The following is a 72,089-nucleotide window of genomic DNA, read 5'->3' as shown; positions in this document are numbered from 1 at the left end:
AACTGAGGTGAGGTGCTTGGCTGTCATCTCTCTTCGCGTCAAAAAGTTCGACATGTTCTTAAGAAAAAATTATAATAAATTAAGAGTCTGCTGGGCTGAGTAACCGGGGTAGGGTGCTTGGCTGTCATCTCTCTTCGCGTCAAAAGGTTCAGTATATTCCTAAAGCATAAAAAATATAAATAATAAATAAATCAAAATCAAAATAAATAAAAAAGAAAAAAAAGAGAAAAAAATATAATTTGGGGACTAAAGGAGGAAACAAATAGGGTGTCTTAGTAGGTTTGGTACTTTACCTAATTTTCATTAAAAAATCCAAGTCGATTCTAATTTTTGTATGTATTAATTGGAAAACCTTTTCTGTTTTACTTAAAGCAAGCTTAGGGCTCTCTTTATTTTTCATATGCATTTTTGACTGATTTTTATAAAACTTCGGAGTGGTATTTCTTTTATGGCAGAATCTAACTTTCACAGTAGATAGGAACCGTACTTGAGGGCAAGCATGGACTAAATAGGGGGAATTTGATAGCACTCTAGAATAACATATTTTTATGTATTAATTATGTATTTATTCTGAGTATGATCGTGCTAATTTGAGCTATTTATGATCTTTTATCTCATAGGGACTAAATTTTAGGCAAAAGCAAAATTAAGGGCCAAAAGTGTGAATTTAGAGATAAAATGGGCCAATGTGCAACACAAGGAAAAGTTGGTGCCAAAAGTGCAAGCATGGAGGACACAAGGGTTGAAATGCAAAAAGAAGAGATTTTATTCTATTAGACTCTATTTTAATTATATTAGGATAATTAATATTAAGATAATTATTAAGGATTATTTAATTTTAGGATTTTTATCCTTATTTATCTTCAATTAAATGTATTTATCTTTTGGGAGTTTAAGTAGGATTAGACTATCTCCCCTAGCACTATAAATAGGGGGTGAAGTGACTCAAAAGGATCAATCTTTTTCTGTAAACACTCTCTCCCTAAAAGTTTAGGCTTTTGTTCTTCACATATTTCCTTTCAATAAAATCTCCATTTTTATTTTATTTATTTTCTTTTCCACCACAACCATGAGCCATTAAACCCATCTAGCCGAAGGTTGTCGATATTCCCCAAAAAGGGTTCTTGAGACTTAGAGTCCATACTTAGCCTCCTCGCCAAGTATTCATCATTTCTCCGCACTACGGAGCTGACGCTTCCGTCCATGTCCCTTAAGAAGTAAGTTTTTCAACGTATGCAAAGGCGGCCGCTTTGTATGTTTTGGGAAGGTTGCACAGTCGATTCGTTAGCTTACTGCGTTAGAGGTTGGCGAGGCCAAGAGACAAAATGGCGTGGGATTCACCATTCAGAAGCGTTGATCTAGCATAAGACAAACCCACAGAAGCAATTATTGGCTAGAGTCAGGTTCCACTAAATCGTAAGTCTAAATCCTTGGAGCTGGTGGTCGTAGGCGTCCTCTTCCACTATAATTGGCTTATTCAGTTTGGGAAAGATTATCTAAAAGCCGAGGATTGAACCCAAGGCGGAACGATACAATTGGAGGCTAGAACCCCCCATAAGAATTTCCTTTCTCTCAACTCTATTTTTAATTTCTCAAATTTTCGATTCAATATTCTTAATTTTATTTTTATTTTATTTTTCGTTTCCAGATCCAAACCTTTAATTCTATTTTTTTATTTTATTTTTTTCCAGGAACGCAGGTTTTCTTGGGCAAGATTCTGCCTGAGATTTCACGGAACAAGATATTGTACAAGTCCAGTCCCTGAGGATTTGACCCTACTTCCCTTTTACTATTCTTTTTCATTAGGGATAGGATATTTTTGGTGCTTTCAACGACCACATCAATATCATTAAAATTTTACCAACTCACCCATTCAAATTCATCTTCCTCTTTTTCATCATCATCTTTTCTCTTATAATTTTCCTGAAAGTTCTTCCCAAAACCAAACAAAAACACCATCACCTAAAATCGTTAAAGAATTGAAAATTTTCTAATAAATATTCCTGCTAAATCAAAACTAAATGAAAAAAAATTGAAGCATCTCTTTTTTTTTCCATCCTTAAGACCCTAAATGGCTGGAAGAAATGTCATGAAGAATGCAAAAATTGATTCTAGGCTACATCCTTTTTTTTCCAAGCCAATAGAAATATATAAAGAAAAAACCCAAAACAGGTTACAAAATGAAAATACTAGACATAAAGTATCCCACACCAACACGGAGATTCAAAACAGAATCTTCGCCTAAAACAAATTGGTGGATAGCAAAATAATATCAAACACCACAATACTCCTTACACAAATGAAAAACAAAAAACACACCATTGCAATACAAAGAACACCCCACAACAATGAACTTGCAAGCTAAAAGAATGAAACTGTTGGAACATTTTCAAATATTTATAGTATTACAATAACTATAAATGAATGAGTGTAATTAATCAAAAGATTATATTATTTGATTTTTTGAAAAAAAATTATAACTATTGAAATAATATTATCCGAATAGTTATAATATTAAATGAATAATTATGTGTTTATTTTAAAGACATTATTATTCAGAAAGACACCTATTGATGAAAGATGTCTCTATAAAGAGATATGAAAATTCCTACAAATAGGAATAGGATTTCATTTGGAAAACACACCAAAAAATTCAAACATTCTTTCTTTCCTTCCCTTATTTTCTAATATTATTAGATTATTCTATAAAGTATTACTACAGAAATTCTTTGTAGAAATTGAGTTTTTGTTATACATTACTCAGTGCGTATTGGACTATGCTCATCAGTGCAAAACGCAAATAGTCATTGGCTTCATTGTATCCTCGAGGTTAATTTGCTTGGAACTCATTTGCACACTGAAGATAGGTGGGGGCGAATATAACCTTAAAGATAGTGGCTTGATAGCCTTGTCCTATTTCTTCTTTTCCTTTTCGAGTTTCGTTCGTGTGTTCGAGATTTTCCTCACTGAAGATTTGTACTAATAGAAACATGATACTAAAATATGGCTAGTTTCTAAGGAAATTAAATCTGTGAGGAATTGACTAGAAAAAGAAAAGTTGGGAGCTATAAGAGATGGTGTAGATACTTAATTTTGGCTAATAACATTTTATTTCTTCCTTGAAATAAAAAATTTATATTTTAGGAAATTGTGCTACCAAATGTATCTCTTTTGGAGCAACAACTCTTGTTAGAACAGTTGTTGTTCAAAACAACTATTGTTCGAGAATAACTACGCCCAGAATAACTATCTTCAGAACAAGGCTTTAGTTAGAACAACAGTTCTCTAGTGTAGTTATTTGAGAATCACTCCTATTGACATCAACTAAAGTTTAGAATTATTCTTGTTTAAAACAATGGCATTTCAGGAATAGCTATGTTTAGAACAACCATTGTTTAGAACAACTTGTATTTAGAACAATTGTGTTTTTCCAAAAAAAGAATCATTATTAAGATCAAGCTTTACCAAGGAAAGCATCACCACAAAACAATATTATTCAGAACAACCTTTACATTGAGAACAACTCACATTTGGAACAAGTCAAAATAATCATTAGTCAAGAACAACTCTCATCCAAAAACAACTATCATCTTGCGTTTCAAGAGATATTTTGTGAAAGATATATCACGTGGTTTCCTAATAGGTGAAAGGACTCTGAAAATATTTTCCTGTAATGCTGAGTGGGTTTCCCTCCTTTCAAAAACATAGTAAATTCTTCTTCACTATTCACCATCACAAAAAAAAAACTTTCATTACCCCTTATTAATCATTAATGAAATTGTAACTAAAAATTAATTACATTATTCATATTAATTACCAACTTTGGAAGTCATATTCTTGAAACACTATAAATAAGAATCTTTTACAATAGGTGAAATTACTTTTGGCACTTTTGACACTTCTGTCATTTTTAGCATTTCGAACTCTCAAAGGATTCTCTCTGAAATCCTCCCAAGCTCTTTCTTTGTTAAGCATGATCGTCAGCCACATTTCCCTTTCTCCATCTTATTGACCATCACCTGTCACTATGCTCAATGTTACCAAATTTGCTCCAACCTTCCTCTCTGCCTTCTACCAGTACATTTTGTTCACTTGTTTGCAACGCTTCCTCTCTTCATTTGGGTGTTCCAAAAACACTCTATTTGGGTGTTCCTTATTTTTAAGGGAAAACACTAAGGCAAGCTATTCTGAAAACGCTCTAGTTTGGTGTTCTCACTTTTTTTTGGGGAAATGTTATGGTAAGTTCTTCCAGAAACACTATATCTAGTTATTCTGGAAACACTTTACTTAGTTGTTCCCATTTTCTTTTAGTGAAGCACTACCAACTATTATTCTCAAATTTTTTAGGAAAAGTAAGACATGCTCTTCCAAACTACTATAACTTGCTCTTCCTAAATTATTTGGAACACATCTTGCATGCTATTCCTTTATATATATATATGTATATATCTTGTTATTTTAATTTTTGTTAGAAGTTCGAGCATGCTATTCTCATTTTTTTTACAGAGAAAGTGTTGTCACGTTTTGCCGCAATACATTAGCTTTTATGAATGAATTTTTTTCTCTTCTCTCATCAAACAAAAATTTATGCAAAGGGTAACAAAGTGAGAAAGATAATATTTTTCTTTTTCTAGATAGCACTAGTTTTTTTAACAAATACATAATTGTTTTATTTATTTACTTTTTCTATATTCAAGAAGTTCTCATGCAGGGGGGAAATTTAGATATTCAATTTTGCCTACTAATATTTTACCTCTTCTTAGAAATAAAGAATATTATACTTCAAGAAATTGTGCTACCAAGCGTATCTCTTCCGGAGCAACTACTCTTGTTAGAATAGTTGTTGTTCAAAACAATTGTTGTTTAAGAATAATTATGTCTAAAATAGCTATGTTCGAAATAGGACTTTAGTTGTGGTGCCCTAAACCTAACCGGGACGATCCAACCCAGATTTCGAACATCACATTAGCCACCAAAATGGCTCTCCATTAAAACCATCATAAAGCACACCAACCACCAAACACACCTCACACAATTATTCATGGAATATTTCATAACCTAAAGTCATGCTTCTGTTGAGCTACGCTAATAATCAAGTCATCAGCATAATTCGTAAATTGAATTTTTAACAAGAAAATATTCTAAAAGCTTCAATTAAACATTCATGCAGGTGATAGGATATTTAAAATGTTATATTTGAAAGGATTTTAAAAACTGTTTTATTTAAAAACAAATGATTAAATCTAAATCATAATGTAGTAAAATGTTGGAAAACACCATCTCATAAGGTTGAAAATAGTATAGTAGAGTAATATGTATAAATCTTGTTTAGGAAGATTTATTAAAACATCATGCATCTCTTCATAAAATCATCATCATTTAATTAGTTCACAAGTCACCTACTATTTACGTAATTTATCCAATTTTATATTTCATGTATACTAAACTCATGATTAATTTCCAAATCACACATGAAACATGCAAGACTTACCTTAATAACCAACGACTTTTCAACCTACACTTACAAGTTAGTCGAACAATTACTCATAACATTCATCAAGCATTCATAATCTACCATCCAATCATATATCTTGAACAATAATAAAAGCTCCAAATCAAACCAATTAAAGAGTTCACAATGTCCAATTACAAACCATTAACAGTTCAAAGTCTAAAACCCTCTAGATTAGTCTCACATTGCCTTCCTTATTGAGTTAGAAACACATCAAACATACTCTAGGTAATTTGTCTTGCTTTGGATCACTTGGTAGCTCACTTCTCCTCCTCATTTCAGCTATATCCTTGCATTGTTAAACATAAAAGAGTGTGAGCTTTTTCAAGCACAGTGAGTGCCCAAAGATTGCCACAAGTAGTCACAATATCCAATGTTAAAAGAAAGCATACTATCACAATTAATCATGGTAAGAAATCTAGCATAATTCATAGCATTCACATTGATATGTTGGCACAACATGATCATGAAACATATATACAAAATATATTACATCGGATAACTGAATTTCCAAATACGATCAATATAATGTGTAGGATAAAACTATCACCCACCAAACACAACCAATCATAGCCTCCAAACACAACCAATTTGCCCTCCAAACACAACTAAGTATACCCTCCAAGCACAACCAAATATACTCTCCAACACAACCAAATATACCCTCCAAACACATCCACTTAAACATATATGCTTACTATTTTGTACACACTTTCACATGTCACACAACTCATATTCATATCACGTATTCTCGTTTCATATCATGCACTTACAAGTGCTCACATTATGCTCAAATAGCCACAACATATAGATCTCAAATAGTGTACATAAAATCAACAAGACTCATATCATATTCAGTCATAAACACATAACATTTTCATTGTCATCTCAATATACATCACATAACATACCACATTTAAGCATCATTTGCAAATCATCATTAGTTTAGGTAGAAACACTTACTCTTGGAACTTAGTATAGGTGATTAGGCTACCTAAACTCCCCTTTAACACTTTGATTTGTGCATAATTGTAGCACACCAAACCACTCACCTTGCAACCTTGACTTTTATAGCAAAAGCTCAAATAAGCCTTTGTTTACCTTTGTCCTTGCTTCTAGAACCTCCTAATGAGTTTAGCACTTTGCATTCACATTAATTACATTACAAACACATTATAAACAACCTCAAAAATAAATAATATAAAAAATTCAGATCACAACTCATCTATCATACTTATCGAAAACTAACTAGTTTTGCCGAAAATGCGATTTCACCACTCAAATCTAGTTTCTAAACCTTAATTTTGATTCCAAAAATCCTAAATATCATCAAATTACATATTTAAATCATCAATTTTACCCAATTACACCGATCTTTTTTTTTTCGGAAACATCAAGCTTATGTGATCTTTAAAAAATGAGAAAACATTCAATTTGCTTAAATTCATTAAGGATTTGTTAAAGTTAAAATGCATTTTAATTAGATAAAAATGAGTTAGAAATCACTTTAAAACCATATCTTAACCAAGAAATATGAGACCCACCATTTTCAAGCCAAAAATCAACTTAAAATCAAGTGATATATTAAAATCTTGATTAAATTATTTAAATCTCGATTTGGAATAACAGATCACTTAGTTTAATCATAAAAAGTTAGAATCTCACCTCATTTTTGAAAAATCGATGAGCTATGAAGCTAATTCGAGCTAAAACGTGTGAAAATCTCTTAAGGATTTTAATTAGCTAATTCGAGCTAATCATAAGAGATTTTGTGTTTGGAGAGCTTGAAAATCAAAAAGGATAAACTCAGTTAGGGAGAAAAGCTTTGATTTGGTGTTTGACAAATTTTTGAAGAAGACGAAGAATAGGAGGGAAGAAGAAAACATGGGTGTTGTTAAATAGGCAACCCATTTTAAAAAATTCGGTCATTGCCCATTTAACCACCTCCAGTTTCTTCACTTTTTCAAATAGGTCCTTGTTTTTCAATTAAAATCAATTTCAAAATTATTTTCAAATCAAACATTGTTTTTAAAATCTATTTTAACAAAATTAATTCTCGAACACTCAATTTTAATTTCTTAACCTAAAATTATTAATTCTATTTATTTTAATATTTTATTTAATTAATTTCTAATTATTTTAATTATCTAACCCAATTCTGGTTTCTGATTCACTAACCCCCGATTTACTATCCCAATTTTTGAGATGTGATATTAGTTAAAGCAACTATTATCTAGTGTAATTGTTATTTGAGAGCAACTCCTATGATAATATCTAAAGTTTGGAACAACTCTTGTTTAGAATAATGGAGTTTCAAGGATAGCTATGTTTGAAGCAACCATTGTTTGGAAGAACTTGTATTTAGAACAATTGTGTTTTTTTTTTCCGAAAGAGCCATTATTTAGAACAAGCTTTAACAAGGAAAGCGTCACCAAGAACAACTCTTACTCGGAACAACTTCTACATTGAGAACAACTCATGTTTGGAACAAGTCAAAATAATCATTATTCAAGAACAATCATCATATTGCTTTTCAAGAGATGTTCAGCAATAGATGTTTCACATGGTACTGCTTCTCCAAAGTAGAAAATGTGGAAATAACCTTGAAATATGGTAGGATTCTTGGGTTATCTTCACTTTTGGGATGTTTTAGAGAGATTGGTTTCGTGGATCAGATATGTAAGCAATAAAGATTTCTCCTCTTAACATTTTCTTGTAACACTGAGTGATTTTTCCTCCTTTTAAAAACATAGCGAATTTTTCTTCACTATTCAACATCACCAACAATACCTTTCACTGCCCCCTTCTTTGTAACGGAAAATTAATTACCTTATTCACGTTAATTACCAGCTCTGTAACTCTTATTCTTGAAACACTATAAATAGGAGTCTTTCGCAACAGGAGAAAGAACTTTTGACATTTTCAATATTTTGAACTCTCAAAGGATTCTCTCTAAAATTCTCTCCAATTACTTCTTTGTTAAGCCTGATCGTCAGTCATATTTTTCTTTCTCCACATTACCCACCACCACTTGTTGCTGCACTCAGTGTTACCAAATTTGCTTCCTCTCTGTCTTTTTCCAGTACATTTTATTCACTTGTTTGCAACACTTCCTCTATTTATCCAAAAAACTGTCTACAAATGGAAAAGAGCAAACAGACATGTTTCATTTTTTTTTTTTAATTTAGCTTTGATGAAGTAGGAATATTTAGTAACTTCTTTTCTTTTCTTTTTTTTTCATTTAGCTTTGATTTATTAGGAATATTTAGTAATTTCTCTTCTTCTTCTTCTTCTTCTTCTTTTTCATTTTTTAAAGATTTTAGACTATAGTGTTTTAGTTTGGTTTCAAAAACTTGGAAAATGTTGCAGGAAAATTATAAGAAAAAGAAGAGGGAAGGTGAATTGGAATGATGAGTTGGGAAAAAAAGTAATGATATGTAAAAATAATCCATATGGTATCATATTATTAGATGGGATATATTACATTTAAATTACCTTGAATTGAACAACCAAACAGTTCACCATTACTTTTTAAACAACCAACCATGAATATTAAATTTGTGGTAATAGTTTGTGATTTTAAAGAGAATATATTATTTCATCAATTAAATTTTAATTGCTAATACAAATTTTTCATCATACCAGTAATTTAGTGCAATAATAAACTATTCCACATAAAATATATATTTAAGCAAAAACAGTAAATGGGTTTTTATTAAATATTAAATATTAACTCTTTTATTAAGAAAATTTTCAAAACTATTGGGGCACTTTAAAATTTATGGCAACGGAACCTTTGATGTTCCGCACTGTTAATTAACAGTATCCAGGCCCGTTCCTAATATTTTTGGGTCTTAGGCAAAATAATAAAATGGAGTTTTAGGTTTCTTAAAAGTTGGAGAAATTCTTTTTAGGTATTTTAAAAGTTAGTAAATAAATTTTTGGGCCCTTAAAAGCTAAAAATAAAAATAAAAATTTGAGACCTTAAAAGTTGGTAAATTTTTTTTACCTTTACAAGTTAAAAAAAAAAATCTTTTTTGAGCCCCTTAAAAACTGGAAAAACAATATTTTGGACCCCTTTCAACCATAGGCCTTGGGCGGCCGCACTTCCAAATGAGTCCCAGGGCCGAGCCTGAACTTATCTAATAATTAAAACGACTTAATGACAAATTTGACCACTAACGTTTATATGTTTTGTCAAAATGATCCTATTAGTATTTTTTTGAACCTTTTTTGACCATCAACCTTTGTTTTTTTTTCTCAAATTGCTTTTTCTAACATATTTGATGAAAGTACCGTTAAAAATTAATGAGGATGATGTGTAATATTTTAATGAGATGTAATTTATTACTTAGGTAACCCAATAAGATAATTACATGTGAAAATAATAAAATAAATAAATCATACATGAAATTAAAAAATAACTCTTAATTTAAAGGAAATAAACGTAATTATCTAAAAAGTTTCAAAATGAATGCATATGTTTGTTTCTTGAGAGGTTCAAAAGATAATTAATAAATCAAACCAAAAATACTGAATGTATGCATTCATATTGAAACTTTTTTAGATAATTATGTTTATTTTCTTTAAATTAAGATTTATTTTTTAACTTCATAAATTAGTTATTTATTTTATTATTTTCCACATGTAATTATTTTATTGGGTTATCTAAGTAATAAATTACATCTCATTAAAATGTTTCACATATGAAATTTCATATCATCCCGTTAACGGCCCAAAAGGGGTTAATTACATGAGTTTCAAACTCTAATTTGGATTAAATTAATAATAAGTTTTATATTTTCTCCAACCTTCAGAAAAATAAAGCATAGGCATTTCGGGGCTGTCGTCCGTTAGATTTTTTTGAAAGGTAACTCTCTTGGTTTCATATCATATAGAAATTTATATAGAATCCTTGAAAAAGACTTCTTCCTCATAAAAAAGACTTACTATCTTTGGGATCTGATGCTACACTGCTGTTCAATAACTTGGGGGATCGGCCCTATTACATAAGTCGATTCCTAATTTTTCTCTCATATCATGACATAAAAAAGCAGTTCTTATTTATTGTATCGGCTCAAAACCTCACTAATTGATCTTTATGGCACTTCCTCTATCGATTAGATCTTTATCCATAGAATAAAGTATCTAGGCATATATATTTCTTCATATTTCGACTTCTATGAAGTTTCTTTTTTTGTTACAGCTGATAAAAATCATTTTTTGGACGATGCAGTATGTAGAAAGCCTATTTTTTCTAGTATTTTATTTACTAGCGTGTTTATTTACTAGCGTATTTGCTCTTTCTTTCCTTTTTTTATTTCTATAGTGGAGATAGTCGCATGTAATGACAGATCACAACCATATTATTAAAAGCTTGTGGTAAGAACGGGTTTCGTTCTAGTGCTTGAAAATAATATTCTAAAGCTTTTGTATGCTCTCCATTACTTGTGTGGATAAGGCCTATGTTATATAGTATATAACTTCGATCATAGGAATCAATTTCTAGTCGCATAGCTTCATAATAATTCTGTAAGGCCTCCACATAATTTCCTTCAGATTGAGCCGACTGGTCGTCATTCGATTCAAATAATTCTCTGTTCCAAAATAGTACATGAGATTTTCACCTCATACGGCTCCTCCTTTATGTGCATAATGAGAATAATCCATGGAATTAGAAAAAAAGGTCGAAATATTGTCATTATGAATTGAGCGGGGCTAATGTTTTTACAAGAAATCTCTAGCCAACCCTCTTGCAAAAGATCTTTTCTTATCATCAAGTGTGTTCGTACTAGATAAAAAAGTAAACTCCAACAATTTCTTTTTTCTCAACGCTCCTTAATTTCCAAGAATTAGTTACTTCAACAATCTTCGATGGTTATATGGGTATCCAAAGTACGAACAAGATGGATGTTTGTTGTCCCAACCATTTCTCTTAGTTCCGATCCCAATAAAGAAAGGGAATCATTAATAACAAAGTTTTCGTGTTGTTGATTCCCAGGCGTTGTGCTTCTTCCTCTATGCGACCTATTGGTACTAGTGTAGTAGGGTTGACCCACAATACAGGCCCATAGGTGTAACCTTTCGCTCAATACTCGAATAAACAATTGAAGCATCTCAGGTTGCATTAATTGGGGATACACGATAGAAGGAATTACTTTATTTATAAACTTCACCTTCAACAAGTGTAGATTTCTTTTTTGTTTTCAATAGCCTTTTTTCTATTCTTAAAAATGTGTCTTTTTCCTAAGACTGAGAGTGGTAAAGTAAATAATAAATAAAGTAAAATATATATATAATAATCAAATCGCACTGTCTCTGTAATAAGTAAATGCCTATTTTTCTCCTGAAGTTGTTGAAATTATTCGTAACAAGATATTGGCTACAATTGAAAAGGTCTTATCAATAAAATTTTCATTTATCTACGATCTAGGCGTAGGTAGTAATCCATTCTATAACTCTTTTCATTACCTCTCGTGAGAAAATAAAATGATCTCACAAACAAAGGAAGTGTACAGTATGAAATAACATAAAAGTAGACCCATTCCATGTTTTTTAATTCTTCGAGCCTGGAGGCTAAAGAAAAAGTGATAAAAAAAGTGATGAAAAGTTTTCTATTTTTATAGCAAGTTTCCTAGTTAGAATTGATATTGTTTGTAACTATCAAACAATCTAATATGAATAACTCGCTATTCGCAAAATTATCGGCCATAATAATTATGTAGGAGAGATGGCGAGTGGTTCAAGCGTAGCATTGGGCTGCTATGTGGACTCTTGTTTACCAAGGGTTCAAATCCTCTCTTTCCGCACCTTCACCTAATTAGCGATGTAACTTACTACAATGTATCAAATCAAATAAGAACATATACTAAAGAATTAGACCCTTCTTTAGTATAGATTCTCTATTCCCAATTCCTTTTAATATGGAATATGTAAAAGCAATTTCAAAAAAGGAACAAAGGTTGATGGCCAAAAAGGCTAAAAAATACAATTAGGGTAATTTTGACAAAACATGTAAACATTAGTGGCAAAATTTATCATTAAGCCTAATTAAAATATATAAAATTTCATTACAATAAATTAATCTAAGAAAAATTACCCACTCTATTATCAATATATATGTTATAAAATATTACTCACATATTTAAATTTAATTCTATTTAAATTAATTACATATTATGCCCTATTATTTTTAATTCAACTTAAATTATTTATTTTAATATAAAATAATAATATAAAACTTTGTTATTTAAACGAAATAACTAAATTAAATTTGAACTCAACCCGTGCATCGCATAGGAATGCACACTAGCATATATTTAATATAAAGTAAGGAATATAAGAATATGAAAAGTTTTAGGTTAGTTATTTCACTTTCAAAATATTTCTTTTTTATATTTAAGGTGGGTTCCATTTTTAGAAGAGTAACCCCAATTATGGGTTTTTTTTGGTATTCAACAATGAATTTTTAAATTCATCATCTAATTAATCGAGATTTTTTCTTCATTTTCGTTAATTTCATTAACGGGAGGATGACGTGGTGTTAAAAAATTAGTATAATATCAAATTGAGCTTCTAACTTTTAGGCATTATATCAATTTAGTAATAAATTTTAAAAATTAACCGTCAAAATTTACAAATGATCTCAATTTGATCCTAATTCTAAAAAATCAAAAAAATAACAATATATAAATATTTTCATAAGATATAATAATTTTAAATTTTATATTAATATTTATATTAATGTTAAATAAAAATAATTATATTAATATTTAATAAATAAATAAAAACCCTACTCCTCCCCCATGTTAGTGGGGACACGTATTCTAGGATCCCAATGTTGGAAATATACTACTGCAAACAAAACTATTAGCACTGACAGAAAACGAAGCAAAATGCAAATTAAAAAAGCAATTACTATGCCGTGGAAGAACCACTGCCTTAGAAGCGATTTCGTCCTAATTGGTGTAATCGGAAATGGACGTCGCCTCCCAAGGTTAACACAGTACTTCCAAATTCGTACGCTCGAATGAGGAAGATGAAACTCAAAAGGATTGCTCTTCTCGTAAAAGTAGGGAAATAAACTAGAAGAAAATCGGGTAAACCACACTTGGTTCAATTTTCAGGAAATATTGGAGGTGTCACAGACGGTCCCGATTAAAACTCAATCTCCCAGAAAGAATATCGCACTAATGTAGTTTAGTAAAACACCAGAATTTTTAGAGAGCAAGAACGTGAGAAAAAAGAGAGGACTAAGTTTTCTTGTTTTTCTGTGTTGTGAAAAATGATTAGAATAGTCTGCTATTTATATTGTTTTTAGAAGAAACAAAAAGGTAAAATAGCAGTATTAGTTTTCAAAAATAATAGAGAATTTTCCTTAATAGAAAATATTCTACAACAAAAAATATTTTAAAAAGATATCCCTAATTTTGCATTATCAACATCGAGTCCCATCCCTTGCTCAAGAGATCCCTAAACATAACATCTTGTAGAAATGCGTTCCCACTTTTTCTAAACTATTTTAACATAAATTTATGGCTATTAAGTCTTGGACCAAACAAATAACAATTAAGAATTTTTGGATATTAATTTCTTTAATCGGAAGGAGAGAGAAATAAGACTAAAGAGAGTAAGAGTGAGCATTCAATCTAATCGAGTGAAAAAATTTTGAGTTAATCGAGTTCACGAGTCCTTTTTTATCAACCTAACTCAATTTGAATTTTTTTCAACTCGAGTCAAATTGAGTGAAATTATTCGAGTTAAATTAAAAAAGTTAAGCATATCAAATGAAAAAATTGTTACAGTATAACTAATTCCATGTTATTGCACATAATAAAATACTTGAGTACGATAAATTTGAATAATTAATTAGGTCCCAAAATTATTATTTTAGAAAAAAATTAAAATTTGAACTTTTTTTTATTTTTACACTTTGAAATTTTAGAATTTTTAAAAATATAAATTTTAAAATTTTATAAATATTTTGAATTTTACAATTTAGTATTTTGAAATTTACTTTAAACTTTTTTGGTAATTTTGTTGAGAGAGATACCAATTTGCTTATTTTTAAGTTAACAATGACCAAAAAGGTATTTGCACCAATCTATTATTCAAATTTTTTATTTATTCGAGTTATTCGAATTGTGAAATTCAACTCGATTTGAATTCGAAACGATATACAAGCGGAAGGATTTATAGACTCTTTAAAAGAAAAGGTTTTTACAAAAGAGAAAAGAAAAGAAAACAAAGTTATAAACTATAAACTTTCGATGCTATACAAATGAATTCTCCTCTCTATTTATAGAGGGACTCAAAAAATCCTAAACAATTGTATTTTGAATCCCGAACAGTGTTTCTGATAAGGATTCAGCTTCAAATGGATGTGGTTGTTTCCACGTCTCATTTGTCTTGTTGCTTCTTTAATTGCATGGTCATGGTTGTTTCCACGTTACATGCTTGAGTTAATGGCCGCTTCCATCACTGCTTGTGTCATGGTTGCTTCCATCACTACTTGCGTCATCATTGTTTTGATGATAGCTTCCACGTTGCAAGACTTTTTTGTCTGCATCTGGATTTATTCTTTTGTCTCATCATGGATTTGATGATGACTTCCACGTTGCAAGACTTTTTGTCTGCATCTGGATTTGGGCTTGTCACATCATGGATTTGATGATGACTTCTACTTTGCCAATCTTTGTTGTTGGTATGTGGATTTCTTTCTTTTCATGTTGCCATCTTTTTTGACTTCAACCTTCTTGCATATTAATTAGATTCATTTCTTCTATTTCATATAGATTTAATGAATCTAGTGAAATTCCTGGTGAGTTCCAAGCTTTCCACGTACTTCTGATTTGTTCCAGAAGATGAGATGGATAATCTTCAATTTCTGTATCAGCTATCTTTTTTAATAGCCTTAAATATTATTCATCTCTATTTTCTTGGATATCTCCAGTATAATATGCCAATATTCTTCTTCCATCGGTCCATAATTGATAAATTTCTTGTTGAAGAAGATCTTGGGCTGTTCCTACAATATCAATCCCTACTTGGGTTTGATAATAATTTGGATCATTATAACACCTATCAATGTTTTTTGCCAAGTGTCCTTTGACCTCTTTTACAGCGGATAATCGGGGACTTCCAATCTCCTTTGAATAACCCATATCTGATATGGCTGATAAAATTTTTTTTTCAGCAATACCGATAAAGCTCCTTATTTCAATATGAAAATAATAGAAAAAGTCATCATTGTTTATGATGCTTTGTAATTTGGATTTTACCATTGCTGAAAAATCTTTTAAAAGATGAAAGGAAAAGTTTTGTACTACTATTTCTTTTACAAAACCCCATTCAATACTAGTTATATCAAGCGGTTCGTGATTCAATATATATTTTATAGTTGGAAAACTTTCACCTATAAAATTTGTAGAAACATAAGATTGTAGAAAATATTCAGAAAAGATTTTTGGAATTGAGTCTGCTGATTACAGATAATTCCATTTATTTTGTTGAATATTTCTACCGTAAAATCTATTTAGATTTGTTATATAAACAAATTTTAAATACCTTATTCATAATAGACTTATTTTTTCCTTTATGAATAAAATATTGGAAAATATCAAGAAGATTGTTTATCTCCTTAATATCCATGAATTCCATTTGAATTCATCCCATTCTCTGTATAAAACAGATTTTAGTAATAAATCTTCAGCTTCATTTCTTTAGTTGTTTTTTCAACTAAAAATAATGAGAACTGTGTAAGAGCTCTTCTGAAATTGGGTCTTTGATTTGAAATGTGGGTTTTCCATATCTCGTTTATAAAACTATAAAACTCTGGTGGTATACCAGGATTATAAAAATATTTTATTTTTGAAAGATCTTTTGTTTCTTGAATTTGTTGTTGTTTCAACAAATTTTCTGCTCCCATGATAATTTCAACATAACTGGTTTGTGATGCCAAATTTTGATCTTGGGACCATTGTGATTAACTCACCTTTTTTAGGGTCAATGAAGAAATACTTCCAACTGGTTGGTTTACCATTGGATTTTTTAAAACATTTGTTCCAATTGGTTGGTTTACCATTGGATAAGACACATAATATCCCTGGTTAGGATAAAATGGTATTTGAGCAGGTACAAATCCTTTTTTGGAGTTCGATTCTGCTTTCCCTTTGTTGGATTTTTTGTGAACGGTAATCCATTCACCAACTATTTCTTGTAGATGTTTTTTACCTATATCCATAGAACCTGATAAGATAATCAACGATTATTAGTAATAAATTACAAATATTTACTTATTAATAATTTATTCTTTGTAAAGTTTTTGTTACACTCAATATTATTATCTTTTATAAGTGATATTTCTCTGAAATTGTTTTCTATAGATAACCTTATAAAATTTTTATCAATAGTAAAAGGTAAATATTGACATAAAATTATTTCCTAATAATATATCTCCTGCATTTTAGGAAAACATAAAATCTTAGGAATTACAAATCTAACATTGTTTATGTAGATTGGTATATTTTTAGCGTTATAATTAATTATGGTTTTATTACCATCTATACCAATTATTTTTATAGGTTTTCTCATTAATTCCCATTTTCTCAGAAATATATTTCTTACGCAACTCTTGATTGTAGCTCCAGTATCTACCAAAGCATTTAGAGAATATTTTTATATTTTCTAAACTCAAATGTAATTTCATTATTTATTCCAACATTCAATTTTTATTCATTGTCGAAGTTTGAATTTCTTCCATTCTAGTGTTTCTAGAATTATTACTAGGTTTAGTAGGGAAAATAGGAATATGAACTGTTTTAATTCCTATTGGTGTCTTGTTTGTACTAATATTATCTTCTTCTTCTTGGGTTGAGAACTAGAGGTAAGATTAATTTTTCATTTGTATTTGTTATACAATTATTTTTGAAATATAGTCTATTACACGAAGACTTATATTCTATAGTACTTCTTGGTTTAGTAGTACTATCTTTACTAATTTTTCTATCATCCATCTTTTGGAATTGATAGATCCCTTAAATTTAATAATTTCAGCTGTATTTCAGTAGTAAACATGTTTGGTTCAAAGAGTTCAATAAATTTTTTATTAATCTCTTTTATTTCTACCTCTGTCGTATTTGTATACTCATTAATAGAAGTCCAACTGATTGCTAGATCTTCTGCTAAATCATTTATTTCAAATTATTTTGTCTGAACTCTAAGGCATAGACACTCTTCTATCAGAGGGTCTGTGATGGAAATAAAGTAATTCCATGTTTGCAAATAATGGTTGTAAATCGGGTTGAGTGCGATATACAAGCGAAAGGATTTATAGACTCTTTAAAAGAAAAGGTTTTTACAAAAGAGAAAAGAAAAGAAAACTAAGTTATAAACTATAAACTCTCGATCCCTATACAAGAGACTTAAAAATTCTATACAATTGTATTTTGGATCTCGAACAATGTTTCTGATAAGGATTCGGCTTCAAATGGATGTGGCTGCTTCCACGTCTCATTTGTCTTGTTGCTTCTTTAATTGCGTGGTCATGGTTGTTTCCACGTTGCATGCTTGAATTAATGTCCGCTTCCATCACTGCTTGTGTCATGGTTGCTTCCATCACTGCTTGCATCATCATTGTTTTGATGATAGTTTTCACGTTGCAAGACTTTTTGTCTGCATCTTGATTTCTTCTTTTGTCTCATCATGGATTTGATGATGACTTCTAGGTTGCCAATCTTTGTTGTTGGTATGTGGATTTTCTTTCAGGTTGCCATCTTTTTTGACTTCAACCTTCTTGATTCATCTCTTTTAAAAGTGATGAATTGTAGAAATGTATTGATGACAAGTCTCCCATGTCTGTTTGATTTGTTCCAGAATATCATATGGGAAATCTTCAATTTCCATGTCGGCTATCTTTTTTAGTAGTCGAATGGATTCTTCATTGTTTTCTTCAATAATATGAGAATGATAAGCCATTATCCTTCTTTCAGTTCTGAGTTGATAATCTCTTTCTTGGAGAAGATATTTGGCTTTGGCTATTAAATCAATCCCAACTTGGGTTTGATAATAGCTTAAATCATTCTGACACCTGTCAATTGTTGTTGCCAAGTGTTCTCTATCTTCATTAAGAACAGATAATCGGGGGCTTCCGAGCATCTTATGAATGACCCAAATTTGATATGGCTGATAAAATTTTTCTTTTCTAGCAATACCAATAAAACTACTAATTTGAATATAAAAATAGTAGAAAAAGTCATCATTTCTTATGATGGTTTGTAATAAGGATTTTACTACTGCTGGAAAAACTTTTAAAAGATGAAAGGAAAAGTTTTGTACTACTATTTCTTTTACAAAACCCCATTCAATACTGGTTATATCGAACGGTTCGTGATCCAATCTATATTTCTTTATATTATGGTAATGGTAATGATAATATATTAGTGTTATCGAGGAAGAAGATGACTCGTCGGAGGAATCAACTTCATCATATATGTCTAAAAATATAAAAATCATAAAAAAACAGAAAAAATATGAAAACAACAAAAATATGATTTCCGGTCTTATAACAACCTTATAGAGCGTTGGAAAGAAAAATTTATAAATACTACTAATAAATTAGAAAAGTAGAATATTTAAAGTTAATAAAAGAAATTTTGAACAACATAAAGATCTATTTGTTTTGTTTAATTATCATTATATGTTAAATTATGATACTTCAAATAGTAGTGGTTCTAATTCTGAAAATACAGAAAACTTAGAAGCTACTAGTTATAAATCTGATGAAGAAAAAATTTCAACAGATCAGGATATAAAAGTTACTAGTAATCAATCTGATGAAGAAAAAACTTCAACAAATCAGGATGAAGACATAAAAGTCACTAGTCATAATTCTGATGAAGAAAACACTTCATCTGAAGATGAAAATATAGATATTCCAGATCCTATGGATACTGAACCAACAAATCCTTATGGAAAAAAGAAAATAGAATCTGATATTCAAACAAATAAACTGAACCAATAGATACTTATGGAAAAAAGAAAATAGAATCGGATATTACCATAATATATCGACACTCTTCTATTTTATTTGTTTGAATTTCTGATTCTATTTTCCCATTGATCCATTCATCCTTCTCAATTTGATATTTCATTAGTTTTTTTGCTTTTAATTGAAAAGGTCAATAAAAGGATGATCTTTTCCAAAATGAAAAGAATATAATATAAATATAAAATAAATAAAAGAGGGTGCCCGTCAATCATTGTTTACTAGCCAGTGGGGGGAAGAAAAACATGCATCATTTGTGCTACGGAGAGGCTTCCGGATTTCCAAAATATTTAATGTATTTTTTAAATAAAATTAAGAATGAACGTTGGATCGAATCGGAGTTAATTGAGTTGGCGGATCCTATTTTATCTTTCTAACTCGATTTGATTTTTTTCGAATCGAGTCGAGTGAAATAAAATTCGAGTCGAGTTAAATCGAGTGAAATTGTTCGAACTAAATTAAAAAATTAAACATGTCAAATTAAAATATTGTTACAATATAACTAATTCAATATTAGAACACATAAATTTAAAACCATATATATTTGGAAACATTTTAAAGTAAAATAAAAAAAATACTTTAGTATGATAAACTTGAATAATTAATTAACTTATTTAAGTCTCATAATTATTATTCTAGAAATTTTAAATTTTTAAAAAAGTTTAGAATTTTTAAAATATTATATTTTAAAAATATATATAAATTTAGGAATTTTATAAATATTTTGAATTTTATTTTTTATATATTTTTTGTTGAGAGAGACTAATTTGCTCATTTTAAACTTGACGGGGACCAAAAGAATATTTACATTAATTTGTTATTCAAATTATTTGAGTTATTAAAATTGTAAAATTCAACTCGATTTGAATTGAAACTTCAATTACTTATTCAAGTTGAATAATTGAATAACCTAATTCGATTAACTTGAAATTTAAATTTTTTCAATTTTTTGAATCGAAACTAGTTTTACTCACCCTATACACAATTTACTATATTGATTTCATAGATAATATTAATTTAAAACTGAGAAATAAATTAAAGGAAAAATTGTTAGTGCAAGAAATTGTTGCACCATTAATTCATTGCTGGCAAGAACATAGTTCGAATAAAATAGCTATTTTGTAAGAATGAAATAGAGTTTTAATGATATTGCATTATCCGATTGAGTAGAATAATTTATAAATTAAGACATAAAATCAAAAAAGCAATTTTATCTTTTGCCTAAAAATTAATATTCTATTATTTCATATTAAATAAAGTTTTTAAACTAATTTGTATTCATTAATAAAATAAAAATTATTATGGTAAACTATTTATTAAAAATTCAATATAATTTGTAATAATATTTAATTAAAAAAAAGGTAAGTTATTGATTTAGTCACTTTAAAATTAGGTCGTTCATACTTGTCACTATAAATTTTTTTTGTTAATTTAGTCATTGTCATTAAAGAAATCGTTAAAACTAATCACTTAACCGTTAAATCCATTTTTTTAAAAAAATTAAAAAAATTTTTTCTTTTATTTTTCTATCTCCTCCCCTTTTCTTCATCCTCCCCCTTCTAACCTAAAAACCCAAACCACTGCCTCTCTTAAAAGATGTTGTTACTTTTGTTGAACTGCCATCGCTGAGCTCAAAAGTAGAAAGACATCTCAAAATCAAACCATATTGATGGCAGGATTAAGAGATCGAAGCACAAAAATTCTAAATATTTGAGAGTGACCTCACAATTTTTTAGGGGTCTTTTGAGAAATCTAATCCTATAGATTTGAAGAGGATTGGTGGTTTTAGATCAATATACTAACGCTGAAGAAGATATCAAATGATCACATCGGCAACGGTGAGAAGTGATAAGCGTGTGTAAGGAGAATAAAGTAAAAGTAAAATAGGGATAAAGAAGAAGCATTCCTCAACATCATTCATTGATGGGACAACACTTACTGGCGGTGGTTCGACGGAGGAAACGACGACCTCTTTAAAAATTGTGATAGCTATTAAAAAATATGAAATGGTTGAGATGTGTTTGAGGAAGTGCCTATTTCTTTCACCATTGCAACAAAAAACAACTTTTCATATTTAAAAAATTGGTAACTTATTGAATCATATCATTTTTGAACAGCTATTCAACAATGTTACCAAATAGTCTCAGAATCAATCTTGTCATATTTTAAAAATTCGATGAACCAAATAACTAATTTATGTAGCACGGTGAAGTGCTGGGTATTACTTTCAACCAAAGATAGCATAAGTGTTGAGCAACAAGCTAAAATTGGATAGTGTCCGTTGGTGCCATCTTCGGCAGGAGACAATGACAATGCCGGTGGTGACGCCAAGGACACCCGACACCAAAGCTCAACTTTTCGTCCTTAAGGGTGTATTTGCTTCCTAATCCCTGTAGTTTTAAGTTCTTTCTATTTATTATTTTTTTGTTAGCATTTTAATCTATTGTTCGTTATCATCAATTATATTTACTATAATCAGAATTATTTTTGTAGAAGTAGTTATATTATTAATATAATTTTATTAATACTATATTATTAGTATTATTTTAATAATCTTATATTTCTATTACCCTTTTGAAATTTTAATCCAAGTATATGTAGTATTTAAATTTATTAGGTTTATGTTTTCTATGTTATGTTAATATCCAATATGGGTTATATATTCAAATTACATTTGAAAATAAAATTATTAATTAAAAAGCATTTCTTAAAATAATAAAAATGTGTTAATATCTAATTACAAATATTTAATGATTATATTTAAATATTTAAAATATAGTTTAATATTCTAATTAAATTTTACAAATAATTAATATTGATTGTTTAAAAATATTTAAAATTTATATTTCATATATTAATATATTAACATCAAGTTATAATATTTTTTATTCTTGCTAAAATATCATAATATTAACTAATTTGAACATTATTTAAGTGCATATTTGTTTTTTATAATACAATTTCTAAAATGAACATTTTATTTCTTAAAACACTTAAATCTTAGACCAAACTTTCTAAAAGCACTTTTCCACAACACTTTTAAAAGTACTTTTCAAAATAATGCTAAACTAGCCCTTAATCTGAAAGGCCTATATGAAAAGTAATTGGGCATATATAAATACTAATGTTTAATTTCTTAAAGTTGATAATTAGATTTATATAGGTAAAAGTATTATGGAGACTCTTAATTAGAAGTTAGATTATATTTTATTTTTTCCATCCAAAAAATAGGTAAATTAGTCCATATATTTTATATCAAAGCACAAACTGATTCTTGTATTAAAAATTTCTTCCATTTCTACTGTTTGGTTATTTCGTCAACCACGTCAATTTTTACCGGTAGAAATTGATGGAATTATTAATAGAAAGAACTAGTTTACTTTTTAATTTGATATACAAAGACTAATTTACTTATTTTCAATAAAAAAGACAAAAAACCAGCCCGTGGTACTTTTTTGGCTTATATGATTATATATCACAAAATTAAAATAAAATACATTTAAAATAATATAATATACAAATATATTAAAATATATATTACATAAAATATTAACGTACTAAGATTATCTAAAATACATAATGTTCAAATTATGGGATATAATATCAAAGAGTATTATATTATATAAAAAAATTGGATTAAATCCTAAACAACCCAGCAGAATTGCGAAAAACAAAAATAATGATAACAACCATTATTTACGACGCTTCTCCCCTCCATCTGGATGATCATCATTTGGAGGTGGTTTTGCTTCGATTAAATTTCTACCTATCACTTCATTGATGTTTTTAACTACAATTATAAACCCAGAAAAAGAAAAGAGATGATATATAAGAAATTAAAAACAATTTTAATATATAGTTTGAATTCAACTTACGAGTGCTTGCTGCAGAAGATGGAGGCGAGAGGAGAGAAAACGATAGCAGCAGGACAAGTATAAAAAGCACTGATGACATCTTGTAGGCCATGTTTGGTCGCTGTAAAACTAATTTCTGGGTTGAAGCCAAGGCAGCTTGATCGGACTGGATTGTGATTCTTGTGGAGGAGAAAGACTCACTCTTTTATATCAATAATTGCTTACCAGATAAGTTAGATAAAGTGTGATCGAATTCATCTTTTTTCCTTTTCTGAATATTGATCGCAGAAATTTCCTTATTATTTTATTTATTGTACTTCAAAATCAAAGTCAAAACAATTAACAGTATCAATTAATAAAAAAAATTATAAACAAAACAAATTATACTTTTATTAAAATGGTTAAATTGGATATTTAAAAGCTATAATAAAATTTTAATCAGATTATTATAATTTATAAAAATATAAAATATCTAAATGATTAAGCCACATAATATCACTTCATCAAATATCAAACCATGTTTTCTTCATCTCTCATTTTCTTTGCCACCTCATGTTTATTTCCTTAATTTTCTAATTTTTAAGCCAAATTAATTTATTAAATACTTAACGGTTTCAATAAGATAAAAGGTAACAGGGTTTAAAAGAAAACTATATGTTCACATATCAACAACAAAAACACAATTCCTCTATCACTCTATTGTGACATGTAAATTAATAATTATTGACTAAATCAACTAGGTTTTCCCTTTATTTTACGTTATCCAATTTCTGTTTACCTTTCACGCTAAACTTAGAAAATTAAAAATTTTACTGTCCAAATTTCATAATTTTGATTTTCTTATACAAATTTTTCTTAGCTCACATAAGCTTTGACAATTTTTTTTAAATAAAAAAACTATTTTTATTTTTCATACTATTATTTTTTTGACTTGTCAGAAATAGTGCCTGGACGCATTTTCCTATTGACATGTCAGGAAAAGCAAGTTCAGCTAGATGTGTTTTCTAATAATTCCGAAAGAAAACGCACTCAATTGGGTGCTCTTTCCTTGACATGTTAGCAGAAAATGCATCTAGCTTGGTGCGCTTTCTCTCCATTTGTCCAAAACCTGCGAAAATGCCTTGCACCCAGGAATCTGGGTAATTTTCAAGCATGCCTCGAGTATACATTATTATTAGATGAAAACGCGTCTCAGAAGATGCGTTTTTAATGTATCCCACCCTGTCTCTTTTTTTTTTCCCCTTTTAGTCTCACCCCAAACCTATAAAAGGGGCTTTCCCTCTACTCAATCATCTCTTCTGGCCACCAGCCACCATCCCTCCCCTTTAAAAATTTCTCTCTCTCAGTTTTCTTTCCACTTCAGTGTTTAAATTTTTCATCGAAAATATTTATTTTCATTTGAGGTAGAGAGTGTTTTAGTTTTAAGGTATTGTTGAGTCGTTGGTGATACAATAGCGCTTCAAGACACATACATTTCCCGTATCGGGATGGGACTAAGTTCAAGGCAAGAGGACTACTTCGGGGGACCGACTGTGATGGTGGAAACGTCCGCTCTCCCCCTGAGAGTCTTCTTGATACAACTCGGTCCCAAGATAAGAAGGAAGGTTAAAGATACTACCTACGATGAAGATGGGGATAATAAGTTGATTATAACAGGAAGCCCCTTAATTTTTCGCTATGATTATGCCCTCAAACTTATGTGTGGTATTTATAATTCATCATCTCTAGGAATCCAAAAAACTTGAACTTGTAACCGTATAACGACTGACAACTGGCCCTCGAGTTATACTTCAACCCATAATTGCATAACGACAATCGACTAGGACCTTTATATACACTTCAACCCATGACCATATAAAGCATTGCCACCTCGAAACTTGGCTTCCATAAAATGAGCTTCTAAGGTAATGGTCCCATCCCAACACGACACATGAAATGTGTGTGTCTTCAAGCGTTATCGCATCCTCGGCAACTCAAGTCTACCTTTGAGCTTTCACCATGTCTACATCAAATCCCTAAACCCAGTAAAATCCCTTAAATCCTTAAAAAGTATAAAGCTTCAATACCTTATAACCAAAAATAAACCCCAAACCTAAAAAACCTTTAAAAGCTAGTCAAGGAGAGAGAAAAGGAAAAGCGCGTCCAGGTGGGCGCACTTTTTTTGCCAACTAAGAGGAAAAAAGTCTAATTGGGCACGCTTTCCTACCAACTGTATAGAAAACGCATCCAGCTGGGCTCGTTTTCACACTCTCCAAAATCAGTCTATTTCCCTAATTATGAAAAAAATGACCTATTTTGCCAAATATATTTTTTTGGCATATATGCCTCATTGCCGAAATACACATCATTTGTGCTTTGGAGGGACTTTCAGATTCCAAAATATTTAACGTATTTTTATAGACATAATTTAATATATTGATTTCATAGATGATGTTAATTTAAAAACGATAAATAAATTAAAGGAAAATTTGTTAGTTCAAGAAATTGTTCCATCATTTATTCACTACTTGTAAGAACAAAGTTTGAATAAAATGGCCATTTGGTAAGAATGAAATAGAGATGTAATAATATTGCATTATTTGATTGAGTAGAATAATTTATAAATTAAGGAATAAACTCAAAAATGAAATATTATCTTTTGACAAAAAATTAATATTCTATTATTTCATATTGTTATGTATTTAGGATCATCAACTCGAAGCCTAGATAAAATTTGGGTCGCCTACTCGTGACTCGATTAGACCCTACCAAATGGATGCATGTATGCCCTATAGTAGGGGGCTTGTAAGGGGAGTCCGCGGTTCCAATTTGCATGTGCCAAGAAGTTCGTATAAAGGAGCCACATAGTCCAGCAGCCAAACCAGAACAATACACATGTTCCGCATGCATAGAGTCTACTAAGAACGACAATTCCATTAACAGTAACCATGTGTATAAATATTCGATTGTCCCCTTCAGTGAGACATAACACAAAAATACTTAACAATTGGTGCGGTGAGCGTTGACATACTTCCAATCAATAGATTTCTTTCAGAAAAATATATTTTCTTGCAAAAGTGACAATGTCTCACCCAAATGAGAATTTCCCCTTCAGTCTTTCGTACGGACAACTGGAGCCTCAGGTTCCGGTAGTCAGCCCAATAAAGCAGACTTGATTGTTGGTTGGTTTTTCAGTCAACTGAAAAATCTCAGTAATGTGGCTTATCCAAGAGTCTTAGGTCTTTGGACTTAAACTTATCTTCCGATCATGGGCTATCGCTTCCCTCTAACCTAGAAGCATCACCGCATTAGTTTCTTGCTCTTCAGGAGCATATGAAGTTAATGAGAGAACAAATGCCTGTGCAGAATACACAGTTTGAATAGCAACAGACTTTCCAACAAGAGTTACTGAAGCAAAACAAGAAGTTTAGGAGGACGGTATAGTCTGACAAATCTAATTTCCCTTATAATGTGAACATGTAGGAAGAGGGTCTAGGCTTGAATGCGAGGGAATGACAGAATGAGATGGATGAGTTACGGTGGGATGTAAGGGCGTTGCATCCCGAGTCACAAAATATGGAGTGGCTTTTTTTTCTAACAGTCTGTTGACCCGGAGATAGCAGCAATGAACTTGCCACATGATTTCACGGTCCTAAAGGACATGTTTGAAGGGAGAAGAGACCCATGAGCCCACAATGACTATATGAACGTACTAGGAATATTAGATTCTGTGAAGTGTAAGGCTTTTTCCACGACGCTAAAAGGAAGTGTGAATGATTGGTACTGACCCTTCCTCAAGGCTTAGTCTGAAGTTTTTCCTAGTTGGGCTAGATGTTTCTGGGAAGATTCCGGGCTCACAATAAGATCATGAGCACACCTATTGGGTTGATGTTTGTAGAACAGAAAGAATGAAAGTCTCTCAAGAGAGTGAATATTTCTCACTGAGTTAGGCTTCGCAGATGGAAACTGAGCTATATAAATAATTCCTATGTGTTTAATTTTGTTTACTAGATGCTCCTTCCAAGAACTTTGTTAGTTTGCTAGCAACAATTTCAAAATTTTATTTATCACAATTTTCAACAACTGAACAAAACATTGGACAACATAAAAATAAAATGGTTAAATGCTCAAATTAGCACCTAATCTTTTATGGGTTGCTCATATAAGGACCCAAATCTTTGAATATAGTAATATAGGGCCTTAAACTTTACAAAAGTACTCAAGTAAGTGTTTTTCATGCACTTTAGCTCAAATTCTAGTAAAAATTAGGTGAATACTAACATGTTTAGAATAAAACATATAACAATTGCATCAAAAATTGTTTGAAAATAAAAGAAACCCTTATATAACTATTTTGAGAAGCCCTTATTTGAGCATTTTCAAAAAAAATTGATCATTAGTTGAGAACTTTCAAAAAGGTTTGGGCCTTATTTGATTATTTTGAAAGGTTTGGCATTCATTTGAGCACTCTTGTAAATGTTAGATCCTTATATTACCATTTTAAAAGGTTTGGTACTTATGTGAGCAATCCTTAAAAGGTTAGACCCCATTTTGAGCATTCAACCAAAGAAAATTAGAAAAAATATTATGGTGAGAATATAGAGAAATAGATCGGTAGCACAAAGACCTTGGGCTAAAGATATTTTCAGAGCTGGGTTTCACGAATCAAGTTTGATATTCTGATCATCCTTTGCTTCTCAATTGATTGGGTTGAAGATGATTTTCTACTAATCTATTCTCTTCATGATAAAGTTTGTAATGATTGGTACAAAATGGTTAAGGGGAGTAGCATTATGGTTCTTAGACTCAATTTAAGCTAATTAATCATCAGCATAATGATTTATTTTATCCTCCAACAATACAAAAAAGAAAGTCATTTTAGTTCATCATTAATTTTTTAAATATTTTTAGACCTTAAACTTGTGTTGTTTGTCAATAAATGAAAATTTTAAGGTGTTAATGTTAGAATTAAGTGACCAATTCTCAATTAAATAAAATACGGTGGTAAAATAAAATAAAAGTAAAATCCATATAGAACTACACTTCTTTTATTTTATTTTAGAATAAAGTTTTTTAAATCTTTTTAAACTCCATCTATTTGATATTGATTAGAAAAAGGTGTTTCAATCTTACTACACTCCTATTAGAATATGGTTTTACAAGCCTATAAATAGACATAGTCTACTCCTTTTATAATCATTCAAATTCGACATAGTGAATTTTCTTCGCTGTCCGTGGTTTTTTCTCGAAAGGGTTTTCACGTAAAAATCTGTGTATTCTTTATTTTTCCTTCTCATTTCTTTGTGATATATTGTCATTACCGACATTCTATTTTCACAAATTGGTATCAGATTTTCTGGGTTGTTCATCTCAATCACGGTAATGGCATTTTTAGAGTATGAAATTTTGTTGTTGGATCGCAACACCAGATTCGCGTTGTGATAGATAAAGATGCAGGCAGTTCTTACACAGATGGACTTAGAGGAAACCCTGCTAGGGATAGATAAGATGCATTCGACATTGATGGAGAAATAGAAGAAGCGCAAGGATAAAAAAGTGTTAACACAACTATATCTGCATTTATCTAACGAAATTTTGTAGGATGCGATGAAAGAGAAGACCGTCGATGAATTATATAAGAGGCTGGAACAAATATGTATGTCAAAAACTCTAGCCAGCAAACTGCATATAAAGTAGCGTCTTTATGCTCATCATTTTGAGGAAGGTGCGTCTATGCACGAATACTTAACAGTGTTTAAAGAAATTCTCTGAAACCTGGAAGCCATGGAGGTTCAGTATGATAAGGAAGATCTAAGGTTGATTCTACTTTGTTTGTTTCCCCAGTCTTATTCAACCTTTAGAGACACAATTTTATATAGCCGCGAGTCTCTTACAGTTGATGAGGTTTATAATTCTTTGACCTTGTATAATAAGATGAAGCATCTTGTGGTTAAAATTAACTCTAAGGGAGAGGGTCTCATTGTTCGTGGAAGACAAGATAGGAATGCTAATGATGATTGTGGAAGGAAACAGGAACGGAATCCTCGCGATAAATCTAAGGGTAGATCGAAGTCTTCAAACAGAGGTAAAACTTGTAACTTCTGCAAGAAGAAATGACACATTAAATCTGAGTGCTATAAGCTACAGAACAAGATCAAAAGGGAAAACAACTAGAAAATTTTGGTGAAGTTGATGTTGTAGAAGACTACAGTGATGGTGAACTTCTAGTCACTACTGTCAACAATTCTAAAGTGAGTGAGAAATGGATCCTTGATTCAGACTGCACCCTCCACATGAATCCCGATCGAGATTGGTTTACAACTTACGAAATAATGTCTGAATGTTTTGTTTTGATGGGAAATAATGATTCGTGTAAAATCGCAGGTGTTGGAACAATTAAAGTTAAGATGTTTGATGGAGTTGTCAGAACACTTAGTGACATACGACATGTTCCAAAATTGAAGAGAAATTTAATTTTGTTGAGTACTCTTGATTCAAAAGGGTATAGATACATAACTGAAAGTAGGGTTTTAAAGATTTCCAAAGGTCCCCTCGTTGTGAAGAAAAGGTAGAGAAAGACTACCAAGTTATATGTTTTGCGGGGTTCTACTGTTATTGGTGATGCAGCTGTCGCATCATTTTCCTTGTCAGATAATGATATTACTAAACTTTGGCATATACGCCTAGGGCATATGAGTGAGAATGACATGTCAAAATTGAGCAAAAGAGGACTTCTTAATGGGCAAGAAATTTGCAAACTAAAGTTTTGTGAGCACTGCATTTTTGGGAAACAAAAGAGAGTTCGATTCACCAGATGAATCCATAACACGAAGGGAACATTGGAGTATATTCATTCTAATCTATAAGGGTCATCCAGAGTGCCTTCGAGAGGTGGAGCTAATTATATGCTAGCTTTTATTGATGATTTTTCCAGAAAAGTTTGGGCATTCTTCCTGAAGTAGAAAAGTGATGTCTTTTTTACATTTAAGTCTCGGAAAACTATGATTGAAAAATAGATAGGAAAACAAATAAAATACCTCAGCACAGACAATGACTTAGAGTTCTGTTTTGATGAGTTTAATAAACTGTGCAAGTTAGAAGGGATTGTGAGACACTTGACAGTTCATCATATTCTACAACAAAACGATGTTGTAAAATGATCATGGAGAAGGTTCGATGTATGTTGTCAAATGCCAACTTACCAAAGTCGTTTTGGGTCGAAGAAGCCTCTACTGCATGTTTTTTAATCAGTCGATCTCCATCCGTTGCCATTGAGAAAAAGACTCCACAAGAGGTATGGTCTAGTAATTCTACTAACTATTTTAATTTAAAGATCTTTGGGTGTCCTGCATATGCTCATGTTGATAATGGAAAATTGGAATCGAGATCCATTAAATATGTTTTTCTTGGTTATAAAGATGGTGTAAAAGGGTATAAGTTATGGTGTCCTAAAAAAAGAAAAGTTGTGATTAGTAGAGATGTTGTTTTTGATGAAACTGCTATGCTACCTAATTTATCTCTTAAGGACTCTTCCAATAAAGAAAATCAAAAGCAAGTGGAGCATCAGATTAATCCAGAATCTACAATAGAGTTGACTCCTCAAGCCAGTACAAAAGTTCAAAATAGAGTTGCTTTTTCACCACAAAACTCTATTGCCAAAAATAGAACTACAAGAGAAATTAAACCTCCAAAGAAGTATGCCAAGGCTAATCTAGTTGCTTATGTTTTAAATGTGGCTGAAGATATAAATGCAAACCAATAGCTATCTAATTACTCTGAGGCAGTTAGCTGTGATCAGAAAAGTGGATGTTTGCTATGCAATAGGAGATAGAATCACTCCACAAAAACAGAACATGGGATCTTGTGAAACATCCTAAAGGTAGAATGGCTGTTCATTGTAAATGGGTGTTTAAAAAGAAAGAAGAGACTCTAGGAGTTGAAGAACCCAGATATAAAGTAAGACTTGTTGCAAATGGTTACAGTCAAATTCCATGAGTGGACTTCACAGATGTGTTCTCCCCAGTTGTGAAGCATAGTTCGATTCGAGTTTTGCTTAGTATTGTGGCCATGCATGATTTGGAGCTTGAGCAGCTAGATGTAAAAACTGTATTTTTACGTAGAGAACTTGAGGAGGATATTTACATCCAATAACCAGAGGGTTTTACAGTCTCAGAAAAAGAGGACTATGTTTGCTTGCTGAAAAAGTCCCTTTACGGTTTGAAACATCACCAAGATAGTGGTGCAAGAGGTTTGATTCCTTTATGACTTTTCATGATTTCAAAAGAAGTAGCTTTGATAGTTGTGTTTACTTTAAGAAAAAAAAAGTGATGGTTCTTTTGTGTATCTACTCTTTTATGTTGATGACATGTTGATAGCAACGAAAGATAAAGGAGAGATAAGAAAGGTCAAAGCCCAACTAAGTGAATAATTTGAGATGAAAGATTTGGGACCAGAAAGAAGATACTTGGTATGGAGATTCTCAGAAATAGAAAGCAAGTAAATTGTACCTAAGTCAGAAGGGGTACATTGAGAAGGTTCTTTACAGGTTCAATATGCAGAGTGCTAAGCTTGTTAGTACTCTTTTAGCAACTCATTTCAAACTTTAATTGGCTTTTTCTCCACAATCAGATGATGAGATTGAGTACATGTCACATGTTCGATAATCTAGTGTAGTAGGATCTCTCATGTATGGTATGGTTTGTTCACGTCTAGATTTATCATATGCAGTCAGTGTAGTTAGCAGATACAAGGTGAATCCCGATAAAGAACATTGGAAAATAGTTCATTGGATTTTAAGATACTTACGAGATACTACTGATGTTTGCTTACAGTTTGGAAGAACTAGAGATGGAGTTATTGGGTATGTTGATGCTGATTTTGTTAGAGACCTTGATAGAAGAAGATCTCTCACAAGTTATGTCTTTACAACCAGAGGTTGTGCAATCAGTTGGAAAGCCACTTTGCAAACTATAGTTGCTTTGTCTACCAATGAAACTGAGTACATGGCGATTACTGAGGCTTGTAAAGAAGCCATTTGGTTGAAGGGACTCTTTAGTGAACTCATTGAAGACCTTCAAATCAGTACAGTATTTTGTGACAGTCAGAGTGTCATCTTCCTTACAAAAGATCAAATGTTTAATAAGAGAACAAAACACATTGATAACACATTGATGTTTAGTATCATTTTGTTCGTGATATTATTGCTCGTGGTGATATTGTTGTGAGCAAAACTAGTACTCATGAAAATCCTGCAGATATGATGACTAAGTCACTTCCTATAACCAAGTTTGAGCATTGCTTAGACTTGGTTGGTGTTTATTATTGAAGTTAAACCCTTAAGGGGTTTTATGTAAGAGGTGGAGAACTTGTTCGTTAAGAGTTCGCGATGAAGAATTTGTTCATTGAGAATTCGTGTGAAGGTGGAGATTGTTAGAATTAAATGACTCGAATCCTTCTTGAAATAAAAGATAGTGGTAAAATAAAATAAAGGTATAATCCATATAGAACTACACTTCTTTTATTTTATTTTTGAATAACGTTTTTTAAACCTTATTAAACTCTATCTATTTGATATTTATTAGAATAAGGTGTTTCAATTTTACTACACTCCTATTAGAGTATGGTTTTACAAGCCTATAAATAGACATAATCTACTTCTCTTGTAATCATTCGAATTCGACATAGTGAATTTTTTCTCCTCCGCCCGTGGTTTTTTCCCGAAAGGGGTTCCACGTAAAAATCTATGTGTTTTTTATTTTTTTTTCTCTTTTCTTTGCAATATATTGTCATTACCGACATTCTATTTTCGCAGTTAAGGTAAAGTTTTTTATTCATTTTGGGATGATTTGATAAATAATACAAGTTCAAAGGTTAAAAGATTAAATTAAATGTAAAACTAAAATGATTTTTTAAGTAAAAGCTACAAATAACTGTGAAAATAAAAATAAATTATTTAAAAGAAGAGTAATCTGAACCAACATAAATTATTAAATATTATTTTGATAAATAATACATAAAAAGAGATTATATCCGTGCCTAATTTTAAAAGTTTCAATAAGAAAGAAACAACATACAAAATAAATTATTTAAAAGAAGAGTAATCTGAACCAAATGTGAAGATATATTACATAGAGAGTACACAACAAAGTAAAAACGTTTGTTTAGTGTTGGAAACTATTGGTGTTAGGAACAAAGAACAAACAAGTTCAGCTTATGGCTTAAGCAACAAGGCTCAATACTTGCAAAAGAAACAACCGAATTTGAAACAAAAGAAAGAAGAAAAACAAAGAAAAAAAATGGAGAGTATATGGAAGAAAACAAACTGATTTCATTCAACTTTGAACAATGGCATAATACATAAACCAAGCATCAAGCTTGTCAAAAAACAGTAAGCAGTCACCTAAACAATACCTGACACCACTAATACATTGAAACTTGAAAAAAAAACTTGTAAGCACAGACAAAGCTGAGTTTACAGCTCATGCACCATCTAATTACATCAATCATAAAACTAACTTAGTTCAAAATGAACTAAAAACATTAAATTAACTTAAATTTACAAAGTAAACAAAATAGGAACAGTTGTGGTTGCTGCAGCAGCTTCTATATGGCTCGATCTCCATGGCCTACTTGTTGTCTGCTTCTTTGCTACATGCTGACCATCCTTCAACACTCCTCCTTGGTTGGCATGTTGCAAACTCCTAATTTCTTCCTTAAGTGCTCAAACTTTGTTACACTAAGGGCCTTGGTCAAAATGTCAGCAAGTTGATCCTCTGAATTGCAATGAACTAGTTTTACTTCCTGAGCTTGCTCCATTTCTCTAACAATATGGAGTTTAATGCTAAAATGTTTTGTTCTTCCATGGAACACCGGATTCTTTGCAATTGTAACAACAGATTGATTGTCACAAAAGATCTCTATTGCTTCCCTTTGATGCACATTCAAGTCAGCCATAATTTTTCTTAGCCAAATGGCTTGGTTGACAGCACTTGCAGCTGCAACATATTCAGCTTCAGCAGTAGATTGAGCCACCAGTGTTTGCTTCTTCAAGCTCCAAATAAACATGGCTAAACCAAGTTTGAAAGCATACCCTGAGGTGTTTTTCATGTCATCAATCGAACCAGCCCAATCACTGTCAGTGTAGCCAACTAACTTCAGGCTTTTAGCTTTGCTGTACATCAATCCATGGCTCAATGTACCCTTGGCATACCTGAGCACTCCTTTTCCAGCTTGAAGGTGCTTCTCATTGCTGCAATGCAAGAACCTTGAGAGCAAACTTACAACAAACATAATGTTAGGTCTAGTGGTTGTTAAATACAACAAACAACCAACTAAACTTCTGTAGGTTGATTCACAAACCCTTTCAAAATTACCATGGCTCGATAGTTTTTCTCTAACAACTATTGAAGTATTTGTTGCTTTGCTGTTTTGCATTGCGAACTTGGTCAGAATCTTAGAAGCAAAAGCTCTCTGACTTAGGAACATCCCATGGTGTGTTTGTGTCACTTTCATGCCAAGGAAATAGCTCATCCTTCCTAGATCAGACATCTCAAACATCTGCTGTTTGGTCTCCTTCTGTCACTAGCAGGTGATCAACATACAGGGATACAATGAGCTGAGTTTGTGCCCCTTCCTTCTTGACATACAAAGTTGGCTCACTCCTGCTTCTCTTAAATCCCAAACTAACCATGTAGTTATCGATCCTGCTATACCACGCCCTTGGTGCCTGTTTCAAGCCATATAAGGCTTTCTTCAGTTTGTAGACCATGTGTTCTTTACCAGCCACTTCAAAGCCCTGTGGTTGTTCAACATAGATTTCTTCCTCAAGAATCCATTGAGGAATACTGACTTCACATCGAGTTGGTGGATTTTCAACTGTATGATGGTATCAAGTTTGGCCACAGGTGTAAAAGTCTCCAAGTAATCCAGACCATACTTTTGGCTAAACCCCTTAACAACTAGCCTTACTTTCAGCTTATTCAAACTCCCATCAACATTGTGCTTGGCTCGATACACCCATTTCACCCCAATGATCTTCATTTTGGCTGGTTTTTCAACCAGTTCCCAAGTATGATTCTTCTCAATCATGCTGATTTCATCAGCCATTACTTACTTCCACCCTTGCTGAGCTTCAGCCTCTTCAAAACAGCTTGGTTCAGCTATGGCTACTTGAGCTCTTTCATAAATTTTAGCCAAAGGTCTAGTGCCCTTGACTGATTCATCATCAATGTCCATTTCAGGACTATTTTGATTTACCTCAGTTTGATCTGCCAGCATGTCTTCAGGAACAGCCTCTGGTTCATTCTTCTCCCAGTTCTAACATGCTTTCTCATCAAACACCACATCTCTGCTTACAGACACCTTGTTTGTTAAAGGATCTAAGATCCTATAGCCCTTTTTGACTGAGCTGTACCCCACCAGTATACCAGGTTCAGCTTTCTTGCCCAATTTGTCTCTCTTCACTACTATGACATGAGCATAGCATATGCTGCCAAAGACTATCAAGTGAACCAGTGAAGTTTTGAAGCCAAACCAGGCTTCGAATGGAGTTTTGTGAGCTAAGGCCTTGGTTGGGAGTCTATTCTGAATGTACATAGCAGTGTGGACTACCTCTGCCCACATGTTTTTAGTTAGATTTTTCCCAAACAATAGGCATCTAGCCATATCCATCAAGCTCCTATTCTTTCTTTCACTTACACCATTTTGTTGAGGTGTGTAAGTGTTAGAAAGTTGATGTTTGATCCCTACTTCATCACAAAATGCTTGGAACTGAGCTGAGGTGTACTCAGTCCCATTATCAGACCTTAGGGTCTTTAATTTGCAGCTTGTTTCAGTCTCAGCAATAGCTTTGAATTTCCAAAACATAGAGGCAACCTCTGATTTCTGCTTCAAGAGGTAAATCCACAAAATCTTGAGAAATCATCAATAAACAGAATGGAGTACCTACTTCCATTTAGTGATTCTGTCTTCATAGGGCCACACACATCAGTGTGCACTAGCTACAGCCTTTCTGAGGCTCTCCAGGCCTGATTTGAAGGAAATGGAAGCCTGGATTGCTTTCCTAGCTGGCATACTTCACAAACTTCTTGTTTTTCTACTGAACCAATGAACTTTTCAGTCAAATCTTGTCTAGATAGTTGGTCCATCGATCTATAGTTGGTATGACCAAGCCTTTGATGCCAAAACGTGGATTCATCTGTTGTGGCTGTATAGGTAGTTTCTGAGCCATTTTTCCAGTCAACAATAAAGCTCTTATCAGCCATAGTGATTGCCATGAACTTGGATCCAATTGGACTACTGATTTAACACTCCTTGCCTTTGAACACTACAGAATACCCTTTCTCTAGTAGCTGAGCTATGCTAAGCAGGTTTCTATCAATTTCAGGTACCAACAACACATTCGAGATTAGCTTGTTACCTGTAGGAGTGCATAGCAAGACATCTCCTTTACCTTCTGCCTTTATAAAATGACCACCAATTTTAACCTTGGTTTTGCAGCTTCTGTCCAAGGATTTGAAAATGACAGCATCTAGTGTCATGTGGTTTATGCAGCCACTGTCCAAGTGCCACCATTTGTAAGCTTCTCTGGAGGAGTTGAGCATGACACAGCAAAAACTTGCTCCTCATGCTCACTATCTTCTTTTGCTACTCGAGCCTCAGCCTTTGGCTGTTGGGGTTGGTTCTGCCTTGGCTTGCCCTTGTTTTTGCAAACTTTTTCAACATGCCCTATCTTTTTGCAAAATTGGCATTTCACATCTGGTCTAAACCAGCAATTTGCCTCTGGATGACCAAGTCTTTTGCAATGCCTGCAGGGTTGATCCCTTCCCTTTCCAAAATTAAACTTTGGCTTGTCTCTCCAAGCCTTCTTGCCTTTGTAGGCAGTATTGGTCGAGGCAGAATTGGTCTTTGCTTGAAAGGCACCTTCTTGGTGCTCCTCCAGTCTGCTAGCTCTTCTTTGATCTTGTGCATAGAGAGCATTGATCAGCTCTGTTAGTGAGGTGCTGATCAGATCCCTTGAATCTTCAAGAGATGAAATTTTTGCCTCATACCTCTCAGGTAAGGTTGAAATCACTTTCTCCATTATCCTTGCTTCATTGAACTGCTCACCAAGGAGCCTTATGCTGTTTACCACAGCCATAATCCTGTCTAAGTACTGTTTGACAGTTTTTTCTTCCTTTATTTTCAAATTCTCAAAGTCCCTTCTCAGGTTCAACAACTGTTACTGCCTTGTCCTCTCTGTCCTTTGAAACTCCTCTTTTAATTTGTCCCAGGCCTGTTTTGGTGTCGCACAGGCCATGATCCTTGTAAAGATCACATCTGACACTGAGTTCTGGATGCAAGACATGGCCTTGTGCCTCTTGGTCCTTTCATCAGCATGCTGCCTGATCTGAGCCACTGTTGGATTGGCTCTGAGTGGCTCTGGTTCAACATCTGAGTTGACCACCTCCTACAGATCGAATGCTTGCAAATATGTTTTCATTTTGACCACCCATATATGATATCCTTCTTCATTGAAGACTGATAGTGCAGCTGGTGAGAAGCTTGATGAAGCCATTGTTTTATATAACAGGTCCCTTAATATTAAAGCTCTAGATACCAATTTTTGGTGTTAGGAACAAAGAATAAAAAAGTTCAGCTTATGGCTTGAGCAACAAGGCTCGATACTTGCAGAAGAAACAATCGAATTTGAAACAAAAGAAAGAAGAAAAACAAAGAAAAAAATGGAGAGTTTGTGGAAGAAAACAAACTGATTTCAATCAACTTTGAACAATGGCATAATGCCAATACATAAAACAAGCATTAAGCTTGTCAAAAACAGTAAGCAGTCACCTAAACAACATCTACCACCACTAATACATTGAAACTTGAAAAACAAAACTTGTAAGCATGGACAAAGCTGAGTTTACAGCTCATACACCATCTAATTACATCAAGCATAAACCTAACTTAGTTCAAAATGAACTAAAAAACATTACATTAACTTAAGGTTACAAAGTAAACAAAATAGGAACAGTTGTGGTTGCTGCAGCAGCTTTTGCATGGCTCGATCTCCATGGCCTGCTTGTTGTCTGCTTCTTTGCTACATGTTGACCATTCTTCAACAAAAACTAAAAGGATTCCTTTAATGGCTAAGTTAAATTGTCGGTTGTAGTTGACCTAGTCATTGAACAAGAAGGATTGATGTCCCAAGATTCAAATATGTCATCAATTTCAGATTCTTCATCACCACTTCCTTCAATAACATTACCTTCTTCTGATGCTTTAATCAACTCTAACTCCATTGCTACTTGTTCCATGGTAGGCCTTTTCTTTCCATTAAGATTCAAGCATCGTTTTGCTAATTTAGCCACTGCTATAATCTCTTTTTCTAGGCCATCATTTGCTACCTTTGAATCGAGAATATCAGATAACGAATTCTCCTGCATTGATAGAAGAAAAAGAGATACTAGGCTTATCTCTTCATCAGATTGTTTTGAGGTGATGGGTTTTTCTCCGATTAACAGTTCAACAAGGACAACCCCAAAACTATAAACATCACTCTTCTCTGTAAATTGATTTGACCGAAAGTACTCCGGATCCATGTAACCAAATGTTCCTTGAACTCGAGTTGTTAAATGAGTTTGTTCAAGTGCAATTGATCTCAAAGTTCCAAAGTCCGACACTTTTGCCTTGTATTTATCATCCAAAAGTATGTTGCTTGATTTAATGTCTCGGTGATAAATAGAAACAGATGCAGCTGAATGCAAATAGAACAAAGCATTGGCAATTTCAGTTGCAATCCGTAAACGCATTTCCCATGTCAACAGAAGTTCTTCATTTTGGCCATGAATGAGATCATAAAGTGTTCCATTTGGGATGAACTCATAAACCAACAACGGAGTTTCAGCCTCTAAACAACATCCTAAAAGCTTAACCACATTCCTATGATTAATTTGAGATAAAATGATCACCTCATTGATGAACTGTTCGACCTTCTTTTCACCAAATTTCTTTCCTTCTTCCATTCTAGACTTCTTAACAGCCACAATGCTTCCATCCGTTAACATTCCTTTGTAAACAGTTCCTTGGCCTCCTTGACCGAGGATTCGATTCTCATTATAGTAATCTGTGGCTTTTTCTATCTCCTTTGAAGTAAACATTTTTATTGTTTCAAAATAACTTGTATTGCTAGACAAATGTTGTTGCAGTAACAAACCTCCATTCCGTTTGAAAAATTTCTGCTTCAGCAAGATGTTTCTTCTTCTTTTCACTACTTCGTACATTTTCCATAATCCAAGTAGCAGAAATATTGTCCCGGTACTAGTGCTGCAACCTATATACATATAAGAAACATAATTTTATCAACCATAGAGATACTTCAATAAAGGTTTTATATATATATATATATATATATATATATATATATATTTATTAGACTTCACACAAAATTATTTTATATTTACTGATAGTTTTATCAACCATAGAGAATATTCATTACAACATCACGTTGTTTTAACACTAAACTTTTAAGGATATAATGAGTAAATGAATATTACAATACGAAAACTAAAGACTCAAACATCACACATTCAAGTCAAAATATATCACTTCTTGAACTAATTAATTCGATAAACCTTTAATGCTTCCATTTGTAGAAAAGAAAATGTGAATTCAACACGTACCTATAATAATGATGGTCAAACTCTGCATATTTTTTGGCGGGGCTTTTGAAATTTCATCGGGCTCACACCTAAGTCCCGTACTATTGTATTTATATTCAGGAGGGCAGTCCTGTGATGAACAATAATTGCCAGGAGTATTTAAACAAAGCATGTGACACATAACATAGATCCCACAATTCTCTTCTGAATTTATCGAAGGAATAGAAAAGGTTATATTTATATAAATAAAATGTAATATAGATTATTGAAAAAGATGTGTTAATTTGTACCTTCGCAATACGTTGAAATATCACCGATGCCAAATTTCTTGTTGCAAACACATAGATGAGTAGAGCTCAAACTTTGCCAGCAATATTCACGATCGGAGCTACAAGAAGTGTTTATACCTTGTCTCAAACGGCACAATCCAGACATCGGTGTGCTCCACTGCAGTGATGTTGGAACATACGTCCAATTGTTTACATCAAAATCATTTGATTCCAAGGTCAAATCAAAATACAAGTCTGATTTTATCAAGGAAGCAAATCCGCAAGATCTTTTTCGGCTATAATTGCTAGAATCAACTCGACCACTCATGTTTGCAGAGAAAAAAGTGAGACCCTGCGGAATATTAAAAGGGCAGCCAGTAGCAGAGGAAGTCTCTTTACTAATTGCACAACTTGGCTGCAAACACCCGCCTACAAGATTACTTGTTTCCCTGTCGAAAATAGTGGCCAAATTACCACAACCTGAAGACCAGAATACGTTGTCAAAATCTGAGTAGTAAAAGGGGGTTCCCGTTAGGTTGAGACTCATCCCATTGTTACTGTTTTTGCGACAACTGAAACAAGTTATGGAATGGTTCACCACAACGTTGCCGTACAAAAATGAGAAGTCGAGTATTTCTAGATTGATGCCCTTTATGTTTAAGAATGGCATTTTCCGCCCATTGGAGGTTTTTTTGCAGATTACTCTAAACCAGCCATTGGGATACTCTTGATCGATTATTTCAAATGGGTATTGAAACGTAACATTCCCACAAGACTTTTCGTCGTTTAAGCTGATAGGTCCCGGTCTTGGTTCGCATCCTGTGAGCTTAGCGAAAAATGAGTAAATTGCACAAAGTTAACACCAATTAAAATCTGAGTTATGTACATCCAGTCTTTGAATGAAATTAAAATCGATATAATTAACTGAACAAACGACAGCGAGCGACTGATACTGACCTGCATCACCACAATAGCTTGAATTCCAGCTGAGCGTTGTGGGAACATGAGTGGTTTCAATATTGATGCCAATGGGTAAAGGGCAGGGATTTAAATTGCGGTCGCGGTCGCGTTTTCGGTCGCGTCGCGTTTGTCGCGGTCGCGGACATAACGGACGCTATTGCGGTCACTGCGGGTATCGCGGTCGTGAATTTTTTTCAAATTCGCACAACTTACTGTAAAACATAGTAATTATAATTATAATTATAAAAAGTCACTTTTAATGATTTTTAGAGTGTTTTCTAACACTTATGAACCTTTATTAATATGACATGAGAACACAACTTTTATAATCATTAATTATTCTTATATTTATTTACGAATTTTCTAAGAATAACAAAGTAAAAAAAAAAAAAGAAATATTAAACATTTATCATATTTAATAAGTTTGAAAGTTTTTATAAATAAAATAATTGAGAATTCATACATGAGAGATGTCTTCAATATTTCTTGACAACTTTGAAGATAGTGAAGATATAAATATCTTGCAAAGGAAAAAGGAATAGATAAATTAATGAATAGATTCTCATTAATTATTCCTATTTCCTACCACTTATTCTCATCTCATTCTACTTTCATATATAATTTAACATGCTTCGATTCTTCATTATCTTTTCATAAAATATACTTCATTCATTTATCTAAAGATATATATTATTTTAAATGTTTTAATATCATCAAAATTAAGAACAATAACAAAGGATTTCTTTTAAAAAAAACATACCTTACAAATAATGATAGTGGCACGATTTAGTTTTCACCAATTAGTGGAATGACGAGGAAGATCAAATCCTTCACCTTCACTTTGGGAGTGTTCTTGACTTGATTCTCTTGGCCTTTGTCCAAAAATATATCCAAAAAAAGCAACATTTTCACCTTGGTTTTCATTCAATTGATATGAAGGATATATTTGAGGAGGAGGATACATGAAAGGTGGAGGTGGGTGATACATTGGTGGAGGAAGATACATTTGAGGCTGGTATGGCACACCATAATTAGGAAATGGTGGATAATAACCATATGGTTGTGGATAACCATGTGAAGGTTGTTCTGGTGGATAAAAACCTTGAGTGCTAGTAGATGAATCACTATACCCAAGGTTACTAGAACTCGATCTCCTACCACTACCAGATGAAGAGCCTATAGAAGTATGCTTCTTGCCTTTTCCCTTTGATGGAGCTCTAGGTTCACTTCTATCTCTCCTAGGTTCAGGAAACATATTTCCATCAAACTCTGATCTGTCACGAAAATGTCCACCAGTGGTACCACCCCCATATTCTCCTCCATACTGACTAGAAGACCTAATTTCACCTCTATCACCACTATATCCGTCATCCTCATCAATTGGACTTAAACCACCACCATCGGGTCCATCGCCACTCTGACTTGGAGTTGAACTAGAACTTGAATGAGACAAAATTTGTTGTTGCGATTGATCAACATCCATTTCATCATCAGAGGTATCCACAGGCAACACACCGGCATTTTCACCATCTAACAATGGATTCTCTTTCTCATGAAGCCATTCTGATAGTGGATCAACATCTTCAAAGATATAATCAAGGCTGATAGGATTAAAACTAGCATTTATATCATCAGTGCTCATTCTTTGTTGATGCCTCATCTTAAGCCTCATATTATAATAGGTAAACACTAGTTTTTCAAGTTTTTTATACTTTAACCTATTTCTTGCCTTGGTGTGAATATAACTAAATGTGCTCCAATTTAGATTCGCAATTTGATCTTTGAAGTTGTTTGACTAAGCACTTTAATTGCTAATTTTTGTAATTCGGGAACACATGTGCCATATATCATCCACCACTCAGCTGCATAATATTATTTAAATTTCAAAATAACTTTAAAATGTACAATATAATTAAATAATTTAATTAACTGTTTACCCGGATTCATTTGCTTCCAAGCTCTTTGTGCTTGTGGAGTACCGAATGTCTCATGTTTATCTCTAAATAATAACAACTGCATAAATAAAAGATAGAGTAAAAATAAAAATAAAAATTCTATTTCAAATTATTTAACTAAGTTACAAATAATAGTAGTTGAATCTAACCTGATTAACCATTCTGACTTGAGTATCCATAGAAGGTTCTAATCTTTCAATTACTGATCGTGTACCTTCTAATGTTTCTATTAATACATTCTCAGAATGCTCCACCCCAAATTGAAATTGAGGGTTGAGAAAATAACCTAAGTATAATTTATAAGAATATCATCAAATAATAATAATCTAAAGCTTAAAATAATAAAATATAAAAATAGTTCTTAATTATATGAAATATTTTATCTTACCAGCTGAATGCAAGTCGGAATGCATAAAATTCCATCTATTGTCAATAATCTTTTCATACTCTGTGAAATATCGACAATTTTGTTGAATTGCTTGTTTAGCCCTATCAACAGCCTCATAAATAAAGCCCATCGTTGGTATTTCATCGCTATCCACAAGTCTCAATACTCTTACTAAGGGCTCATAAACTTTTATGAGGTCATTGGCTTTTTTCCAAAAATCTTTTCCCAAAACAATTTTTTTGGCTTCATAAGCAGGCCCTGACTTTTGCTTTCCCCATTTTGATTCTTTAAATTCCTATATATTCATAAGAAAAATTTTAAAATAATATAATTTAAATTATTTGGAACTAATAAAATCACTAAAGGTTACTATATTTAAGTAATTATATTAACTAATTATAAAATACTGACCTTTGAATTAAACATTTCTCTCAAACCTTGCTTTTGTCTTGTTATCTCTTCAAGTTGAATGAAATGAGTTGCAAATCGAGTAAGAGCGGGTCGAAGTATTTGTTTCCCTTGTGTATACTTCTTCATCAAATCAACAGTCCAAATGTGATTGTATATAAAGCAAGTCACTTTCTTTGCCTCACCTAACACTTTTGCTACACTGGGCTTTTTCCCAATATCTTCAAGGCATAAATCTAAACAGTGAGCTGCACATGAGGTCCAATATAGATGTTGTCTTTTCAACATTAACTTTTTTCCAGCAGCTTTCATTGCTGCCTCATTATCAGTCACTATTTGGACAATGTAATTTTCTCCAATTTCTTCTACAACTGAATCTAACAAACGGTAGTAGAATTCAACATCTCTACTACGGACACTTGAGACATCTACCGATTTCCAAAAAATGGTTCCTTTACTGCAATAAACAAGGAAATTAATGATGTGCATTTGATTCAAACTGTTGGTCCAACCATCACACATTAGAGTTGCACCCAATTCTTTCCAATGAGTCTTTAGTACATTTACCCAATCATGAACTCGTTGATACTCGACTCCAAATACACATCGAAACCTCATAAGGTGTTGGGAGCTTTACACCTTGTCCAACCATTGCCACTTGAATTAAGTTATACAACCATGGAGAGCTTGCTAATTGAAAAGGAAGTCTTTCATATATTATAAATTTAGATACCGCTTCACCTATCTTCCTTGAAAACTCTTTAAAAAGAGTCATTGACCTTTGGTTGCTTTGAACTTTGCTTCTAACCAATTCAGGTATAGCTCCCCTTAAGGTAAACTCAGACTCACCTGGAATAGATTTACTTGTTCTTTCTCTATTATGTTCTCTAGCTGATCCATGAGAAGATCGCCCTTCTTCATAAATGTTATCCCAACCACCGATGCTTCGTCTAATTCTTCCTTCTATGCCACTCGTGTTGTGATTGGATACTTTCTCGAGTTGCTTGCCTTATAGCAGAAACCTCATCAATGAATCCCTCATGCTCATCCTCCTCTTCTGTTAATTGAGATAAGAATTCATCTTTTCTCCTCTTTTTGTCTATTTTCTTTGTGTTGCTTTCTTTTAGTACATTCATCATACTTTCTCTAATGACACCTGTTAATAAAATAAAAATAATTCACACTTTATATTATTATCAATTATATATAATCTTTATTGATAAATTTACAATAACATTTAATAATAATAATAAAGTATCACATACCAGTAACATTAGGGCATGGTGCAACATTGCCGGTTTTATGAGCAATGTGCTCTTTAAATCGTGTTATTCCTCCTTTCACAACTTTACCACAAAGTTTACATACGATACTTCCTCTCGCATTTGGCACTGGAGTTCCAAAGTGCCAACCTATATCATTACTTGGTGCACCCTCCAATCCTTTAGTCGGGAACTCTTCACGTGGTGGCATGTTTTATTTTTATTTATATAAGAAACATAAAATTATATTTAGAAATATAAGCAACTCATTATTTATATTATCAACAATATAATACCAAAAAAAGTAAACAAAATTTAAAGCTAAAGTAAAGACCTAATATTATAGAAATAAATAAATAAATATTATGTAAAACAATTTAATAATAATAATAATAATAATAATGGTGATAATAATAATAATAATAATAATAATAATAATAATGATGATGATGATGATGATGATGATGATGGTATTAATAATAATAATAACAATAATAAAAATCTTAAAATTAAAAATTATATGAAAGGATATACTATATAGATAAATAAAATGATATAATAAAATAAATGTATTTAAAATATTTAGGTAAATAAATATGAAAAGAAATATAATTGAAATAATAATGCAAAACTAATTAAATTTTAATAATATGGTAATAATAACAAGTAAATAAATAATAAAATAAAAAAAGGAAAAATAAAAATAGTAATAGTAATATTAAATTAATTAATTTAATAATAAAATAGCAAAAATAACAAAAAAAAGGGACTAAATCGAACTTAAAACATAAATTTGCGGCAAATCCGAAATAAATAAAACGAAAAAGGACCAATTTGAATGCACAAATAAAAAAATGGATCAAATGGGAGATAATCCCCATCCTTCAAAACGCACAGCTTCAAGGTAGACCAAATTGAAATACGAAATAAATTATAGGACAAAATTAAAAAAGAAATAAGCTTGATTGTAAATAATAAAAAATAGGAAGGGCTAAAAGCAAAATTAACCCTTCCATTAAAAACACGCGGATCCTAGGAAACGGGTCGGGTAAGTGCACGGGTTAGGCCGAAACGGCGTCGTTTTGGTGCCATAGTGGCCTGCCCAAAACGACGTCATTTTGAAGGCCTATTTAAATAAATTTTTTTTCAGAATCTTCATTTCAGCCATTCTTCAAATAATTTTTTTTTCCTTTTTCTCTCAATTATCTTTTTTCTCTGCCGTTACCTAGAATCCGGCCATCGACCACCGTGGCAGCCGCCGGTCACCGGTGACGGCGCCGCCGTGCACGGTGGTCAAAAATCACCGAAAACATTTTAAACCCCCTTTTTTGTGTAGAATATAGATCTAGGGATAAAAATCTCAAAAAATCACTCTATGTTGCAAATTCAAGACATGCAGGTTAGTTTTCTACTTACTTGATCTTGATCTATTGCTTTGCTTGCTGTCCGTGCCTTGTGGTTGTGTTTTTTCACTTGCCGAATTATGGAGAATGAAGAAATATATTTTGCCTTTTCATTTGCTTGTGTTGTGACTTGTGAGTGAGTTTTTAATCTGACTTTCAGTCTTTTTTACTTTACTTTATTTTACTTTGTTTTGATTGAAAGTTTGAAACTTGACCGATTTTGCAGGTTGGGAGGGAATATATTCCCTTGCCTTTTGTTTTATTATAAAGTACATACATTGATTCAGTATTTTTTTCTCACTTTTCACTATTCACCTCCATCTACAAAGACTTGATTTTTGTTTTAATTAACGAAACGGAAAATAACGGAATAGCGGCCGTTATTGCCGCAATTGTCCGTTATCCGTTAAATTGCAGCCGCTATCCACCGTTATCGGTGTGAATCCGCTTCCCGTTATTTTCAGCAATAGCGGTTTCAATCGTGGCGCTACCGCTATATAACGGCTTGGTATCTTGGCGTTACATTATTTGAATCCCTGGTAAAGGGTAAGCTTCACGGAAACAAAGCCTGCTAAAGATGAAAGCAGATGAGCATCTCTTTCCGTCATCCTTACCAATAGGATACATCGCTGTCATGGTTACGATAGTTGAAGTGAAATTTCGAAATTGTATTAGAGCGACAGATTCAAGCCCGTCGGCACATATTGGTTGAATGCAGCCGCCGAAGGCATCAGCTTCATTACGGAGAATTGTGACCAAATTTCCGCAACCTACAGTCACGAAATTGTTGTAGTCGCTTGAGAAGAAGAATGGAGTGCCAGTTAGATTGACTCTGGCACTAGTAACCTCGTTTTTATGATCACAGTTAACGTAAGTTACTGGATTTTTTATCAGAATGGTGTCTTCAAATAAGAAACCGAGTACCTCCAGATCGAACCTATTTATTCTTATGAAAGGCTTTTTCTGATTGTGGATCTGTTTGCAAGTCACTCTAAAAAAAGGATGAGTATAGCAGCTGCTATGGATTCCAAATGATGATGGAATTGTAAGATTTCCGCATACTTCATCTCCGCAAATAACTTGTTGAGATTCTGCTGCCTGTAATGTGGGGCAGAAGAGGAATATGAGGAGTATGAAGTAAAACCATAACTGGAAACCCATTTGGATTGTTAATTTCTTTGATGGAAATGAAGATGAAGACTGGGTTAATAAGAAGCCGTTAATAGCTTCTATAGGTATATGTGAGTATAGATATTAGAGAATGATGTGAAAATGTCACTAGGCATCAATGCTTTTCAATTTGGAAGATGAAATACATATATATAAATTAATAGCATGCTCGTCATAAAACATTCAGCCCACCAAACTTGAACATTTAAGTCATTAATGACTAAGTAATAGGTTAAAGTTGGAAAGAAATTTGTAGGCTCTTTGCTTCCATTCATCACGTAATATAGAAATTAAAGTAGTATGTACACATAAAGAGGGAGCCAATGAGACTCAAAGAAAATGGGATCTGAAAGAAATTTAGCAAAATAGAAACAGAGACAAGATTTATGGGTGTGAAACCATTTATTTAAAATGCATATATTCGTTTAAAAATAGTATGCATTAAATAATGAAACACAGAGTTTAAAATTAATAATAACGTATGTGTGAAAAATATAATGTCGGTAGTGATAATATATCGCAAAGAAAAATAGAAATAGAAAAAATAAAGAACACACAGAATTTACGTGGAAACCCTTTCGGGAAAAACCCACGGGTAGAGGAGAAGAAAATTCACTATGTCGAATTCGAATTAAATTACAAGAGGAGTAGACTATGCCTATTTATAGGCTTGTAAACTTTATTCTAATAGGAGTGAAACTCCTTATTCGAATAATATCAAATAGATGGAGTTTAATAAGGTTTAAAAAACCTTATTCTAAAATAAAATAACAGAAGTATAATTCTATAGGGATTTTAATAAAAGAAGTATAATTCTATAGGGATTTTACTTTTATTTTATTTTATCACAGTATTTTATTTAAATAAGGATTTGGGTCACTTAATTCTAACAATCTCCACATTGACACGAATTCTTAATGAACAAGTTCTTCATCTCGAACTCTCAACGAACAAGTTTCTCCACCTCTTCCATAAAACCCCTTAAGGGTTTATCTTCAACAATGAACACCAACCAAGTCTAAGCAATGCTCAAACTTGGTTATAGAAAGTGACTTAGTCATCATATTTGCAGGATTTTCATGAGTACTAATTTTGCTCACAACAGTATCACCACGAGCAATAATATCACGAACAAAATGATACCGAACATCAATGTGTTTTGTTCTCTCATGAAACATTTGATCTTTTGTAAGGAAGATGGCACTCATCGTCACAAAATCTTGTATTGATTTGAAGGTCTTCATTGAGTTCACTAAAGAGTCCCTTCAACCAAATAGCTTCTTTACAAGCCTCAGTAATCGCCATGTACTCAGCTTCAGTGGTAGACAAAGTGATTGTAGTTTGCAAAGTGACTTTCCAACTGATTGCACAACCTCCGATTGTAAAGACATAACCGGTGAGAGATCTTCTTCTATCGAGGTCTCCAGCAAAGTTAGCATCAACATACCCAATGACTCCATCTCTAGTTCTTCCAAACTGTAAGCAAACATTGGTAGTACCTCGTAAGTATCTTAAAACCCACTGAACTACTTTCCAATGTTCTTTACTGGATTCGCCATGTATCTGCTAACTGCACTGACTGCATATGATAAATCTAGACGTGAACAAACCATGGCATACATGAGAGATCTCACTGCACTAGAGTATGGAACATGTGACATGTACTCAATCTCATCTTCTGATTGTGGAGACAAAGCCGATGAAAGTCTAAAATGGGCTGCTAAAGGAGTACTAACCGGCTTAACATTCTGCATATTGAATCTGGAAAGAACATTCTCAATGTACCCTTTATGACTTAAGTACAATTTACTTGCTTTTCTATCCCTGAGAATTTCCATACCAAGTATCTTCTTTGCTGGTCCCAAGTCCTTCATCTCAAATTCTTCACTTAGTTGGGCTTTGACCTTTCTTATCTCTCCTTTATCTTTCGCTGCTATCAACATGTCATCAACATAAAGGAGTAGATACAAAAAAGAACCATCACTATTTTTCTTCAAGTAAACACAACTGTCAAAGCTACTTCTTTTAAAATCATGAGAAGTCATAAAGGAATCAAACCTCTTATACCACTGTCTTGGAAACTGTTTCAAACCGTAAAGGGATTTTTTTAGCAAGCAAACATAGTCCTCTTTTTCTGATACTGTAAAACCCTCTGGTTCTTACATGTAAATATCCTCCTCAAGTTCTCCATGCAAAAATGCAGTTTTTACATCTAACTGCTCAAGCTCCAAATCATGTATGGCCAAAATACCAAGCAAAGCTCGAATCGAACTATACTTCACAACTGGAGAGAACACATCTGTGAAGTCCACTCCTAGAATGACTGTAACCCTTTACAACAAGCCTTGATTTATATCTGGGTTCTTCAACTCTTAGAGTCCCCTCTTTCTTTTTAAACACCCATTTACAACGAACAACCTTTTTACCTTTAGAAAGTTTCACAAGATCCCATGTTTGATTTTTGTGTAGTGATTCCATCTCCTCTTGCATAGCAAACATCCACTTTTCTGAGTATTCACAACTAACCGCCTCAGAATAATTAGATGGCTCTTGGTTTGCATCTATATCTTCAGCCACATTTAAAGCATAAGCAACTAGGTCAGCCTCGACATACTTCTTTGGAGGTTTAATTTTTCTTCTAGTTCTGTTTTTGGCGATAGAGTATTGTGGTGAAGAAGCAACTCTATTTTGAATTTTTGTACTGGCTTTAGTAGTCGACTCTTTTGTAGATTCTAGATTAATCTGATGCTCCACCTGCTTTTGATTTTCTTTATTGGAAGAGTCTTTAAGAGATAAGTTAGGTAGCATAGCAGTTTCATCAAAAACAACATCTCTGCTAATCACAACATTTCAATTTTCAGGACACCATAACTTATACCCTTTTACACCAGCTTTATAACCAAGAAAAACACATTTAATATATCTTAGTTCCAATTTTCCATTATCAACATGAGCATACGCAGGACAACCAAAGATCTTTAAATCAGAATAGTCAGCAGGATTACCAGACCATACCTCTTGTGGAGTCTTTTTCTCAATAGCAATGGATGGAGATCGATTGATCAAAAAACATGCAGTAGAGGCTGCTTCTGCCCAAAATGACTTTGATAAGTTGGCATTTTACAACATGCATCGAACCTTCTCCATGATCGTTCTGTTCATTCGTTCTGTAATGCCGTTTTGCTGTGGAGTATGACAAACTGTCAAGTGTCTTACGATCCCTTCTGACTTGCACAATTTATTAAATTCATCAGAACAGAACTCTAAGCCATTGCATGTGTGGAGGTATTTTATTTGCTTTCTCGTCTGTTTTTCAATCATGGTTTTCCAAGACTTAAATACAAAAAACACATCGCTTTTCTGCTTCAGGAAGAACGCCTACACTTTTCTGGAAAAATAATCAAGAAAAGTTAGCATATAATTAGCTCCACCTCTCGAAGGCACTCTAGATGGCCCCTATAGATCAGAATGAATATACTCTAATATTCCCTTCATGTTATGAATTCCTCTGGTGAATCAAACTCTCTTTTGCTTTCCAAAAATGCAGTGTTCACAGAACTTCAGTTTGCAAATTCCTTGCCCATCAAGAAGTCCTCTTTTGCTCAATTCTGTCATGTCATTCTCACTCACATGCCCTAGGCGCATATGCCAAATTTTAGTAATATCATCATCTGACAAGGAAGAGGATGACACAGCTACATCACCAAGAATAAGAGAACCACAAAAACATATAACTTGGCAGTCTTTCTCTACCCTTTCATCACAATGAAGGAACCTTTGGAAATCTTCAAAACCCCACTTTCAGCTGTGTATTTGTACCCTTTTGAATCAAGAGTACTCAATGAAATTAAATTTCCCTTTAATTTTGGAACATGTCGTACGTCATTGAGTGTTCATCAAACATCTTAACTCTAATTGTTCCAACACCTGCAATTCTGAATGAAGCATTATTTCCCATCAACATAATACCTTCAGACACTATTTCGTAAGTTGTAAACCAATCCCAATTGGGACTCATGTGAAAGGTGCAACCCGAATCAAAGATCCACTCCTCGCTTGCTTTGGAATTATTGACAGAAGCGACTAGAAGTTCACCATCACTGTAATCTTCTACAACATCAGCTTTACCATAATTTTCTAGTTGTTTTCCATTTTGATTCGCAGCCTCCCATTTGATCTTGTTCTGTAGCTTATAACACTCAGATTTAATGTGCCATTTCTTCTTGTAAAAGTTACAAGTTTTACCTCTGTTTGAAGACTTTGATCTACCTTTAGATTTACTGCGAGGATTCTGTTCCTGTATCCTTCCACGATCATCATTAGTATTCCGGTCTTGTCTCCCATGAACAATAAGACCCTCTCCCTGAGAGTCAGTTTTAACCACAAGATGCTTCATCTTATCATACGAGGTTAAAGAATCATAAACCTCCATGGCCTGCAAGTTTGAGAGAATTTCTTTTAACACTGTTAAGTGTTCGTGCACAGATGCACCTTCCTCCAAACGATGAGCATAAAGAAGCTGCTTCATATGTAACTTGCTAGTTAGAGTTTTCGACATACATGTCTGTTTCAACCTCTTCTATAATCCAGCGACAGTATTTTCCTTCATCATATCCTGCAAAATTTCGTTAGACAAATGCAGATGTAACTGTGTTAACGCCTTTTGATCCTTGCGCTTCTTCTCTTCTTTCGTTAATGTTGAAGGCATCTTATCTACCCCTAGTAGGGCTTCCTCTAAGTTCATCTGTGCAAGAACTGCTTGCATCTTTATCTTCCACAATGCAAATCTGGTGTTGCGATCCAATAGCGAAATTTCGTACTTCAAAGACGTCATTACCGTGATTGAGATGAACAACCCGGAAGCTTTGATACCAATTTCTGAAAAATATAATGTCGGTAATGATAATATATCACAAAGAAAAATAGAAATAGAAAAAATAAAGAACACATAGATTTTAAGTAAAAACCCTTTCGGGAAAAAACCATGGGCAGAGGAGAAGAAAATTCACTATGTCAAATTCGAATTAAATTACAAGAGGAGTAGACTATGCCTATTTATAGGCTTGTAAACCTTATTCTAATAGCAGTGAAACTCCTTATTCAAATAATATCAAATAGATGGAGTTTAATAAGGTTTAAAAAACCTTATTCTAAAATAAAATAAAAGAAGTATAATTCTATAGGGATTTTACTTTTATTTTATTTTATCACGATTTTATTTAAATAAAGATTTGGTAACAACATGTAATATGTTCAAATTAAAATAATAAAAATAACTTAAATTGTGAGTAGAAGGAAATTTAAATAAGTAATTGTATTAAGAATATTAAATGCACTCAATTTGTTTATCTTGTTATTTTTATTTTTGGGGTTGATATCGAGTTGACTTATGACATCAACTCAATCAACGACATTATTAATATATACAAGCAATATGGGTGAAACAACTAGTATAATGACATTGAAATGTATAAAGATACTTTTAAAAGCTTTAGTTTAAGTGGTAAAAAACTTAATAGATGTTAATAGCACAGGTTCAATTTTTAACATTTGCAATTTTATTGGTTTTTTAAATAAGAAAAAGACAAAAGTATCAACGTAATATTATAACTTATGTAAAATCTATAAGGTTATTTTAATAATTTCATTGATTGAGTTAGTGTCGAGTTGATCCGTGGCACCAATTCAATCATACACTTAAATAATAGTGTAGATATAAATAACCCTTGAATATCTAATAAGATCGAATGCATTGTTACATGACTTAAACCCACAATTTCAAAAGCGATATAACAATAAAGATGTCAACTAAATTACAAGATTTACATACTTGAACATGAAATAAAAGGCACATCAAATAATTTTATATTATCTATAATTAACTAACTCAAAGTTATCAATCAAATCTTGGTTGAAATAATAAAGTTGAAATTACTATAAAACCGTTGAAAATTACATTTTAATCCTATTATTGTGAACTCCAATTGTTGTAACTAAAATTTATTTAGGTCAAGCTTGGGTTGAGTTTGAATATTATATTATATTATATTTTATATTTTGAAATGAATTTTATATTTTATTATTTATAATAACGATAGCGATTATTTATTATTTATTAATAAAAACGAAGAAGAAAAGAGATTTCCCGTAGCATAATTTTTCTTTTGTTCAATCTTGCCACTAGCATAAGTTGCGTGAGACTTGTTCAAAGTCGTCGTTTCAGACTTCGATTTCCAAGTTTACGTGTACTTTGTGTTTTTCTGTGTGGACACACTCTATGTTTTGTAGTTTTTGTGTAACCATGGCTTTTGTGTGTGGTCACACTCTATGTTTTATGGTCTTTGTGTGTGGTCTTTATTATTACGTTATCAAATTTGATCATTTCATCGTGCGTGATCTTTATTATTACGTTGACATATTTTTGTCATTTCATTGTCAAATTATGGTTTCATCGTTGTTAGATAATATATACTATTATTGTTACGCTCCATTCGTTTTAGGACATGTGTTAAGTTTTTAGAAGACATTTAAACAATAAATTTGTCACTAGCAAGCCGAGAAGTCACTTGTGAACTCACATTCTCGAAATAACTACCCGAACAACAGATGCCCTAATCTTCATTGCGAACATGAAGTCGTTTGGTCACTGAACATTATGTGGACTCAATTGTTTTATCCAATCAGAGTCAGAAAAGATACGTCATGTCATAAACATCCTCGTCCCATCGAAGACATATCTCTCATGCGCTCCGTAATGATCACTAGATGACAAGTTCAACATGTTAACACTATATTTCATGGGACCCCTGCCTATAAATATCCCAAAAACGATGAAGGGATGATCAACCTTAAAAAAAGACTAAGCCTACACTCTTTCAACATACCTTCAGCTCTCAGCCTTCACGTTCCCTTACCGCTACTCTTCTTAACGTTTGACTCTTTGACTCAACTCGATAAACCGGCCTCAATTATGGCCACTCTCCTGTCTTTAGTATTCCTTTTTTTTCTACACTATATCAACAATTATTATTTATTATCATTAATGTGAGGTGACCATTACTATTCCTTAGTTTTAATATGGATAATCTCACACTACACCAAAATAGGATTTTAGCGGCGTTTCTAGCGGCGTTTGAAGCCGCTCCAGATCAATCATTAGCAGCGCTTAACGGAAAACGCCGTTGAAGAAAAAGCATTAGCAGCGATTTCTATAAAGCGCCGCAAAACCTCGGCCCAACAACGTCATTTTTCGGGCATTCGGGGATTTACCGGCGTTTTTGATAAATCGCCGCAAACAAACCTAAGACCAACAACGCCGTTTTCTGAGCATTCGGTAACCTAGCGGCATTTTTGAGGTAGCGCCGCTAATGTTCAGTACTTTAGCGGCGTTTCTACGAAAGCGCTGCAAATAAATATAAGCCGAACGACATCGTTCTCTGAGTATTCGGGGTTTTAGCGGCGTTTTGGGTAAGCGCCGCGAATAACATAAGCCCAACGCGGTCGTTTTACTTAGTATTTGGGTGATTTAGCAGCGTTTATTGATAAGCGCCGCAAAATAATTATTTTTCTATTTGTTATTTAATTGATTTATTTATATTAATTATAATTAGAAGTTTTCATTTAAGTTACCATTAAGTCATTAAAATCGATGCTTAATATTGCTTTCTCAAAACCCTTAAACTCTAAAAACATAATCTTTAAAACCCTAAACCCCTAAAAATTTCATGTGGATATTGATGTACATGTATATACACATATAGATATATATTAATGTAAAAGGTCATATATGTTTATAAAGAATTATGGAAGCAGTACTTAATATTGATTAAAAATTTTTGGGGTTTAGGGTTTAAGAGGGTTTAAGGGCTATAGTTTAAGGGGTTTAGGGTTTAAGGTTTAATGTTTAGTACTATATTAATATATTGTAGGTTAAGGTTTAGGCCGGTATGTTATATTGGGTTTGGGATATTTAGTGTTTTAAAGTTAATTGTTTGGAGTTTAGTTTTTATAGTCAGAGTCTTAGTGTTTAATTATGGTTTAAGGGTTAGGTTGGTATTAGGGTTTAAGTAGGGTTAGGGATTTTGATAAAAATATAAAGAAAAGTTATTTTAGGGTTTAAACAAGCAATATCTGATTCTTTTTAATTACTTTTAATTGTAACTTATAATATATATTTATGGTTTAAATTAAGTTTAGGGTGTTATAGGGTATATTACAGTTTAGGGTTTAGTGTTTTAGGTCAGTGGTTAATGTTTATTATTTAGATTTCGGGTTTATAGTTTAGGGTTTAGTTTTTTATAGTTAATGTCTTACTTTTTATGGTTTAAGGGTTTAAGGTTAATAAAAAAGGATAGAAATTAAATTTATTTTAGTGTTTATGCATTAGTGGCGTTTTAGTAAAAAATGCCACAAATATGGATTAGTATGAAAAACGATGCCGTTTTACTCCGTTTTCATGGTGGCGTTTATATAAAAATGCCGCATCTTTGTTTCAGAATGGCAAAATGTTGCGTTTTGATCAGTGTCCTCAGTGGCGTTTTGAACCGCACGCCGCAAAAGGTTAGAAATTCGTGGCGTTTTCTAAAACGCGCCGCAAAATTTGTGCCTGATACTGCAAAACGTTACGTTTTATATGTTTTATTTTAGTGGTGTTTGTTTGGAAACGCCACAAGCTTAAGTTAAATGTTGGGGAAACGACATCGTTTGATCTTATATTTAGTGGCGTTTTACATGAAACGCCGCAAAATTGTATTTATGTTTATCGAAATGTTGTCGTTTTGTCAATGGTATTAGTGGCGTTTGTTTGGAAACGCCACAAGCTTGAGTTAAATGTTGGGGAAACGACATTGTTTGATCTTATATTTAGTGGCGCTTTACATGAAACGCCGCAAAATTGTATTTATGTTTATCGAAATGTTGTCGTTTTGTCAATGGTATTAGTGGCGTTTGTTTGGAAATGCCACAAGATTGAGTTAAATGTTGGGGAAATGACATCGTTTGATCTTATATTTAGTGGCGCTTTGCTTAAAATGCCGCAACATTATTCTAACATTTATAAAAACGCTGTCGTTTTTTAAATGTTATTAGTGGCGATTTTCTTTAACGCCACGAGTTTGAGGTAAGTATTGATGAAGCGACTGCGTTTTGATTTATAGTTAGTGGCGCTTTAATTAAAACGCCGCAAAAATGTTTTAACATTTATCGATACGAGGCCGTTTCGTTGTATTATTAGTGGCGTTTATTCAAAAACGCCACAGGTGTGCGCTATTTGTTGATAAAACGACTGCGTTTCGACTTATAGTTAGTGGCGCTTAATATAAACGCCGCAAATGGTTAATTTTTTAGATGAAAACGGCGTCGTTTTTTTCCATCATTCTGACCAAAATTGGAACCCGATCGTTTTTTTTCATCTGTTATCCCAAAATTCTTTCTCCCCTAGATTTCCCCCAAAATTCTTTCTCCCCCCAAATCCCTAAAATCTCCCCTAATCTCTAACAGCTCCCCAAACCCGACCACCTAGTACTCTGCCGTCTCCTGTGCTGCATCACATTCTCCGTCCGTCTCCGGTGCCGCAACCATCGGTAAGTTCGTCCTTTTAAGCAACTAACTGTTTTTATTTTTATTTTTCCCTTTCCTCTCATCCGGCTTCTAGTGAAGGCTAAAGCGGCTCCTTTCTTTCAGCTACCGACGATTTGAAGCTTCAACTTTCCCAGAAGCTTTTTGGACTCCATCTTCAGTTTTGGCCGATACACTTTCCAAGGTATAAAGCTACTGTTTTGAATCCACTTATTTGGTCCGGTGACTGTCAGTGATTTAATACTTGTTTGGTTGAGTTGAAGCCAATCCATTGTTTATCATGAACATGAAAATGGTGATTACCAATCCATTTTTGGTTCGATTCTCGTCTTGCATGTTAAATTGCAAAATAAATTTTAATATCTTTTAATATTTTTAATTTAACGTTGAGTAAATAGTTTTAAACATTCTTTTATAGTACTATATAATGTATTTCAAGTAATAACAATAATAACAAGTTTATTTAAATATTAAATTTTATTAATAAATATCAATATCTAATCCAATAACCATTACGCTCAATTTCAATTTATCATCTACCTAAATATTATAATAAAAATTTAGATATGTTTACGTAATAATTTTTTAAATTTGTAGATGGTAAAATATGAAAATGTAAGAATGTTTGCAATAATAAATTTTAGTTATAAAGCAATATCTCTACCAATAGGAATGGTAAAATATGAAAATGTAAGAATCTTTGTAGATTATATGATACATACAGGAGGATCTTTGTTAAAGTAGCAATTCATCATGTAGTGTATATAATATGATTGTTTAATTTGCAAACGTGAAATACTGCAGTGGATGGAACCCAATATTTTCTAAGTATTTGAATTTTTTTTAAAATTGGTAAAGTTTTAAGCTGCCATTTAATGTTTCCAAGTAATATTTGGTTGTGATATCGATAAACTTTTACATATTTGATAGCTAAAATGAAAAAATATTTGCTGCTAACTGATCATGGTTCATCTATTGTAGGCAGAATTAATATTTGGTGCAACTTAATACATATCTAACCATTGACATCTGGTTTGCTGCCTGTGTTTTGGCTAAACTATTGTTTGGGCAGGTACATGTTAAAATTTGACAGTTTTTCCCTTATTTATATGCATTCTCCCAAATCGTTAACAAAATAAATAATTCTCACTGCAGTCTCTATTTCTTTGGTGAGAGTGAAGTAGACAAAGTTGAGTGAAATATTAAGGTATGTTTTAGTTCATAACTTAAATCAGTAATAGTTTTATCATGATTTTTAGGGAAAAATGTTTCTTTTGGGGCTCTTGTTTTGTATATATGTAATTCGTTTTGGATGTTTTCCTTTAGCTTATGTTTCATTTTACTTATTTTACTTTTGCCATGTACTTTTCGACTTATGTTTTCTGTTATCATCCATCAACGAATGCTATATATGTTGAGCAAAATAGAAGCAATTTAATAAATTGTCTTGGGAATTGGATTAAGTTTGTTTATTTTAAAATTATTGAAATTTCTTAACTATACGTTACATTAAAAACAAATTAATCCACTTTCTTTTCACATTTAAGTTTCATTGATATCAAATATGCTTATTTGTTGTATACATATTATTCCATATCGCAACTAAATTATTTGAAAATGAAGGTTATTTATGTCTAAATAATATAAACATTTGGTTAAAAGCTTGTATATAGTTTGCAAATATTTATATGTTTTCCTCCAAAATTTTGGTTTTTCCTTTAGTTGCTATTTTAATCACGGAAATTTACTTTGTTTTGTTTTCTTTTATTTAATTTGAATCATGGAAAAAATTTCAAACTTTCAATTTTTTTTTAAGTTTAATTTTAGATAACTTACAAAAATTTAGTTAAAACTAACATAACATATATAAGTTAATTCAAAGTTATTTTTATTTGTTTTGAAGTTAAAATTCACATAACATACATAAATTAAAGTTAAAATTCAAATTTATTATATTTTAATATATTTTACAATTTCATTTAACTTATTACTAATATATACATTAAATTTATTACTCAAATATGTTACTTAAATACATTACTTACATAACTTACATAAGTAAGTTTACTTATATGTAAAATTTAAGTATGTTACTTAAATACATTACTTACTAAAATTTAAGTAAGTTTACTTATATGTAAAATTTAAGTAAGTTTACTTATATGTAAAATTTAAGTATGTTACTTAAAATTATTACTTACTAAAATTTAAGCAAGTTTACATATATGTAAACTTACATAATACATTACTTTTAACTTACATAATACATAACTTATAAAATTTTTAATATAAACTTACATAATACATAACTTATAATTTTTTTATATAAACTTACATAACTTACATAACACAAACTTACATAAATTAAATAACTTACATATCTTACATATCTTACATAACTTACATAAATTAAATAACTTACATAACTTACATAACTTACATAACTTACATAATACATAACCTTCCTAACTTACATTATTGTTTAATACATAACTTAGTACATAACTTACATAACTCATTTATAGTTATAACTGGCGTTTTGACTAACCCGTGCAAATTTACGTCAACGTCAGACTTCAAGAATTAAGAAATGGACCGGTCTTGGATGAATTTGTCAAGGGTTAGCAACGGTTATCGAAATGGGGTACAGAGTTTTCTAAATTTTTCATTTCAATATGCAAGCCAAGAGAACATGATTCTTTGCCCATGTAAGAAGTGTGTCAACATAAACTGGCATTATCGTGAGGTTGTATACGAGCATCTAATTGTTGATGGGTTTGTTAAGGGTTATAAGCAATGGCTTTTTCATGGAGAATGCCCTAGAAGTACTTCCTCTTCAACGATGGAGGATTACTGACATAATTGAGTTGGATTACTATGGCAAATGGAAAGTTGTCTTATTTCGAGCTGATTGGGCCGATGTTAATATAGCTCGTGGAATCAAGCAAGATCAATTTGGTTTTACAATGGTGAACTTTGACCGATTGATTTACACAGGACAACAACTGATAGATGAGCCGTATGTATTCTCAAGTCAAGTCAAACAAGTTTTTTACTCAAAAGATCCAACTGATGAGGGTTGGTACGTTGTACTCCATAACATCCCTAGAGACTTGTTTGACATGGGCAGTGGAAGTAGAGATAACATCGACGACAGATCAGAAACTTTGCCATTTCCAGAGCAAAACTTAAACGATAATATCCCTAGTACTAGTGCACAATTTCAATGGGTTCGTCAGGATACGGATGAAGATATTTACGAATAATGATGTAGTAAGATTTTACGATTGTTTAATTATATGTAACTTACATTAGTATTAAATCTTGGTGTTATTATATAACTCAACTATTTTATATGTCTTGTTATTGTTGTAATTAGTTATTAAGTTTAATTACATTTTATGTGTATTGCGATAAAATGCCTAGAAGAAAAATTATAAGGAAAGCATTGTTCAAAATGATCCAAAATCGATGAAACAAAAAGTCTTGAACAACGACAACAATTGGATCTTGAATGTTCCGATTACACGAGGATCCTACGGAAGTTCAAAGTAACTTACATTAATTCCATGCGTGTTGACTTATAATTGATTTATTTTCAAATTCTTATATTATAATATACCATTTGTAGCTGAAAATGGTGGCAGCGTGAGAGGTCGAGGACGTCGATACTTAGAGAGTTATCTGAGTTAGATCCAATGAGCGTGTCAAAGTATCTGAAAACAGCTTTTGGTCACTGTTGGATCGAAGCTCGACTTTTAGCAGGATACATGGGCATTTTAGCACGAAATCCGAATATATTACCTATCAACTACGAGTCATGGCGTCAAATGCCCGATAGCAACAAAAACCAAGCCCTCGATAATATTAAGGTAACAAAATGTTAATGTCATAAACAATTATGGGAAATAGTTTCATTTATATTTACTTTATTAACTTGTGTTTTTTGTAGGCGAGGTTTGCTTTAGAGGTCTCCAATGCTTATGTAAAGAAGGCATTGGGAAAAAGATGGAGAGACAATAAAAGTACTTTGAAGAAAAATTATTATAAGACAAAAACCACCCTCGATGAGAAATTGCAAAATGTCCCGTCGGGTATGTTGAGGTACCAATGGGAAGATGCGGTTAGATTTTGGCATTCTCAGAAAGGCGAGTCTGACGTACTTCAAACTATTGTAATTATTTTGGTTTATAGTATTTACTATTTACGTACTAAAAATTATAACGTAGGATCGTGAACGAGTTGGAAAAAGCATTGGCGACAACAAAATTCACTCACACAGTAAGGTTAGAAGTTTTGCATGTGTAGCTGAGGCGGAGGTATTTTTAATTTTTTAATATTCTCAAATATGTATAACTTTCTATTAAATAATATTTTTACTACTATATTATAGGAGCAGTCGTCCGGTCAAAAAGTTGGACGCCTACAACTTTTGAAATTACACATAAGAAGAAAGATGGATCTGCTATGACTCACAAGTGGTGAAATTATGGTACGTTTACTTAATACGATTTCACTTGTTTTAGTTATTTATAGTGTTTTTATGTAATGGTTTAATTCATTGCATGTAATGCGACTATTGTTATATTACATTTGTTTTTTTTACTATATATTGCGTTCCTAACTATGTGATTTATTTATTAGGAAAAACTAAAGGAGAAAAATTTGAGTCTGAAGCGATTGCTTCTAGTGATAGTTCTGTTCATCTTGAAGACATTGATAACCGGATTATTCTTGAAGTTTTGGGTCTGAAAAGTATGGTCGGGTTCGATTTCAAGGATCTTTTATCATTAACCCAATATTTTGGATCCAGTCGCACCAATACATGGCTTGGGAGTTAATCTCAAGTGAAGTTCGAGGTTAAAAGACCGGATGGCTCGGATGCAAGCGACCACATTTGAGGTTCAAAGGAAATATGAAGAACTTCAAAGACAACTTAAAGCGAGGCGGCAACGAGGGAAGCGAGAGGCTACTGCGAGAGAAGCGGTAAAGCAAGAGAAGCGGCGAGAGAAGCGACAATAGAAGCGAGGTTCAAAAGAAATATGAAGAACTACATTCGACTTCAAAAGATGCGGCATCGAGAGAAGCGGAGCGAGCAAAAAGTACGACGAACTTCAACAATGACTTGATTATGATGAAGATGTTTCAGTGATCATAACTTCCCGTCATAGTGTATGTTGCATAAATACTTTTAACGCTTTTGTAAAGAAAAGTATGAATTCACTTTTATTTATCAATTAATATTATTTTAGTCATTTAATTTGAAATATTATATAAATTTATTGTTTTTGGTTAGTTTAGATTTGGTTGCTTTTGATTTGCTGTTGCAGGAGGGCTGAAAAAAATAAAAAATTTAATTTTAAAAAAATCCCAAAATTAGTGGCGTTTTTTAAAAAAGCGCCGCTAAAAGTCATATCAAAACAGTGGCGTTTGTGAAATAAGCGCCGCTAAAGAACACTACTTTTAGCGGCGTTTTTGAAGAAGCGCTATAGAACATTACTTTTAGAGGCGTTTTCTTCCAAAGCGCCGCTAAATAACATGAGCTTTAGCGGTGTTTTGTTCTAAGCGCCGCTAAAGAACATGATCTTTAGCGGAGTTTTTTCCTAAGCGCCGCTAAAGAACATGATCTTTAGCGGCGTTTTTTTTCTAAGCGCCGCTAAAGAACATGATATTTAGGGGCGTTTTTTTAAGCGCCGCTAAAGAACATGATCTTTAGGGGCATTTTTTTTCTAAGCTCCGCTAAAGAACATTATCTTTAGCGGCATTTTTTTTAAGCGCCGCTAAAGAACATGATATTCAGCGGCGTTTTTTTCTAAGCGCCGCTAAAGAACATGATCTTTAGCGGCGTTTCTTTATGTAAGCGCCGCAATAGTTAGCGACGTTGTCGTTAGTGCCATTTTTTGTGGCGCTTGTAGAAGCACCGGAAATGGAGTTAGTGGCGTTAAAAAGCGCCGCTAAAGACCTAAAAAAACGCCGCTAAAAACCTGTTCTGCTGTAGTGTCAATAACAATGATATCTTTATTAGTATGTGGCTGTAATACTCAAGGGTGAAGTGAGAGATTATATTTGGGGTGCCGAACTGAAAATAAAGTTAACAACAATTGTAGAATCGGAATATAAATTTTAAAAAAAATAATAAGTTGTTAAGTTAGATAATTTAAATGTTTTCTTTCCGTTATATTTTAAATCATTTTAGCTATTCTCTTTAAATTCTAATGGTCTTTTATTTATTTTTTAAAGGTTTTAAATGTTTTCTTTATGTAATACTAAAGTTTGATAATGCGAAGGCAATCAATGTTATGGTTTCCATTTTAGTTTTTTTTTTTGCTTAGTCTTTTTATTTCAAATTTGCTTAATTTTCATTTATTAGTTTCGGGTTTTTATTTTTATTTTCAATTTTTTCTTATGTATTTTTATCAAAATTTCAATTTTTAACTATTGATTTGAGAGTCTTAGATTATTACGCTTGTGATTTTTGTTTTCGTTTCAACTTTGTTTATTTTTTTCTCTCAAAACAATTAATTATATAAGTAATTTAATTAAAATTAAATTAAGTTAAAAAAGTTATTAGATATACATAATTGTATAATAACTCTTGTATGTATTTAAAATTTGAGGATGTGACACTCACTACACCAAAAACAGGCTTTTAGCAGCACTTTTTTAGGCCTTTAAAAGCGCCGCTAAAAGTAAGCGCCGGGAAAAACGCCGCTAAAGACTGCGTTGCTAACTTTAGTGGCGTTTTTAGAAAAAAACGCCGCTAAAGACCACGACCTTTAGAGGCGCTTTTCCGACAAACGCCGCTATGGACCACGACCTTTAGCGACGCTTTTACCACAAACACCGCTAAAGATCATGACATTTAGCGGCGCTTTTGGCACAAACACCGCTAATGATTATGACCTTTAGCGGCGCTTTTATCACAAACGCTGCTAAAGAACAAACCTTTAGCGGCGCTTGTCGCAAAAAACGCCGCTAAAAATATAACCTTTAAAAAAATTATTTTAATCAAATAATATCTTTAGCGGCGCTTTTCATACAAACGCCGCTAAAGAACAAACCTTTAGCGGCGCTTCTCGCAAAAACGCCACTAAAAACATAACCTTTAAAAAAATTATTTTAATCAAATATTATATTATGTTTTATTTTTTAAATTTGAACTTTAAATATACTTTTTAAGGATAAATAAAAAAATATTATTTAAATTAAATTTCGATGAAAATTTTAACTTTAAATGAATGAATTTAGTTTTAAAATTTAAAATAATAAATTAATAACACAATTAAAATCCATAAGTTAGAACTCAAGTTGTCGTAAATATTAAAGTAAAAATAAAATTTAGAATCAAAACTAAAATAAATAATACATATGAAAAACAAATTGATTAGTTGAACCTCCTATGACTATACACATTGCAAGGTAATAAAAATGTAATGCATTAAATTGTTGAACACCTTGGTACTATCGGCAATGAGAATAACACATTAAATTGTTGGATTAAACATGTAGATTACATACTAATGTAGACCTAAATATTTTCCTTTCCTTCTACCCTTAAATCTAGAGATAGCAAAAACCGGGGACCTAACACCAGAAGTTCAAATATATCGCTAAAAGAAACACGACTTTAGCTCCATCCAAATGTACTTTCAATTCTCATTTCAAATTCGCTTCAATATATTGGATGAATTTCCCCAACGCATGATGTTTGGTGATTAAGCAGTACTTTAAAGCGCAAAAGTAAGAAGCAAGCATCCTCACTTGATAATCTAAAGGGTTGTCTTCCTCACCACTTGGTCCTCTAAAAGGAAGCGGTGAGCTTTAGGTTTCTCTAAAGAGAAAACAACAGAATTCCACCCTCAATCCCATGATCTTTCCTTAAACGGTGTCTCACCTAGAAGCAAAAATTTGAGAAAGAGTAAAGTGAATGATAGCGAAAATAAACCCTAAACAATGTCTTCTTAATGCAATAGATAAGCAGGAGTAAAATTGGATATCCAAAATAACAAATACAAGCATAAGATATTAAAGTTTTTCCAAACCAAATAAAATCTAATTGGATAAGGCCCCAAAGTAAACACCAATCATAAGATCAGCAACCACCAGAAAACTGCAGTAGCAAGTGTAGATTCAAAAGCCACAGACGCAAAGAGCCGCCATTTTAGAATGATTGACAACTCCAAAACAACTTCACCTTATTCAGAATCAATAATATAAAATGCTAGAAGCTCAAATCACAATAAATAATAAAAATACAAAAACATAAATATTTCATAACCCAAAGCTACTGATACTAAAATAAAATACATATCTAGAAGCAAAACCTAACCTTCGCACATACTAATTAGCAAAGCTGATCCTAATCCTTCAGCTGAATAACTTATGTTGCTTGCTTACTCGTGCTTTAGATGGGTGCAATATCAAACAAGCATATAGAAGGATTAGCCATGCACTATCATAATAATGAAAAATAAAACATAAATTAGAGCACAACATGAACCACAAAAAGAAATTAGGAGTTCTATATATGGTGAAAAGCCAATATTTGACTGCAACGTTATATAAAATTCTTATAGCCAATAGGTAAAACTGAAAGTTCATAAGTCATGATGATACCTTTGTGTCAATGTTATCAATGCAGTCCAAAACAAAATTAGGGTTTATCTATTTGATTAAAAAATTATAAATTATTTTTTTAATCAGGGTTTAAATTTGACAAATTGAAAAATTGAAATGCCAACTAAGCTTCTTATATAGCAGCTCTGTCAAGGTTCTGAACTCCAACAGAATCAATCAAACATAATCATTGACAATATATATAATTTTATATATAAAACCTTGTTTGCTTTAAAGAAATTTGGATGGAAAAGGGTTAATTTCATATTCTTTAAATTATTTAAAATAAATGCTGCATGGATGGAGTCAAGTACCTTACGGGAGTTCAGTTTGTTGAATGGGGTACAAAGAGACTTAGCTGCTCCCATCTCACCCCTTGTTCGAGCTTTCACATCTTTCTCCACCTCCTATATATACAAAACATAAATCATCATTTAAGAAAAATGAGCTACATATGCCTCGAGAGATTAGAATATGATCCGACTCATGTTGTTGCCTAACAAAATACAGGTTTTACAAACTCATCCCACATTTTACAACTTCAATGCAGGCATCTCTTTTTGTTTTGCCACATCGAATAGGTTCATTAAATCTTATCCAACATTCCTTTTACTTGTTCAACCAAAAGACTCTAGATATATCAGTCTTTTCTCCATTGTCACAATGACTCAGACGCACATGTCCAATAAAACACATTCGGTTTCAATAATAAGAAAATAATACATAAAAGAATAGAAGGAAAGCATAAATAAGAAAAAAAGGGTTAATTGCATGACCTTAAAGAGCTAAGAAAATACGTAATTTTGTTTTGGACTTAAAGAGCATAATTTTGAGTACTATTAGAGGTTATGAATTTCGAGGACATGTAAGAGAAGTGCACAAGGCTACTAATAGGAACATGGACAGCAAATAATCATCTTTTATGTAATAATTAAACAAATAAGCTATCTGATTTGTCTTTTGGTTTGAGTTGGTAAAACGTTAGGCATGTTCGTATTCAACATAAGTTTTCGACATTTAAATTTTTCATTATTGTTGCAAATAGAAGCACGATCACTTTGAAATGAGAATCTCGACATGCTCCTTGTCTTTCTAGTTGCGAGCTTACATTAGCGATATATTACTATCAAAATTGCAATTGCATTTGAAGAACACGCAAGAATCTCATAACACTAACGAGCAGGGGTCAAAAATCTCTTACATTCTTTTTTCTTTCTGCTTTTTAAAATTGGAGTTGGTTGGATCTTAGCTACCTTAAATAATTTTTTGACTTGAGCACCCATTAAATACATTAAATCAGGCCCTTCCACTTATAGCCAATTGGTTTTAGGTTGGATGCTTAACACAAGTCATGTAAACTTCTTGTTACTTTTAATTTGAGTTAAATTTTAGAACTTTTCATATAGACTAGCAACTTCCCACTCAATTTTCCATCTCTTTCTCGCAACCGAAGAAGGAAACACCGATAATGAAAAAATAAATTATCTCAAATTCAATTCGTGCAATTATCATATCATTTTATTTTCTTTCTCATTTTACATTTTTTTTTCTTGGCAACCAAGCAGGAGTTAGACTACTAACAAACAAACTAAAAGCTTACTTTCTACATCTAACTATGAAAAAAAAAGTAATCGAAAATATAAATTTTTGAATGTTCATCAATCTGCAATTTTCTTTCTCGATTTCTAGTGCTTTATCAGTAACCAAAAGGAAACCGTTAAAACTACAACAAAAAGGAGAAAAAAAAAAAGAAAGCTATTCGAGTTGAAGTCATGCAATTTTTAATTTCCTTCTCAGTTCTTCATTTTTTCCTTCTCAATTTCCAAGTTGAGTCCGCAAAAAACGCGTCAGAAGGGATTTTTAGGGGAATTTGAAATGAAAACCACGCGTCAGAATATTTGCGGCGCTTACAAAAAACGCCACTAATTGAATAACTTTTGTGGCGTTTTCAACAAAAACGCCACTAAAAATTAATTTTTTGTAGTGAAACGGGCCGTTTTGAATACATATTTGCGGCGTTTTTGGTCCAAATGCCGCTATTGCTTACCTTTTGCGGCGTTTTTCTTATAAACGCTGCTAATAATTGACTTTTTTTACAATTTTGTATTTAATTATTATATAATTCATATCAATTTTAAATAAATAGTTTTTGAAAAATTAAGTAATATTTAAAAGAATTAGATAAATTTTAAATCTTTTATATAATTTTTTATTTTTATTTGTTATAATTTGGTCCTATACAAAATAGATAGTTACCCATCCATATCAATCATTACTTTTTATTTATTTATTTATCAATGTTTTTTAATCTAATATTTAAATATATCAAATGGTTTAGATTAAATATTTTGAAATATAAAGCATTAATTGATTGTATAAAATTTCATCATTTAATAAATCTCAAGTAAACCATATAATAAATCTCTTAAATAATTTAAACTATAATCATAATTTTAATATATTAAAATTAATATTATCTCCTTTACAATTATATAAGAAATTATTTAATATATAAATTAAAAAATACTAATTACTCTAAACCCTAAACCCTTAACCCCTATCCCCTAAACCTTGAATCATAAAACATAAACCTTAAACCCCTAACCCCTAAACATTAAACCCCAACCCTTAAATCATAAACCATAACCCATAACCCTCAACTCTTAACCCTTAAACCTTTAAACCCTAACCCTTAATCTATAAACCTTAAACCATAAACCGTAACCCTTAAACCTTAAACGCATAAACTATAAACCATAATCTTAAACCCATAATCTATAGCCCTTCAAATAGTAACTCCTAAACTTTAAACCCTAAACCATATACCCTTAAACCTAAACCCTAAACAATAATAATAATTAATTCAATATTTTAAAATTAATACTATCTTTTTTATGATTATATAAGAAATTATATAATATATAAATTAAAAAATCAGTCATATACCTAAAAAACTTTAAAATTATTTTAAATAATAGTATTTTAATTTTTTAATATTCAATTAAAAATAATTTGAATTTTAATTAATATAAATAAACCAATTAAATAATAATAAATAGATAAATTATTTTTTGCGGCGCTTTTCCAAAAGCGCAGCTAAAATCCCCAAGAATTAGCGGCGCTTATCCAAAAACGCCGCTAAAGCCCCATGCTTTAGCGACGCTTTCTAAAAAACGCCACTAAAGCCCCTAAAACTCAAAAAATGAGGCTTAGGTTTTTTGCGGCGCTTTTTGAAAAACGCTGCTAATGCTCATTTTTAGCGGCGTTTTCCAAAGTTCGCCACTAATGCTCAATCTTTATTGGCTTTTTTTAGAAGCGCCGCTAATGCTTAATTTTTAGCGGCGTTTTTATCCAAACGCCACTAAAAGCGCCGCTAAAAGCCTGTTTTGGTGTAGTAACTATTTACATGTGCTGAAAAAAGTATAGATTTTAGGGCTATTCTAATATAAGTTCTTACCTATTTATAATAGTAAGTTTTAGAAATTTTTTAAGGATTTATTTGGACAGCTCCGAATAATTGAATGAAAGTATAAGTACTAGGGTAGTAATTAAACTCTCTTGTAACTACAAGGTTTCTTTGAACAACATAAAGTAATTAAATGAAAGTACAATTACTAGGGTAGTAATTACACTCTCTTATAATTACAAAGATTTTAATTCCCTAGACATATTTGGTTGATGAGTGTAATTCCATTGTAATTCCCTATATAATGTTTGGTAATATAAAATGTAATTATATAGTTACATAATTTATAATTTTAAAAAGGTTAATTACTATAAAAATGATTAGTATGATAAAATAATTTCTAAACAAGTAACAAAAATTAAAATCAATTTATCATATGTATTATGTAAGTCTAAAAAAGTAGTTGATAATACGATCACTAATAAAAATAGCAAGAAAAATAAACATTATATATAATTTTATCTAATTTTTTCAGTGCATATTTGTTGGGTTATTGATCTACCGTAATTTGATCTGCCAACTTAGATTTTCCCAATGTAACACCCTATACCTGACCTGATCCATAAATCTGGGTACCGAATGTCACAACAAACTCGAATTACTTAATAAGACTTCTAGATCGACTTGTTTGAATATTTTGAATCTATTAAATCACAAGGTTTAGCTTCAATAAAAATAATCCTCGTCATTCTAACTCTACAATTCTTACAATTCCATTACATTAGCGTAATTGACAATATATATAATTCTAACTTTAGCCTGTATCACGAATACATTTGATTTAATCCTCAAGGCATAGCCTCTAGGAAATTGTCCCCTCTATACACATGAATGGCATCTACATCCACCCCATAAACTGGCAGTGTTTAGCTTGGTCCCTCCCCTCGATTCTTGAGCCAAACCTTTTCTTAAAAATACGCAACAATTTCTTAAGTTCAATTGAACTTAGTGAGTGTCTATGAAAATAGCGCACAACACTCTTTCGTAAGCCTTTAGGAAATAGAATTAAAAATTTAAAAATAGAGATTTCCAACTCCCTAATTATTCTTGGCTTTCAAGAGATCTCATCGACATAGTCGTCGCACTACCCCTTTTTATAGTTTGCCACCTGACACGAGTTCTCTATGGACTTGGCCTAATTCTTCCTCATCCTAGATTCTTTTTTCACCTTAACCAACCCACCTTACACCCTTGGACACCAGTTCATTGTTTACCACTAGTTGTTTTCCACTAATATTCACCTTAATTTCAGAACCTTACCCTTACAGACTGGCCCAAGGCTTTTGGATTATCTCATTCCAATCTTTCAGATAACTAGAATTAACATCTAATTTCTATCAAATTGTATCATGCCACTTATATAATAATTATCCTTCCCCAAGTAGTCCTTGGTAGACCCTTTCTCTTATTAGCCCCATATGGTCTAATTAGTGTTACTTAGTTTTGGTCAACATTTTTCTTCTCTGCAGATTCCTAATTGACTCTAAGAATTAGACTGTTCAAGTAATCTTTACCTCTGTGTGGATGATAACTCTTGAAAAGATCTATATTTCAAGCATCTAGACTTGGTTAATTGTTTGAACTTAAGTAGATGTATTTGCATTTTAGGATATTATATTCATATTTTAGGAAATTATTTTAGTATTGTAGGACATTGCATCATGAAGCTTGGATTGTGCTTATGTAACAACCCGTTTTTAGTGAAATGAAACAATGGTTTCAGGACCACAAATTTGACGTGAAAATATTTATTTTATTAATAATCTAATGTCTATAGCATGTTAGTAGTGTGTATAAAAATTTCATTAAGAAGTTTTATCGTTTGCATGCGTAATTTGATAAAAATGACTAAATTGCATAAAGTGCAAAATTAGAGTTCTATAAGTAAAAGATGTCAAGTTACTTTGAATTTTGAATATGAGTGCCCTTAAATGGTAGTTAGACCATTAGTAATATTACTGGACAAATATGGACACTTTTTAGGTGATTTCCAAGGTTATTAATTAAGGTTAATTTAGTAATTTAATAAATACATAATAGTAAAAGAATTAAAACAAAGATATCATCTTTGTTCTTTCTTCTCTACCACCAATTTTTAACCTAAAGAAAAGCCATAGTTGAAGCTTCAAAGTTTGGCTATAGCTCATCCTTGCATGTGAGTGATACTTTGTCCCGTTTTTAATGATTTCTATGTTTTTAGAGTCGTTGTAGCTTAATCTAGCTAGCCTAGGGACTAATTTGTAAAAATGTTAAAGAGTTAGGGTTTTAACATGAATTTATATTGGTTTTTTGTGATGTTTGATGGAATAAAATGAGTGTTTGTTGTTAGTTAAACAACTTTTGTAAAGTGAATTTTGATGAAAATATCAATTAGGGGTTAAATTGAAAATTGTGTAATATTCATGGTAAAATTGTGAAAATAATGAAACATATGACTTTCTAGGGATCTATATGAAATTTGGCCAGCATGGGTTAATGGAGAAATTGCATGAATTTTCATTTTATGAGTTTAGGGACTAAATTGTAAAAAGTTAAAATATTAGGGGTGAAATTGTAATTTTACATAAATGTGGTTTATGGATTTATT

General features: G+C 32.1%; 4 protein-coding genes and 2 long non-coding RNA genes across 7 annotated transcripts; all 6 read right to left on the bottom strand.

The window, feature by feature from the left end:
- Nucleotides 1-23,054: 23,054 nt before the first annotated feature.
- On the bottom strand, nucleotides 23,055-23,699 carry LOC128034100 (uncharacterized). Of its 2 annotated transcripts, none has more exons than XR_008190187.1 (2): nucleotides 23,432-23,699; nucleotides 23,055-23,346 (listed from the first exon to the last, which is right to left on the bottom strand). It is a non-coding gene; the product is annotated as an uncharacterized LOC128034100 (long non-coding RNA). The 2 variants fall into 2 exon arrangements; XR_008190188.1 differs by having other exon boundaries at nucleotides 23,055-23,328.
- Nucleotides 23,700-38,482: 14,783 nt separating this feature from the next.
- LOC105775365 (wall-associated receptor kinase-like 3) lies at nucleotides 38,483-39,699 on the bottom strand. The gene has a single exon (XM_012597888.2). The coding sequence runs from the start codon at nucleotides 39,649-39,651 to the stop codon at nucleotides 38,518-38,520; it is 1,134 nt and encodes a 377-aa protein (XP_012453342.2). The 5' UTR covers nucleotides 39,652-39,699; the 3' UTR covers nucleotides 38,483-38,517.
- A 340-nt stretch (nucleotides 39,700-40,039) lies between these two features.
- On the bottom strand, nucleotides 40,040-40,968 carry LOC105785123 (uncharacterized). The gene is made up of 2 exons (XM_052622413.1): nucleotides 40,320-40,968; nucleotides 40,040-40,233 (listed from the first exon to the last, which is right to left on the bottom strand). The coding sequence occupies exons 1-2, from the start codon at nucleotides 40,966-40,968 to the stop codon at nucleotides 40,040-40,042; spliced, it is 843 nt and encodes a 280-aa protein (XP_052478373.1).
- A 1,083-nt stretch (nucleotides 40,969-42,051) lies between these two features.
- Nucleotides 42,052-42,930, bottom strand: LOC128033912 (uncharacterized). Its single transcript, XM_052622412.1, has one exon. It carries the CDS (start codon nucleotides 42,928-42,930, stop codon nucleotides 42,052-42,054), a length of 879 nt encoding a protein of 292 aa, XP_052478372.1.
- Nucleotides 42,931-43,047: 117 nt separating this feature from the next.
- LOC105778614 (uncharacterized) lies at nucleotides 43,048-44,589 on the bottom strand. Its single transcript, XR_008189743.1, has 4 exons — nucleotides 44,013-44,589; nucleotides 43,363-43,896; nucleotides 43,196-43,271; nucleotides 43,048-43,120 (listed from the first exon to the last, which is right to left on the bottom strand). It is a non-coding gene; the product is annotated as an uncharacterized LOC105778614 (long non-coding RNA).
- Nucleotides 44,590-44,959: 370 nt separating this feature from the next.
- On the bottom strand, nucleotides 44,960-45,482 carry LOC105775364 (uncharacterized). The gene is made up of 2 exons (XM_012597887.2): nucleotides 45,275-45,482; nucleotides 44,960-45,165 (listed from the first exon to the last, which is right to left on the bottom strand). Exons 1-2 carry the CDS (start codon nucleotides 45,480-45,482, stop codon nucleotides 44,960-44,962), a joined length of 414 nt encoding a protein of 137 aa, XP_012453341.2.
- Between the last annotated feature and the right edge of the window lie 26,607 nt (nucleotides 45,483-72,089).

The sequence above is a fragment of the Gossypium raimondii genome, chromosome 10, assembly GCF_025698545.1.
Source record: "Gossypium raimondii isolate GPD5lz chromosome 10, ASM2569854v1, whole genome shotgun sequence".
Classification (NCBI taxonomy): Eukaryota; Viridiplantae; Streptophyta; class Magnoliopsida; order Malvales; family Malvaceae; genus Gossypium; species Gossypium raimondii.
The sequence above is the reverse complement of the archived record's forward strand: the minus strand, read 5'-3'. Positions and strand labels throughout refer to the sequence as shown.

What these genes read in the sequence shown, in the direction of transcription:
- LOC105785123 (XM_052622413.1), bottom strand. Translation starts at nt 40,968, where the DNA reads ATGCCATTCTTAAACATAAAGGGCATCAATCTAGAAATACTCGACTTC. An exon ending in TATTTCAACGTATTGCGAAG is followed by an intron (nt 40,234 to 40,319) that starts GTACAAATTAAC and finishes CGATAAATTCAG; the next exon opens with AAGAGAATTGTGGGATCTAT.
- LOC105775364 (XM_012597887.2), bottom strand. Translation starts at nt 45,482, where the DNA reads ATGCCACCACGTGAAGAGTTCCCGACTAAAGGATTGGAGGGTGCACCA. An exon ending in ACCATGCCCTAATGTTACTG is followed by an intron (nt 45,166 to 45,274) that starts GTATGTGATACT and finishes TTTTATTAACAG; the next exon opens with GTGTCATTAGAGAAAGTATG.
- LOC128033912 (XM_052622412.1), bottom strand. Translation starts at nt 42,930, where the DNA reads ATGAGGCTTAAGATGAGGCATCAACAAAGAATGAGCACTGATGATATA.
- LOC105775365 (XM_012597888.2), bottom strand. Translation starts at nt 39,651, where the DNA reads ATGTACGAAGTAGTGAAAAGAAGAAGAAACATCTTGCTGAAGCAGAAA.